The sequence below is a fragment of the Mytilus californianus genome, unplaced genomic scaffold (assembly GCF_021869535.1).
Source record: "Mytilus californianus isolate M0D057914Y unplaced genomic scaffold, xbMytCali1.0.p SCAF_3, whole genome shotgun sequence".
Taxonomy (NCBI): Eukaryota; Metazoa; Mollusca; class Bivalvia; order Mytilida; family Mytilidae; genus Mytilus; species Mytilus californianus.
Window position 1 is genome coordinate 65,494,573 of NW_026262679.1, and position 72,089 is coordinate 65,566,661.

At 32.0% G+C, this 72,089-nt stretch overlaps 1 protein-coding gene and 2 long non-coding RNA genes across 3 annotated transcripts; all 3 read left to right on the forward strand.

Annotated features, from left to right (window-relative positions):
* The first annotated feature begins 5,704 nt into the window (after window positions 1-5,704).
* LOC127733211 (uncharacterized) lies at window positions 5,705-15,053 on the forward strand. The gene is made up of 4 exons (XR_007996913.1): window positions 5,705-5,914; window positions 8,371-9,869; window positions 10,460-10,915; window positions 14,917-15,053. It is a non-coding gene; the product is annotated as an uncharacterized LOC127733211 (long non-coding RNA).
* An 8,578-nt stretch (window positions 15,054-23,631) lies between these two features.
* LOC127733156 (uncharacterized) lies at window positions 23,632-33,663 on the forward strand. The gene is made up of 4 exons (XM_052242494.1): window positions 23,632-23,759; window positions 28,033-28,254; window positions 29,252-29,347; window positions 32,268-33,663. The coding sequence occupies exons 1-4, from the start codon at window positions 23,691-23,693 to the stop codon at window positions 32,970-32,972; spliced, it is 1,092 nt and encodes a 363-aa protein (XP_052098454.1). The 5' UTR covers window positions 23,632-23,690; the 3' UTR covers window positions 32,973-33,663.
* A 1,784-nt stretch (window positions 33,664-35,447) lies between these two features.
* LOC127733209 (uncharacterized) lies at window positions 35,448-40,278 on the forward strand. Its single transcript, XR_007996911.1, has 2 exons — window positions 35,448-37,760; window positions 38,212-40,278. It is a non-coding gene; the product is annotated as an uncharacterized LOC127733209 (long non-coding RNA).
* The last annotated feature ends 31,811 nt before the right edge of the window (window positions 40,279-72,089 follow it).

Genomic DNA, 72,089 nt, shown 5'->3' on the forward strand with positions numbered 1-72,089 from the left:
ACAATTTTTTTTTTTAAAGACATTAGAAATTATCTGTCTATAGAAATATCATACTCATTTAAAAAGTTTAATTCAGGAAATTTTTTACCCTTCAGAAGAGAACATCCTTAAGGACAATTTTTCACAATTTGTTTATCATGTTATCTAACTTTAAAAAATCTTCTCCTCTGAAACTACTAAACCAATTCCAACCAAATTTAAGCTGAATGATCCTTATGGTATCTATAATAAAGTATGTGTTTTATTTTCTGTTTCGTCAAAAAACATGGCTGCCATGGCTAAAATAGAACATAGGGGTAAAATGCAGTTTTTTGGCTTATATCTCAAACACTAAAGCATTTAGAGCAAATCTGATTTGAAGTAAAATTGTTCATTAAGTCAAGTTCTTTTAGCCATGAAATTTTTCAGATGAATCTAACAACCCATTGTTGGGTTGCTGCCACTGAATTGGTAATTTTAAGGAAATTTTCAAGTTTTTAGTTATTATCTTGAATATTATTAATGATAAAGATATACTGTAAACAGCAAAAATGTTCAGCAAAGTAAGATCTACAAAAAAGTTTATATGACCAAAATTGTCAGTTGACCCCTTAAGGAGTTACTGCCCTTTAAAGACAATTTTTCTGAATTTGTTCATCTAGTTTGCTTGCTTTAAAACTGCTGAATCTAGTATAATTTTTTTATTTTATTTCCTTGTACGTCAAGAAACATAGCCACTATGACTAAAATGGTACATAGGGGGTAAAATGCATTTTTTTCGCTTTTGAAGAAAATATGACAGATACAAAGAACATTTAATTGGAATTTTTAAGACACTCATTAATATATATGAAAAGCAAAATTATCATTGTGGAAAAATTTTAAGCAAAAAATAACAGGTGAGCGATTCATGCTCTTGAGAGCCTCTTGTTTAATATTGATAGCATTGATATGAATTTGTTTCACTCTCAAAACAAAAAAGATAAACAACACATTTTCTCAGTAAAATCAGCACAAAAACTTATCTAACTGGCATGTCAATGTTCTACATGATATTGCAAAAATCTTGACATTTTTTTAATGCAATACAAGTTGCATCTAGGTAAAAATCTATTGTTATAACTAATAAGTAAACTGTATCAATCAAAATTCATTGTAGAATGGAAAGTCAGCTTAAAGAAGAATTTAGAGATTGCCTCAAGAGTTGTGTATCTGGAAGGAAAATGTTCGGAATCTTTGGCCAGTGCTGACTACACTTCACCAGAAACACCGTTTTTATTTCAGTTAGAGAAAACTATGTTAGATCTGTCATCACCCTCCCTTAATGATGGAGAATTTTACTGCTCTTTCTTTAAGCTTGATGATGTTTACTACTGCAGATTTTTTGAAAGTGGAGTTCTTCAGGGATATTTCTTATCAGAGGGTATGCTTCATATCTACCATGTAAATTCATACACAGTGGTCTACACCATTGTCCTTAGTTTTTTCCCATTGAAAAAAACTTATACATTTTTACATTGTTTTCATATTCCTGATGTATCTATGTTATAACATTATTCAAGTAAGATGTGCAATTAATCTTTAAAAAAAAAGGAATTAAACATTCACTACAGTATAAACTATTCATTATATGATTAATTATGGTCCTTAGCCACACAACTCATGATTATCATGTTTTTTCAGGTATTCATATTTTTTTAAGGAAACTTATATCCTTTCAGTTCTTTTTGTCAGAATTAGAAAAACAGTTTTAGATCAGTTTTTCACTATCATGACTATACAATCAAATGCCCTAAAAATGTTATCACATCATGAAGAATTGTTGCAGGTCCTGTTAGCATACCATGATTGTGAATAAGGAAATCTAGAAAAAAATGTATTTACTTCATGAAACCAAAGAAAAATTAAATTTTATCTGCAATTAAGATTTTATGACTTCACTTGTTCTAGACCAATTATATAGCGTGGTTATATCTAATACCAAATTAATGTCTCTTTCATTTTACCCATACCACTCTTTAAACACAGAAGTGATAATTCTTGCCTTGAGTTGCTGTCTCATATGCATAAACCCAAACCTCAATTTCTAAAAGACACATGTCTGCAGTTTGTAATAAACTAAGTGTGATGAGAAGTATATTAATATATACAAAGACTAAGTACTAAACTATTATTTATTCAAGAATATAAAACATGTAAATTTATTTACAATATGGCAACTGGGGACTTACACAACCAATAATGTATAATGTTCTATCTCCATATGCAAAGGGAGATAACTCTAGCTAAATCTTGAAACTTGGAATTGAGATAAATTTTTTATAGATTGACTAAAAAATTTGTATCGAAATAGCCAAATACAGATGCTTGCAGCTGTAGCCCCAAGTTGAATAATGAGAAAAATAAAAATCAATCCACTCCTTGCTGTCAGTACAAATTTTAATTGTTCAAAGTAGAGGTCATTTGAATTTGAGCTTGTCTAAGTATATCTGGAGAGGTATGAATGTATTTGGTATAACAATCTGAGGACCATCGTCCCAAAGTTTGAATAAGATGATCTTCCAGTCGTGCAGTAGTTGCAGCACCACTTCTGAATGAATGGCCATTATACTATTCACTAGATAATCCTAATTTGTCTAATGTACATTTTACATGAGAAATGAAAAAATTTCTTGACAATGGATCACCTTTATTAGTAATAAAAAAGGACTCAGAATTGCTAAAAATACTCATTCTGAGTCTATAGTATTTTTGAAGTACAACTACAGGACATATATCTGAAAATTTTTTAAACAAAGGAATAGTAATACCATACCTAAAAGGATCAGTCTTAGATTTCTTTAGGTGCACAAAAATACAGTCATTTGATATTTGAACATCACTAAGACACAAATTTGATTCAGGATCAAATTTTTTTGTATCATGAACAGAAAATTTACCACATCTTAAAAACATGAAAAAAGCTGTTATACATGCAGCTTCTATTAAAACATCTGTAAAACTATCAAAAATACAATTGTGTAGTAAAAAACACATTCTGTGTAAAATATCAAAAGTTATAGGTGAACGAATTCTCTTAGGCATAATGGCATGCTTCTTTTTCAAACCTACTAATACTGATTTTAATTTTGGTAATGGTTTACCGACAAAGTTCTCTAATGGATTAACGCCCCCTTTTAGTAAGTAAAAGAAACGTATGCCACATAGGTAGGATTTAATGGTGAAATATCTCAGAAGGCTATAAAACGCATCAACAAGTTTTCAGAAACTGGTGGTAACTGGAAAGTTGACCAAGATGATCCTTGCGGTTGTAAGAACTTAAGATAATGTTCATATCCCATGTTGTACAAAGCTTTGGTTGAATCTGCAACAGCGAAAGCTTGTAAATTTTCTACTGCGATGTCTAAATAATCTCTTCCAGGGTTGGACAAGGAGTTGCTGCTTTCTCTGCCTCTGGTGCTAACTGATGAAATTTGTTCATATATCAAATCCATTACGAAGGCTGTTACATAAAAAGTTCACAAAATGCCTATCAGGATGATTTAAAAGTTCCTTTTCTAGTTGGTCAATGTTAAGAGGTGTTGATGGAACGCCTTTTGTATCAATAAAATCTAGTCATTTTGATTTAGTGTTGAGCTGTCTAGCTGGGAATGAATTGTTTTGTTCCTGTTGTTGGGTTCCTGGCATAGCTTTATTTGTGGAACATTCAAACTTTCCATGGGTTTTCCTGCAGATTTCACACACGTGGGAATATCGGCAGTAAGGTTTGACACAACCTTTTGGTTGATTAAAATTATTGCAAATTTGCATTCCATCGTGAACCAAACTATCTCTTCCATATTTGTCTTGATACGGAGGTACGCAAAGTTATCCTATATGATGATAAATCCTTCTTGATTTATAAAGACAAAAAACACAGTTATAAGTCAAAGAGGTGACCATAACAAAAGAAGTTCATGTTTAACTTGCAGACACATATCATACACAAATATCGTGTGAAGTAGTGACGTAGCAAAATTAGATTAGAATTGAATGTGCACTGTGACGTCATAGACCGTGTGCAAAGATAATTAACTGCCCAATAGAGTGAGAAGACAAGTTCTTAATAAACTCCAATTATAATAAATATAATTTTGATATAACCCTTATCATATTCATGTTCAGTGTTTATAGTTAATAAAAATTATAATTATGAATATCTTTTATTTACATTTTCTGCATACTCATGATAGTGTTAAGTTAAGTTCAATATGTCAAATATCAGTAACCTTTAGCATTATTTCAATATGTGAAAAAATATGTTGTCATATAAGAAATATATATTTATTCATTCTTTTAACATTTATAGAAATACATTTCTTAATTTTTGTCACTAGGAATGTCTCAGCTTTTTGAGGAACATCATTTGGATATAACAAGACTGGTTTGGTTGCAAGTTTCCACTCAAGATGATATTAAGCAGTACCACAGAAGATACACCCTTAAGTTAGAAAGAAAAAGAAGTCATCATTCATTAAGCAAGTTTACTGTTTTAAAATATACAATTAATAACTACAACTGCATTGGACATAATTCCATGTTCAGCATCAAAATTGATAAACTTCATAGATGATACCAAACTATGTAGGAGGAGGAATCGGATAACTGAAACCTAGAAGACAATTTATGATAAATAAAAAATTAAAAGCAATGAGCAAGTAAAACATATACAGACATACATTATATATGAACAGCATATAAAAAACTTAAAGCTTTTGATAATACAAACAATATCCTGATTTATAAGCTGCTTCCAATGATGTATTTTTTGTATTGCCAAGTGAGCAAAGATGATTGTGATTCAAGTAAGAATACAGTCTGCATATGCATGCTCCAATTTAATTTGTGAAAAATGGGGGCTTCAGCAGTTGAGTGGTCTTCGGTGATAACTATCCTGTCAACACTGAGGCTGTAAGTTTGAACCCGGCAAGGTGTGTTTAACTCTGATCATGAATGTTAAAGCCAATTGTGGCAAGTCAACAACAGCAATCAATCATCTGAAAACAGATACTTCTCTGGTGTAATTTTTCTAGATAATATTCTAATTAAACAATATTCTGTCCTCAACAGCAGTTACATTGTTATTTTATAATGCTAGTTTCAAAGAATGAGATTATTGTTTTATTATTGTAGGTTATCCGGGTTCAGATACTGGAAGACGATACGTCAACCTTCTTGAAAGAAATAAATCTAATATTCTGAATTCACACAGAAAATTGATGGCAAAGGCACAAACCTCGACACAGAATCTTGCAAGTTACTGGGAACAGTGGAAAATGTTATCAAACATAACTCTCACAAGGAAAACAATACTCACAAAGCCAGGTATAATTGAGATCTTCAGAAATGAAACTTATATTGGTCTTTGTTTTTCTCTAAGAAATACTTGTTGAAATGAGATATAAATTTATCTTTTTATTCAGTTTGCATCTTTCAACTACCGGTATGTATTTATTGAATTTTATTGCAGGAGTAATTGAAGAGAAATATTATTGGTTTGAATCAGGGCTTCCAAAATTATTTTAGCCAGCCGGACATTTTATATATTATCCCGATTTTAATCCCTTAAGACTAAATAAACAAAAGGCAATTATGATAATCAGTTGCCGAGTTCAACCTCCCAATGATTGACATTAAAAAAAAAAACGATATTAAACTTTCTTTGATTCAAATTCGAAGTTCTGACGTTAACTGTTAAATTTGCAGTGCATCATTCGAAGTGTGCAACATCAGCGTACTTATATCTGCCTTAGACTCTTTATTTGTGCAAAATAACGTTGTCAAAAACTTTACTTTCGTTTTTAAAACTAATACCGGATGTTATCTTGACAATGGTAAAACATGGACCAGAGACGGATACGTAAATTCCGTGTACGTTTGCAAAGCATGAATGAGTGTAAGTAGCTCTTTCTACGTTATTTCTTCAAGAAAATATTCGAAATAAACGTGAGATAAAGGTATCAATGACAATTTAAGCATTTTTTGAAGAAATTAGGATGCATAATTAAATTTCACACCTGCACACATGCGCACACGTGTACTAGTTCAAACAGAGACTGTCTCTGGTTATGACGATTTTTCATTTTCACCTTTTTAATTTTTTCATCAAATCATATTTGTAAACGTATTTCTGATAATTTAAATCTTTTGGACTAAATTAATTAGATGCAAACTGCTGAAATGTAAGAAAATAACTTTGAATAGACCGATCAATGTCCGGTTCAAAATAGTTTACCTGTCTCCTGAACAGGTAAATTTCAGCTGTTCGACAACTAATTAGCCTTGATTAAAATGAGAAGGTATTAAAATAGGGGTTGTTTTGATCATGTTACTTTTATGACCGGAAATGTGTGGCTGTTAAACGCAAAAGGTTGGGTCAAAAAGATCGCGAATTATGTTAAAATGACCGTCTCTTCAGAAAGCCTTGAAAACTAAAAAGTAGATGACCGTTTCATGCTTTGCCCAGCCGGACTTTTACCGGACATTATATAAATGTCCGGAATATATGACCGTTTTGGAAGCCTTGGTTTGAATGTCTATTTCAGTGTGTAAAGGAAATTTAAAAAAATGACACTTAGAAGCTATTAACTTACGTTTGTTATGCCCCTGCTGCGGGGCAAAAGGAGCATTAAGTGTTACCTTTGACTGTCTGTCCATCCCAATTTTTATTTCTGCACTCTTATTTAAAGTTTTACTCATCCAATTCTTGTGATACTCATACACAATGATAAGAACTGTAACGACACAGGCGTTATGAAATAAGATGTATAAATATTCATCATAGTTTATTAAATTCTCCATATATATATATCATCATAATATCACAACTATTTCTTCTGTTATAAAAATTTCACATTAAAAATCTTCTAGTTTCAATTTATATAATTTTAGGCAACGTCTAAAATACAATATGAAAGAAACAAAAATATAAAGAACATTAGTATGTTTCATGTCTGTATATAAATTTTATACAATATAATTAGGTGCATAAATTTCTATTTCCTCACTAAAATTTCCTTTCTTATTTTTTATCATAAAGTTTAATAATTAATTAAATCTATAAACTTTAAACAATTACTAAAATGTAATTTTCATAATGGATTTCCATATAAAATAACCAAATAAACTGTTTCTAAGTATTTCCAATTCTGAAATATATTATCTCCCTTATCAAATTATCTCCCCTTATCAATACTGATGTTATAACATGTACTTCAAAACGCAATGAACCTTATTCCGGACTTATCATAAAAATCTAAATAGCTTCTCCATAACTAAACTTACAACTTGTGAATGAATTATGACTTTAATAACTTCTATATCTTTACTCTAAAACTGTCTTAAATATGTAATAACTTTAATTATTGCTTTTCACCTAAACCACATGCTACACGTGGTATGCTTCTCGCTCGAAAGTTTACTATGATAAAAACTTGTTTTAAAGCAATAATATTACTTCATAATAATCATAATTCAACTTACAATATTTGAATGTTCACAATTCTGTTTCCAATTACACACTTCACATTGTGTTCTCAAAAACTTGTCAGTGAGTGACAAAAATAAATGTCAACCTCTTTAAACTACCCACGCTATTATCTGCGCAATCGCAGTCAACTTTAACCTACGAGAGTATCAAAAATCTCTTTTTACAATAAAATTAAAATCTATTTATTTTTATCTTTATCTTCTTTTTATATATTCTTTGAATATCTTAATCACTAAATAGTAATTATTTTAGAGTAAAAATAATTTCCAAACTAAATTTCAATAACTATACAAAGGGAAACAATTCAATCTAAAAAGTTATCAAAATCTCAATCTCTCATGCTACAGAACCACAGCATGCAAACAATTGCAAAGCATGAGCAGGTGTATTCTTGTCCTCAAACACATTCTATTTTATTAATGATGTAATTTAAGCTGTTTTCTCTACCATAGTGGAATAGCTTTTAACATGTTTAATAATTCTGAAAATTGTATTAATGTAATGCGAGTTTGCATCAGAAAAAGATCGAAAATCAAAAAGAAATTTAAATACATTTTTGTGTATCAGATAAGATAAAACAATTTATAATGTATTGTTGTTTATCAGTTTTACACTACATATTTGTTTTTGATATATGCTATTAAAGGAGAATTAAGGAAGGAATTACTAATAAAAAATTATTAATGATATCTTAAAAATCTTTGAGACCAGTTTAACATGTTTAAAAAAAAGATATTTTACAGTTATATTATTTCATATATTCAATATTGTATCAAATAGAATGTTATATTTTCAGTTGTCTGAATTTTTAACCTAAAACATATCTACCGTAATATGATTGAAAATAAATGTTTCTTTTGTAGATTTATCGAAGCTTCCAGAGTCTTTCATCCAATTCTTCATACATGGGAAAATACTATTCATAACTACCTCTCTAAAGGAGTCCCTGTTGAAAATTCAGAATTTAAATTTATTTTTGATCCACCATCTAGCTCAAAATACACATTGTATGACCAGTGCAAAATTATTTCCTGCGTACCAAATGACCATTATTGGAATGAGGGAACCAATGCTCATGTTGGCTATGGTAGAATGCTATCCGTCCGTGATTCCACTGAGAAATATAAGCCTGCTTCTCTTCGTAATTTGATACTTTTCCATCACAGAGAATCCAACTACTCTGCAATATTTCGATTAGTTGACAAGTTTCGTAACCCAGAGTCTTCTCCAGCCAATTCACGGCAGTGTTAACGTATATTTGTTCCGCCTAACAGAAGTTCCACTGGAAACTTTGTTATAAACAATGTCATAATATCTATTCCTGTTGTAACAAATATTCTATACCATTTATTCCGTTAGGAACATATACTGTAATATTTATTCCTGTGGAAATAATATTCCAGAATATTTTTTCCTTTTGGAACTTATATCATGAAGGAACTTCTATTCTGTGACAGCAGAACATCAATGACGACAATATCAACATTGGGGACAATATGCAAAATTCTACTCTGAGACAAGTAAGACCTAAACGAAAAGCTTTAAATGAAGAGGATATTTTAAGAAACCTTAGATCTGTAAATCCTCTCTTTACACACACAACAGGGCTTCAGAAAATTCCTTGTATGAAAAGTATAAAACAGCTCAAATTGAGACTGGAGGTTTATTTTGGCGTGTACACAAATCAGATACCGATGTCCTCTGTTTAAATGATGTCAACATGACCACTGGATGTTTAATGGAGTCATCTTTTGTTCACATGTCGAGGAGAACTGTTGGGAATGTCAACGTATACCATTGCACATGTACACTGTTTGCAACTTTATTACAGCTCCCAACATTAGATGAACAGCCTGACACAGAAATAGATTCTATTATCATCAAATGCTGCCATATAAGGTATTTCAAAGAAATTATTGAACCAGATTATCCCATCTACTTCAGCACAGAATTTTTTACATCACCAACAAAATCTCAGAAAAGTATAATGATATCTTTGGCTGCTTTACAAAAACCTGTAATTTTACTTCTGTCTTCTCTTCGAACCAAAAAATTTTCAGTTGTACCAAACAGTAGTCAAGATTGTAAGTTTGTGAATGTTTCCAGAAACCATGTATCATGCCAGTCCGGTGAATGTAGTGCCATTTACAGTTTTTCTACTCGGAAAGTCATATACTTGAGCGAAACAACTAATATTTGTCCTCATCTGCAAGCAATGAAAAACCACAAAAATTTATGGATGAATGTTAATTATATCGAAGAAGACTTTGAAGATGAAGATGAGGAAGCATTTATTGATAATGAGGAAGATGAGAATGATCTGGAGGATACTTATCAACCAGAAACTACTCAAACAAAGAGGGTAAGTTAACAACTACAATTATTAAACCAAACAAGATATCTAATCAATAGACAAGAATGACACCGTTCACTCAATTTTTAATCAAATTTAATTTACAAACGTTGGAAATAACATGCAATTACCAACTAAATACCTTCAACACAAACATTTCCTCGATGGACCAAAAATCACTTCAGGAACATAAATACAATAACTGATGCAATTGCCCATAAAGTATGATTTTACTTGACTAGAAAGATTAAAATCATATGTTCTTAAGGATGTTCGCTGGTCATGTTTTTGTCATAGTTGGCGCCCCGTAAATTGGGTGAAGGTCGTAATAAAAAAAAAACATAAATATTTCAATTGATTTTTTTAAAATATGTATTTATTGTTAATCATCAATAAAAAAGTGTTTGAAGCATAAAAATTGACGCGATAAGACATTACTTACATAAAAAAATACACGATTTCCGTTTCCGGTTGATTGTAAACAAAGGCTGTCGGCTGCAGATATTTTTCAGTGAAATTCCGTTTTTACGTATTTTGTAACCTTTTACATCGCTTTTATACATTTTTTACGTTTTACTTTTTATATATATTATAATCAGTAATGGCTAAACGTACACCGGGTTTTAAATCTGCAAAACAGAAGCGAAAATCAGAGGCAGTTTCTGAAGCTCAAAGAAGATGATGGGAGACATCAAAACTTGTTCAGGACCACCCATACGCTGTTATTTCTGAGCGCAATTCCAATAAACCGGATATATCAAACTGTATTAATGAGGAGGTCATTGACGTTGACGGTAGCAATGTAACTGCAGTTTTTACAGAATGGAGAGTTGGTCGTAGGGTCGTGGAATTGGGAGTTTTGGCGGATGGGTTATCAGCTTGCAAGAAATGCGGTCTTCCCCTTTCTTTGCAAAACTGCAGCAACATTAACTCGTACGGTCTAGCTGCCATTTTGAAGATTGTATGTGCCAACACAGCCTGTCTCAACACAAATCTCATTCCCACAGGAAAAAGACATGGAAAAGTATGGGATGTCAATTCCAAATTAGCAGCAGGTAAACATTTTGTTGTGATTAACATGTACAAGAAAGGGGTATACATCGTAACACCCTTCACCCCTGCAATATTTACTTACAAAAAAAAACCCTACCATGATAGCTTGGTAATATCATTTTTACAATTAATACATGTATGTCATGTATGTATCAGGCCATAGACCACAATTAATGACGAATATAGTTTCTTGTTATTATAGTGTCTTTTTTTCTGTATTTTTGTTCTCTGCCTTCCTGATTCATTTCTTAGTTTTTATCAGGTGGAAAATTCAAATGAAAGAAGAGAGTTGAAATAATTTTTTAGATGCATTATTTTAACTATTCAGTAGTGGGAATGAGTGATTAGGCCAGTTGCAAAAGGTAACATTTATAGTTTTCAGATCATCTCTTGACTAGTCCATACCAGTATGGGTGTGTTTTGGCTAATTTAATGACCTGCACAGAAGGGATTTTCCTAAAAGTTGGATATAATGTGAGACTTGTACTGTACATTACACATACCAAATATTTTGCAAATTCGCAGGTTAATTTTTATGCCCCCGCCGTAGCGGAGGGGGCATTAAGTTTTACCCTTGTACGTCTGTCCGTACGTCCCAAAATTGGTTTCCATTCTGTAACTTTAGTGTGCCTCAACTAAATGTAATGAAACTTATACACAATGCTTATTACCACAAAACACAGATCAAGTTTGAATTTTGGTGGCGTCACTTTTACCGTTCTAGAGTTATGCCCCTTTACAAATGGAAAAATTGCTAAGTTTTTCGGTTCCGTTCTCTAACTTAAGTTTGCCTCAACCAAATGTTATGAAACTTATACACAATGCTTATTACTACAATACACAGATCAAGTTTGAATTTTGGTGCCGTCACTTTTACTGTTCTAAAGTTATGCCCTTTACAAATGGAAAAATTGCTAAATTTTTCATTTTTTTTCTAAAAATATCAATCAAGTAATTTTTAAGATTGGAGTTATCTTCCTTTGTCCATGATAATAGTTGATTCAACTACAATCAATGCTTTATACAATGCAATGTTTAATTTTGCCTCCCACTGATAAATTAAAGCAATTTTTACCCTTCAGTGCTTACATGCACTTTGATTAACTTTATATATGTAAGCGGGGGCATCATCTGTGTCCCATGGACACATTCCCCATTTTTATTTTTTAATGTGAAAAAACATTATACAGAAATGATAGGGAAATTAATTGTGGTTTGTGGCCTTAGAGGTGAATTTCAGCAAATTTTGAATTTGTACTTTGACGACTTCCCTGAATGATCTATTGGTATTAATTTGTCAAACTACATGAGAATAAATGATTTCCACTTTTATTTGATAGAAATTTTGTATAAAAAGTCACATTTCAGCTTATACATGTATGCCCCAAATTTAGCTTTTTCAGTTGTTTCAATATTTTTACAAAAGTAACATGCTTACTTTCTCTCTGACAGGTTTTTCTGATTTTCTATTTGTGTTTGTGCTTTTGTTATTTAATTTAGATGTTCTACTCATTTGTGAACTCTGAACACAAAGAAAAGTAGATAAAAACAGAAAAAGTGTGCAAAATGTGCTGTTTTAATGGTCTAAGTCTATAACAGTCAGTATGAAGCAAGTGAAATGTGAGGTACAATGCACATAAAAGTTGAATTCCTTTTAGCAGATTTCACTGAATCTGTATCAAAAGCACTTATTACTGGTTGTTTTACCTTGTCCGTTTTACAGAATACCTTTATTTTCTTCTGCTGGATAGCTAGTGGTTAAAATATTGGCCTTTTGAGGCTGAAATTTCATGCAGGTTTTAAACAGTAAAGTGATTAAACTTTGCATCAGACCATATTGTCCACATATAATGTTGAAAGCGACTGTCTTGTTACATCCAGGCTTCATGTTTCATCATATCTAAGCAAAGATTTGAGCAAAAAGAAGCATATTTCCATCTCCCATATCATTTAAATGCTTTTTAATATGCAAATATGGGGAACGGCCTAAATTGACAATTTGTTTTTTTAAGCTTGACATTGCTTAAGACCATGTCATCCTCTTGTGTTATGCTATTTGAAACTTATAAGTACATTTATAATATGTAGAAGTGTTTTTTCTAACTTAACAACTTCAGAAAATTGTTGTAAATGGAAAATATTACATTTCATATAAGGCCTTGCTTCATTTGAAAACCTCAATTTTTTGGCACAGGCTCATATAAAATTAACTTTTGGCCAATTTTTTATAAGTCTGATACCTTTAGTATGCTATCTGTTACTTTAAATAGATGATATCTTATACATAGAGACATTAAAAAGTGCACATTTTTGTATCTTTTTGTTTTTTGAAGACAAAATTTGATAGTTGAAATTATTATACTTCACGTAAAAATGCCATATTTTGATTGGCTAATACGAGGGTGTTAATCTATCACATGGCTGAGCGGGTGACAATTTTTTTGAATGTCACCCTCTCGTCCAGACCAATCAAAAATCGATAATTTAAAGGACAATGAATTGAAATTACATCAAATTATTAAAGACAATGCTTAAGTTCTACTATTGGCTTAGATTCTATTATTTGACTGTCAAAATAAAGAATAAAACATCTTGCTTCACTTCTAATCCCCGTAACGTTGTTATGTATGTGACGTCATAAAAAATACTTTTGAATAAAATTCATCTTTAAAAGACAATAATGATATAGGACATTCAGTATAATAAATTAAATAACACATAGCTGAGAGGGTGATAGAGCAGATTGGTACCCCTCGAAAAAGCATTGTCAACCTTGGCTTCGCCGCGGTTGACAATGTTTTCTCGGGTACCAATCACAATTCAGCAACCAAAGTTCAGATATAAAAAAGGCCACATTTTCTATAATTGATATCATATGGCTTTGGAACTGGGTAAACTGTCTCATAATACACTAAGCTTAAATCATGACCAGTTTTATTAGAATTGGTCAAGTTTTTGACCCCTAATAGGCCCCAGACCACAATTAATGACCCCGCTTTTCGTTGTCCGCGAATATAGTTTCTTGTTATTATAGTGTCGTTTTTATTTATTTTTGTTCTCTGCCTTCCTGATTCATTTCTTAGTTTTTATAGGGTGGAAATGAAAGAAGAGAGTTGAAATAATTTTTTAGATGCATTATTTTAACTATTCAGTAGTGGGAATGAGTGATTAGGCCAGTTGCAAAAGGTAACATTTATAGTTTTCTGAACATAACTTGACTAGTCCCTACCAGTATGGGTGTGTTTTGGCTAATTTAATGACCTGCACAGAAGGGATTTTCCTAAAAGTTGGATATAATGTGAGACTTGTACTGTACATTACACATACCAAACATTTTGCAAATTCTAAGGTTAATTTTTTTTTAATATGAAAAAACATTATAAAGAAATGATAGGGAAAAATAATTGTGATCTGTGGCCTATCAGGGTCATAAAATAAAATGGGGGGGGGGGTGTATTTTCCGTCCATATTGCAGATAATAAATTTGTTATTCAGAGTGCTACTTCTAGTACATGTAGTGTTAACGGGCCAACTTAACACACAAAGTAATATTTTAGAGTACTCTCAGTTACTGAAAGCTAGTGAACAGCCAAAAACAATTGACAATAAAAAAAATCATGCAATAGAGACTAAAACACATCTGAGGGATTTAGTGTTTTAACACCATAGACAGTCAAAGAAGACATGATTTGTGCAATGTCAATTAAAAGTATCAACAGGCAATAGGATCGTTAGGATGCAACATTATAATTAATATGTATTATGATGTATTTAGATAAAGCATTATCCCATAGTACATTATGATTATCCCATTATTATATCTTAAGCACAACACCTAAACCTTATTTTTGTATAGTGTGGCCTCATAATCAAGTGCATTTGAGTAGATAAATTTGTTTATTGAGCAATAACATTAAAAGCTGGACCAATCAGATATGACGTTACATCCAAATTAAATTATTATTCATTATTTTATGGGTTTTTTTTGCTATGATTCATGTAGGACTTGGAGAGCAGCAAGTGAATGGAATTTTAGCAGAGCTGAATATTCCAACAGTCAGCCATTCCATGTTGGATGAACGACAAAAAGAAATTGGAGGGGTAATTGAGAATGTTGCAGAGGAGTCTATTAAAGAGTGGATGACAAAAGAAATTGCTTTAACTAATGAGTAAGAAATGACAAGTTGAATGTTTTTAAAAAAAGAATGATACTGTATAAAAATAAATTTTATTCACACTTATATCACTGTACTTGGTGTATCATTGAAAAAATCAGGCAAGTACAATTGTGGTGTTATATGGAGTACCGATAAACAAAAAAATAGTATCTTTTGTTTATGATACTGACTTTATCTGAGTCTCTCCATTTGCACTTGTCCGGGTTGTAGACAGTATCAAAACAAAAGAAACTATTATTCTATAAATAATCTGTTAAAGAATGAATTCAATTTTTATACGACCGCAAAAAGAATTTTGCGGTCGTATATTGGTATGACATTGTCGTCGTCGTCGTCCGAAGACACATTGGTTTTCGCACTCTAACTTTAGTTTAAGTGAATGGATCTCTATGAAATTTTACCATAAGGTTCAATACCACAAAAGGAAAGTTGGGATTGATTTTGGGGGTTATGGTACCAACAGTTAAGGAATTAGGGGCCAAAAAGGGGCCAAAAATAAGCATTTTTGTAACTTCCAGACATAACTTGTGTGTTAGTGTATGGATCTCTCTGACATTGTACCACAAGGTTCCATATCACAAAGGGAATGCTGGGATTGATTTTGGGGGAAATTGCCTCAAAATTTTAGGAATTAGGGGTCAAAAAAGGGGCAAAAAACAAGCATTTTTCTAGTTTCATGACAATAACTTGTGTGTAAGTGTATGGATCTTTCTGAAATTGTACTACAAGGTTCCATATCACAAAGGAAAATCTGGGTTTGAGTTTGGGGGTAATTGTTCTAAACGTTTAGGAATTTAGGGCCAAAAAGGGGCCAAAAATAAGCATTTTTCTAGTTTCCAGACAATAACTTGTGTTCAAGTGTATGGATCTCTCTGAAATTGTACTGCAAGGTACCATACCACAAAGGGAAGGCTGGGATTGATTTTGGGGTAATTGGCTCAAAATTTTAGGAATTAGGGGCCAAAAAGGGGCAAAAAACAAGCATTTTTCTAGTTTCAGGACAATAACTTGTGTGTAAGTGAATGGATCTTAATGAAATTGTACTACAAGGTACCATATCACAAAGGGAAAGCTGGGTTTGAGTTCGGGGGTAATTGTTCTAAACGTTTAGGAATTTAGGGCCAAAAAGTGGCCAAAAAACAAGCATTTTTGTGTTCAAGTGTATGGATCTCTCTGAAATTGTACTGCAAGGTACCATACCACAAAGGGAAGGCTGGGATTGAGTTTTGGGGTGATGAATCATAAGGGGGTTCAAAACATTTTGGGGGAGGGATTTTTTTTTCCTTTTTTTTTCTTTAAAATTTTCCATTTTAAATTGGTTATTTCTGATTTATATATAAAAGCAAATAATAATGACATGGTTTGAATAGGTAAATTAAAAATTTATAAGTTCTTAGACCACATTCATTCTGTGTCAGAAACCTATGCTGTGTCAAATATTTAATCACAATCCAAATTCAGTGTATATCAAGCTTGAATTTTGTGTCCATAATTTCCCCAACTGTTCAGGGTTCGACCTCTGCGGTCGTATCAAGCTGCGCCCAGCTGAGCATTTTATTGTAATTTATTTCAATTACAATATCACACTTTAGTAACATAATTAAGAATGTTCACATGCTGACTATTTGATATTGCTAAACTGCCATTGGCTTTGTTTAAAATATATATATGGAATTATTTTCAGATGATTTTTCTTGAATATCATGTATCCCTGCTCTTAATTAATTGGACCAATTTTCAGGATTGTTATACTTTATACTTTTGTACATGTGTTAAACATGTATTTTTCTACTACAGATGTGATGGAACAGACGACCTGACTGTCTCAGTTGATGCTGGCTGGCAAACAAGAGGAAGCGGTAGAGCATACAACAGTCTGACTGGTAAATATTGACCAAAACAATGAGAGATATTTAAGTTTTTCCTGGATACAATATATGTATTACTTCTGTATTTATTTGACCTCGTGGGATGGAGTGTACCTTGACCTATAATGGTTTACTTTTATAAATTGTAACTTGGATGGAGAGTTGTCTCATTGGCACTCATACCACATCTTCCTATATCTATATAATTGTATAATTAGTAGTAATCTAGTTGTAAGTGTATAATATGGTCAGTAATGTCAAAAAGTAATGTTTCAAACTTAAGAATATACATACCATCCACCTCCCCCTAAACAAATAAGAATCACCTTGACATTCTTTCTGCCTGTTAATATTATTGCCAAAAGCAAAATTATTTGAGCATGAGACACACATATGTGGCATTAAGTTTTACCAATGACCGTCTGCCTTTCCGTCTGTCTGTCCCACTTTTGGGTTCCACAGGATAAAATGAGTTTGCACTGTTTTCAAATTTTAACACAATGTTTATTACTACCAAACACAGATCAATTTTGTATCTTTCACCTTTCTCAGTTTATGTCCCTTTTCCGTTTCACCAGCTGAGGCATTGTGTTCATAGAGACATTCTTATTTTATTTTACAGGGCATTGCTCCATGATTGATGCAAAGACTGGGAAGATTTTGAATTACAAGTGGAGGTCCAAGTCCTGCAGAATATGCCAGAAAGCTGAAAATGAGGGTAAGATAATAAGAAAGAATACCTGCAGAAAAAACTTTACTGGGAGCGCGAAGGCCATGGAACCTGACATGGTAGAAGAAATGGTTACCAACACAATAGAAAAGGGGGCAAAAATCACAGCCATAATTGGAGATGAAGATACCACCACTATTGCTAGACTTAGGGCTAAAGTTGATTCAAGAATAAAGAAACTCTCAGACAGCAACCACATTAAAAAAACCTTTTAGTTCCAGTTTATATGATTTAAGAAAAAAACATTCCTGCCTCTCTCAAAAAGTAATCAACTACCTCATTACATGCTTCAACTACTTAATAGCTAAAGGTAAAGGCAAACCAGAGGAAATTAAACAAAATTTAGATTCACTGTCAAAGCATCCCTTTGGAGACCACAGCGATTGCAACATCAGTTGGTGTAGATTTATTGAGGACTCTGGTCTGAAATATAGGTCATTGCCATATGGGAAACCCTTACATGACAAATCTTTTCAAACTTCACTTACAACTTTATTAGAGAAATACAGAAAAAATCCAGAAAATCTTGCTAATCTAGGAAGCACCCAAAGCAATGAGAGCTTTAACAAAAGTGTTGCCTCTAAAGCTCCAAAGAATAGGTTTTATGGTGGTTCTAGGAGTTTAGGCTACCGTATTGCTGCTGCCGTAGCACAGAAAAACAAGGGTCATCAATACACGGTAGATGTAAGAAAATTTGTTGCGCGTCAGTCAGATCCCACTTGGTCCGAGTACACAGTTATCGTCCTTTGATTTTCGTTGTCCACAAATATAGTCCCTAGTGTGGACAGTGTGTTACTTGCCAATTTTTTTTATACCCCTTCCAAATTTATTTCTCCATGTTTTATGCCTCAAATAGCAAGTAGGGGGATGAAATTACACTGTAAAAAAATTTGGGTCATGAATTTTAAAGTAAAGTAGTGATTTGGTCCAGCTAAAAAATGTTAAAAATAAGCACTTCGGAAGCTGTCAAAAGATTTCAAGACCCCCTTAACATAAAATTGTCCATATTTTGAGTTAGAGCCGATGAAGTTTTCTATAATTTTGATATAATTTGTCCCAAAAGTAGTACAACACACTGTAAAAATATTATTGAGAAAGCGCAGGTGGGATTTTTTTAATTTTCATTTATTGTCTAAAAGAAATGCACTACGAAATAACTGTGTACTTGGACCTAAGAGGTGAAATCAGGAAATATAGAATCTGTGCTTTGGCAACTTCCCTGAATGATTTGATGGTGTCAATTTGTCAAATAGCATGAAACTAAAGGATTTAAACTTTTATTTGATAGAATTTCTGCAAAAATGACCAATTTTGGCATTATATGGTCAAAATAAGCATTTCATAGCTTTTTCAATTTTGATGCATTCTGACTTTCTATCTGACAGGTTTTCATGTGTCAATATTTGTGTTTCTATGCTTTAATCCAGTTGTATTACTCATTTGTGAACTCTGAATCTACAGAAAAGAAGATTATCTCAGACAATATGTGCAAAATGTGTTGTATAAATGACCCTTGTCTAACGCCCTGTTTGGATCAAGTTAAATGTGAGGAGCTTGGTACATAAAAGTTGAAGTCCATAATAAAGACCTCACTAAATTTGTATAAAAAGCACTTAACAATGTCTTTTGTACCTGTTTCATTTCACATAATATCTTTCTTTTCTTCTGTAGGATAGCAAGTGGTTCAAATTTAAGCCTGTTGAGACTAAAATTGCCTGCAAGTTTTTCACTAAAAAGTGAAAAATCTTTGTATCAGACCATGCTGTCTGCAAAAAAAGTTGAATGCAAGAGTCTTTTTGTGCTCAGATTTATTGTATCATGTCACCTGAGTATAGAAATGATAGAAAAGACACACATTTTTATTTCCTATAGCTTCAATATGCATTTTTAAATGTAAATATGTGCTACGGCCTAAATTGACCCTAAATTATTTTCAGTCTTACTTGGCTTAAGACCCTTTTAAACTAATACGATATGTTATTTGTAAGTTTTCTTTCCATTTAAAGTACATTAAATACATATGTAAGGATTATTTATAACCAAAAAGCTTCACAAATTTAAAATTGCTGGAAAATATTACATCTTCATGTAAGGCCCCCCCTTCATTGGAAAACCTCCATTTTTAGGCAAAGGCTCATATAAATTTGACTTTTGAATAATGATGCTAAGTCTGATATATCAAATGAGTACTCTATTGCTTTTAATACATGGTATATTATATATTAAGGCATTTTAAAAGTATTTTTTTGCAATATTTTAATTTTAAAAGCCCCAAATGTTGATAGTTGAAATTTTTCAATTTTAACGTCAAAATTTAACACGCAAAGTTGAATATAGAATTTATCATATTGTCTATAATATATATCTTATTGCCATGAAAGTTTGTAAGCAGTCTTATAATTTATTAAGCTTTAGTCATACCAAGTTTTATTAGGATTGGTCAACTTTTTCTATCCTATTAGGTCCGAGTACACAGTTATCGTCCTTTAATTTTCGTTGTCCACAAATATAGTCCCTAGTGTGGACAGTGTGTTACTTGCCAATTTTTTTTATACCCCTTCCAAATTTATTTCTCCATGTTTTATGCCTCAAATAGCAAGTAGGGGGATGAAATTACACTGTAAAAAAATTTGGGTCATGAATTTTAAAGTAAAGTAGTGATTTGGTCCAGCTAAAAAATGTTAAAAATAAGCACTTCGGAAGCTGTCAAAAGATTTCAAGACCCCCTTAACATAAAATTATCCATATTTTGAGTTAGAGCCGATGAAGTTTTCTATAATTTTGATATAATTTGTCCCAAAAGTAGTACAAAACACTGTAAAAATATTATTGAGAAAGCGCAGGTGGGATTTTTTTAATTTTCATTTATTGTCTAAAAGAAATGCACTACGAAATAACTGTGTACTGGGACCACTTATACAAATAAATATTTTTTTATTGGGTTTAAAACAAAGTGTTATTTATTTGTCAGAACAAGTAATCAAAGGATAGATAACTAGTATTTTACCAATTTTGTTTACTTCTGAGAGTAAAAAAATGTTTATGTACAAATGGGATATCTGACTGCCTGTTCAGTTTTATGATTCACAAATTACATGTTTTCAGTTAATTTGTTATACTAGTACACTGTTACAAATTTGAGATACCGAATTGCATGGTGTGGTATTTTATATACATATACCGTATAGCGGGTTATTTTCGCGGGTGTAAAATTTCGCGATTTAGGGGCAACAAAGTATACGAAAAATTTTGGCGGTTTTTATTTTGGTGGATTCTTAAATCCCAATTAAATATTTTGGCGGATACTGAAATTGTTGCATATAAAATATTGAAAAATTAAGAAGCAAGTTAATTGATTTGTTTACCTAAATGACGTCTTATTTATTGATTTTGACCGGAACTTTGATGTACTCACTAATTAGGTTATAAAATTATCAAGACTGATTTACAACTCTTATGCAATTTGACACTAATTAATAAGGGTATTTACCTGATAGAGTACCCTACTCATAATCTAATTTTGACACTAATTGATAAGGATATACACACGTGACAGTCATTTTATAAAATACATGTATGTTTAATGCCCTTTTTGTTTATGTTGTTAAAAATAACCTATACCGTTATTGACCTACCAACCGACACTTTAGCTATTAGAAAGTAACAAAAGTATGCATTAATTTTCGCGGAATTTATTTTCGCGATTTTCTTTCATCTGCCAAAATAAGCGAAAATAAACACCCCGCGAAAATAACCCGCTATAAGGTAATCCCTTTTTGAGGGAAAGATTTATTTTAACCATTTAAGTGAAAAAAGTCTTGAAATAATTTTAATCCAAAAAAAGGGCTGTTCCAAATATTTAACTTGTGGTGGAGGGTGAAGGCTGCACTCAAAACAATTAATTTTTGGTGGCTGTGTTTTCCTAAGAATTATGTAAGAATTGTATGTGAAATTAAAAAAATATTTCATGGTTGTGTGGGGTCTTAATAAAGTGCCCCCCTTATACCCCCAACCACACACACCTATGTGTTTAATTCTGGAACAGCCCTAAGGAAAAATGACAGTATATCCATAAATGATAATGCCAAATAATTAGAATGGAGAACACAGAATTTATTGCTTTCTGTCTATTTTATAATTAACAGCCACATTTCTTTTTTTTTTAGAGACATACAGTATATAAGTGTGCATGTATAGTGAAACAACTTTGTATTTAGTAGGTTTGTGATCTTCTGGAATCAAATGTAAAACCTGCATTATTTTGAGAATCAAAATTACTTTTGTACTTATTTCTTTAATATCATTTTCATTGCAGGTAAATGTATCAACAGGTCTATCTCCTGGGATATATACCCAGAAGTTAGCTACCCTCAGAGATCTTCAGGCTGGAAAGAGGAGAGCTGTTGCCACTACCAAAACAGCAAAATTACGCAGAATTACGTTAAAATCAAGCAGGTAAATAACATTGATTCCTGTAATCTCCTTAGCAGTTCATAAGCCTTCACATTCTTTAGCAGACTGCCTAGTGTTATTTTAAGCTCACCTGGCCCATTGGGCCAAGTGAGCTTTTGTCATCACTTGGTGTCCGTTAACTTTTACAAAAATCTTCTCCTCTGAAACTACTGGGCCAAATTTAACCAAACTTGGCCACAATAATTATTGGGGTATCTTGTTTAAAAAAGTGTGTCCGATGACCCCACCTGCTAACCAACATGGCCCCCCATGGCTAAAAATAGAACATGGGTAAAAATGCAAGTTTTGTCTATTACTTTGAAAACCTTTATGAATAGAGAAAATTTGACTGAGCAAAAATGTTAAGAATGTTGAGCTCTACCAATTGTCCATATACGTCAAAATTGTCAGATGACTTCTTTTAGGAGTTATTGCCCTTACAGAGAAACATTAAATAGCAAAAATGATTAGCAAGATAAGTTCTACAACTAGTTAGCATTGTTGAAATCGTTAGCCGACTCCTTATTAGAGTTATTGCTCTTTGATGATGATTTTTACCATTTTCTTTGCATTTTTGACTTATATCTTAAAAATTATTATAGACAGATAGAAACTTAAATGAGCAAAAATGATCAGCAAGGCAAGATCTACAATTAAGACAATGTAGAGGAAATCGGCTGACGTCGCCTTGGAGTTATTGCCCTTTAATGAGGATTTTTATCATTTTTGGGGGGTTTTGCCTTACATGATAAAAATTATAATAGATGAATAGACACTTTAATCACAAAAATAATCAGCAAGGCAAGATCTAACAAGTCACATTTCACTGATATAGGTAGTAGGCTGTCACTTTTTATAGGAGTGACTGCCAAGCCCCTTAAATAAGGATTTTTTTTACCCTCTTTTATGTTTTGAGCAAAAACTAAAGAAGACAGAGAAAAACTAAACAGAGTAAATGATCAGCAATACAAGATCAACAAAACAGATTTTTGTCATGAATTCAATTCTCATCTACAATGTAGGAGAGTGTCCTTTGTTGAATATCCACAAGGACCAAGGGGAGCAACACAGGCTCTTTAGAGCCTATAGTTCATGTTGATACGGACTTGCATTTCAGGCTCTAAAAATTTTAAAGGGAAGTAATGTAATTGTGACCAGACTTACAACTTATTTACTAATAACTCTCTTATGGAAGAGAAGTCGAATAGCAGTGTAACAAACTACTATGAAAATATATCGTAGACATTCAGCTACCATATTTTAAAATGAGTCACCTCTAGGTCTTCAATACAATGTAAACCAACATCTAACAACAAGCTCAAATAGCCCGGATGACACAAACATTCAGTGCAAAAACCAGCAGAGCATCAAACAATGCAATTCATATTTTAAAAATTAACCATACGTTTTTCTTTGAATTTAAGGACTCAGAAAACATCTGCATGTGAAGTTAGAAAAGGAACAACTTATGAATCAAATGCAGCCCTTTGTGATTTGAAGGAAGAAGACATAAACGAAATACCACCTCTATCATCCAAACCTGAAAACAATGCCATGTGCCTGGAAGATGCAACAGAATATACTAAAATATATTTTGATATTGAAGCTACAGGTCTCAGTAAGTTTTTAGCCATCACATTGCATCTGTCATTTGTTGTGAGTTGGCTGTTTGCATCATATGCATTTTAAGATTTTTATTCCCCTGCTGTAGGCGTGGGGAGCATTAAGTGTTACCCATGTCCATCCAACCGTCCGTATCTTACTCTTTTGGTTACTGCAGGCTAACTTGAGTGTGCAATGACCAAATGTTGGGGGCATCAGTGTTCGCATGTACATTCTTCTTTTATTTTTTCCTAATCTGATCTTCCTTCCTGCGAATGTTTTTACTTTTTTACAGTATTTGATTTGAATACTGCTGATTATTACCATCTTGAAAACTAAATCAATTTGAAGTTAGGACTAAAAAAAAAAGAAATTATATTTTACACTTTGTAAAATACAGATATATTTTTATTATACAAGACAGTTGCTACAGTAACACGTATTTGCTCTTTATTTAATTTGTAAGTACTAACAAATTCACTTTGGGTTTGTTTGTTATTACTTTGAAATCAATATTCAAGTTGATATGCAGCAATATTCAACTCACTCATTATGAAACCTATAAATATGATTTCAGGTCCATTTGACACATATTTCCTGTTTACCACAGAGTTTTTTATATACAGTGGTCATGTTCTAGAATATTAAAGGTTGGGAGCAGGGTTATCAGATATAAGCATTAGCTTATTGATTTTATTGTTGTTTACTAATTTAAAGACAAGAAATTAATCATCTTAATTGTTAAAATTTATTCTTTAATTATTTTACAGGTTCAAGATTTGAAAACAATATTTTAGGATTTGTTGATACTTTGAAATTGTTTAAAAATGTGTATCCAGGTCTGAATTCATATTCTCAGTCTAAATTATGTCAAACACTTCTGGATTTTACATATGGTGCTCACAATGCTGAGGAAGATGTTACTGCATTGCAAAAGCTTGTCAATGAAAAAGTTAATAATACAAGTCAAATGAAAACTGCTTTTCATTCAAAAAATTGTATTTTGAATCAATATTCTTGTTTGAAAAAACTGCATCAAAATTTTCCATCATTGAAATTACTTATAGATTCTAAAGTCATTACCTTGAGAACAGCCACTGTCATAGCTAAGAGTGGGCTTAATTTCTATCATTTAAAGTTAACTTTTACAAGAAATGGTAGATCTGGAATCAAATATATTTTCACAGAAAAGTGCAGATTATCTGTAAGAGTTACAAAATCAGCTAAGATTATTTCAAGTGTATCAGATTTTTTTGAAAAAATGTAAAGAGGAACTTGTGTATTATTGTTTATAGTGTTTGATAACATTTTTTGAGGGAATTTGATGTTTGCTATACCACTGTTCATTTCAACGCACTTTATGACAATACCACTATATCAATCAGAATGAAATTTTTTGTAGTGTTTTAAGAAATGATATTACTTTGAAATCATGTATTATTTGTGAAACATTATATGTTTAAAAAGGACAAATTTTCTGTATAAAGTCAATAATTATGTAGACTTTTGAAGCCCAAACTTTTTATTGCCTTAAATAAGCAAATGAAAGATCCGAAAATTATACCAATAGAAAACGACGTGTTTTTGAAATTATAGATAAACTTTTGGTTGGCAAATTTTTATTCGTTATTGCATGAATATTAACTTAAAATATCTGTCATTTTCTCCCTACCCAGTTTACCCCTATTACTTATTATGATGTGGACCGCGCATTGTTATTGAATCTTATGGAATTTGATTGGATCAAGTTATCATTCAAACTGTTTATGCTTTTCATACGAGTATATTAATTAAATCAGACCGTGCATGAATGTGTACAGTAACTTAAATGACCTTCAAACTGGACGAGTCCATATTACGTTTTATCAATGAAACTAAAGGTATGAAAGGTAAGAATTGCCCCTTCTTATATTTTCACAAAATTTTACACAAACAAATTAGATAAATTATTTTTATTGCGGAGAAAGGAGAGAAAGTTTACTAATAAGACGTTTTATTTCATTAAACAAGTCATTTTTCGAAGAGAAATGCCGAAATACATTTAACGCACGGCTACGCTAGGTAAAATTATTGTTTTTCTTAACAAAAAAAAACATTTTTCAGTCTAATTGGAATTTTATTATTACAATTTATCCCAAACTTAGGTAGTCAGTAAATAAAGTAAAAATATGTCTGATCTGCCTTTTTTTGGACATCAAAAGTCAGTACGATAGTATCAAGGTCAATTTCGCCTACCTCACACAATCTTGTAAACTGCGATGAAAGTCGGGGATAGGGAGACATAAGGAATGCTTCTCCGGAGGTGTACATGTCAGTAAGACACCTTTCACCCGACCCTGACCACATTTTCATGGTCTACTGACCAGATTAAGTTATTGTGATAAGTTCTGTTTATTATTAACTATACAGGGTAGGTCAATGATATTTGATCTATGGAATCATTTGAAGGTGAACATTTCAGTCTGACACCTGTAACTGACCCTGACCTAATTTTTATGGTCCACTGACCAGGTTAAGTTTTTGTGATTAGGTCTGTTTCTCAGTAACTATACATGATAGGTCAATGATACTTAAGTCTATGGATTCATCCAAATGTGTACTCGTCAGTCTGACACCTGTCACCCAACCCTGACCTCATTTTCATGGTCCACTGACCAGGTTAAAATTTTTTGATTAGGTCTGTTTCTCATTAACTCTTCATGGTAGGTCAATGATATTTGGTCTATATATTCATTTGAAGGTTCACATGTCTGTCTGACACCTGTCACCTGACCCGACCTCAAATTCACAATCCATTGATCATGTTAAATTTTCATGAATTTTCAATATTGAGATACTATAAGCAATAGATTTTTCATATTAGGTGTATGGAATTAATTAAACAGGCGAGAAATTTCAGCTTATGCACTCTTGTGAATCAAATGTTATGAAACTTATACACAATGCTTATTACCACAAAATACAGATCAAGTTTGATTATTTGTGGTGTCACTTTTACTGTTCTAGAGTTATGCCCCTTTACAAAAGGAAAAATTGCTGAATTTTTTGTTTCTTTTCTCTAACTTAAGTTTGCCTCAACCAAATGTTATGAAACTTATACACAATACTTATTACTACAAAACTCAGATCAATAACAAATTTGGATAGCGTCACTTTTACCGTTCTTCAGTTATGTAGATATAAGAAGATGTGATATGAGTGCCAATGAGACAACTCTCCATACAAGTCAAAATTTATAAAAGTAAACCTATATAGGTCAAAGTACAGTCTTCAACACAGAACCTTGGCTCACACCGAACAGCAAGCTATAAAGGGCCCCTAAAAATTACTAGTGTAAAACCATTCAAACGGGAAAACCAACTCCCTTTATAACTTTATATGATATGCAACGGGGGCATCATCTGTGTCCCATGGACACATTCCCCATTTATGTGTGTTGTTTTGAGTTCTAGCTAAAAAAATAGCACATGATGATCTATTCTTCTTATTTAGATTTAAGGAGAAATGCATGAGAAAGATTTTCTGAAAATTTTGTGAAATTGTATTTATAAAAAAAAGGTTTATTTTAAGAAAATAGAGAAAAATCAGGCATTTTCCCGTACTTTTTGGGGTTTTTGGGGTCTAGCTAAAAATAAAGCGCATGACGATATATTTTTTTTTCTCGGAAATTAAGGACAAATATTTGAGAAAGATTTTCTGAAAATATTGTGAAGAATTGAAGATGTATTTATAACAAAGAGGTTTATTTTTAAAAAAATAACAAGAAATCATGTGGTTCCCGTACTTTTTCAAATTTTAACTAAACTGATAAAATAACTTAATTTGTTTGAATGATTATATAAAAAAAATATTGCAAAATGTAAGACTGATGTGTATTCTACTTGTTTTGCCATCAATAAAAATATTTGAACACTGTAAATGTATTGTGCATCTTTTTTTTTATACAGAACCTGTTTCTCTAGCTTTTCACCACTCTGAGAAAAATGCCATATATGGGTTCATTTGAAATGAGTATACCGGAAAAAAAATTCGCATGAACCCATATTTTTTTTAACATTTTTTTGAAATCTATCTATACTGAATGTAAAAATCATGAAAAAGAATGATTCTATTTATTTTTAGTTTGAGCAGCAATCATCCTTAAACAATTTTTGGAATTATAATACATGTTCTAAAAAAATATGGTAGAAATAATTCACATCAGGATGCCAGATTTTTCATATAGTGCTGCTTACTTTATTTTGTGTGTTATATTATATTTATTAAATATTTTCACATTTTGTTTTCAGACACATTTTTTTAATGCGGCAACAGGACTTTGGGATTTCCCAAGTTTGAGTGAGCACAGACCCAAGGAGGAGGATGATCCAGCCTTACAACGAGCAATTAAAAAAAGATTAGCTGTATTTGATGGTGCAGAAGGAATTGTTCGAGACACTAAAGGGTATTTGACCGGAAACAATCCACTTGTACTCTTTCCTCCTGTACTAGAAGATGGATGTCTTTGTGGGGTAATTTTTTTTTCTCCGTATTAAATTTCTACTACAAAATTCTGCCCTAAATGGCGCAAATTTTATTAGTGCAAAATATAACAAAATTGGAAAACAAAGGATATTGGGTATCCATCCATGACACAAAATCAGTACATGCACAGCAAAAAAACACAAAAAGCAAAGGAACAGTGCTGTTATTGCTGTTCTTCATCTGAAAGTCACAGTGAGGCCTTCAACACAAAGAAAAAAATAACAAAAAAATATCACCTCAATGCAAGTTTAAGATTGCCCCTAGCACTGGCTTTAGAGAAATTCTTTGCAAAAATAATTAATAGACTTTGTAAGTTGTAACACAACCTAATCAGTCCTGGTCAAAAAAGGACATACTGGAAAGTAGTACATATTTAAAACAAAATAGTTTCTACGGAGAAGGGTAAAACTTAAACTATGTAGCATATATTTTAGGAATTAAGGAATCAGATGAAAGGTGAAGGACTGGTGATCCTTGTAGAACACACAATTTACTGATAATTTTGAATAATACAAAAATGTATGAATGATTTTTGAAATTGAGGGCATGTATAGACTGTTTCTCAGATATAAAGTGCCTGGTTTGGTGTATCCAAAATTCTGGTAACCAGTGCAGTATGTCTGATTTGTATTTGTAATAAAGACAGACTAGATGTACATTATTGTTTAAGAGTATCTTAACTAACTCAGCTTGTTTTGCAAGATATTTACATGTTATTTAGATTTTAGAATGAAATATCTCGCCAGATTATTTTATAGCTAATGAGTTGCATTGTAAAAATTAGTAACCAACAGTTTATTAAATTGAAACTTTGTCAGTTTTAAAATAAAAAATCTAAAATGTCAGATTGCATGAATATCTCAACATTTTATATTTTTAATTTTTCTGCTTATGGTTTTCATGTCTGATACAATGAATTCTGAAAAATTAATGACAATGCTAAAAAGTAAGATTATACATTTTATTTTATGCTTTTAATTAAAGGCTGGCTACTCTGATGATGACCATCCAAATGGGGTATTGACCGATGTGAAGTACAGGACAGTGGTGTATTTGACTAACGGACCAGCTAGATTTGAAGTGAGAATGCTTTCTAAGTCTTGAACTATTTAAAATTTTAAGAACTATGTGCGCTTTATTTCTTTTTAATTATAAACTAATTTAATGAAATGAAAAAGACCAGGATCTTCTTGACAACTTTAAACTGATGTAGATACTACAATTTTGAATGTCATTTGGTAATTTGCCTATTTCATTGTTATTATACCCAACGCAACGAGTTGCGGAGGGTATAATGTTTTTGACCCGTCCGTCCGTCTGTCCGTCCGTCTGTCTGTCAGTCCGTCAGTCCGTCAGTCCTATTTCTTGTCATCGCAACTCCTCTCAAACCACACAACAAAATTTCACGAAACCTTTTTAGATAATAAGGACATACTATGTAGTTGTGCATATCAACAGGAAATTACGATTCAATTTTTTTTCTAGGAGTTACGCCCCTTTGAACTTATTTACTTTAATGTACTACTGCAACCTTTTGTCATCGCAACTCCTCTCAAACCACACAACAGAATTTCATGAAACCTTTTCAGATAATAAGGACATACAACGTAGATGTGCATATCGACAGGAAATTACGATTCAATTTTTTTTCCAGGATTTACACCCCTTTGAACTTATTTGCCCAATATACTACTGCAACCTTTTGTCATCGCAACTCCTCTCAAACCACACAACAGAATTTCATGAAACTGTGTAGATAATAAGGACATACTATGTAGATGTGCATATTGACAGGAAATTATGATTCAATTTTTTTTTCTGATACAATTTTTTTTTCTTACACTTATTTTATTTCTCCAATGACAAAGTGGGGACGTTGGGTATGTGAGGGCGCTCACTAAGGTTCTTTAATTAAGTCTCCCAAACGAAGTTTGGGAAGACTTATTGTTTTTGCTCCGTTCTTATTATTATTCTTCTTCTTCTTCTTCTTCTTCTTCTTCCTCTTCCGCCGCTTTTAAATTTGAACTTGTCCGCACCCGTTCTCCAAAACCGCTTGTCAGATTAACTTAGGGTTTCACAATATGTTAGACTAACATGTCTAGTGGTGCAATCAGGGTTTTGTTTGTGCAATGGGGTTTATAAAGGGGTACTTTGAGGGGCAAAAAGAAAAGAGGGTTTTACTATAGAACCCTATGGGATTTTATTTTTTTAAATTTTCAAATGATTAAGAATTGAAAACCGTTTGTGATAGACACAATCTTTTTAATTGAAAATGTTCTAAATGATAAAGCCCATTAAATGAAATACAGGGTTAGTCCCCAGGGGTCACCCCAACCCCCTGCCATTTAAGAAAGTTCTAATACCTTGTAAGTGGTCAAGATCCCCACCCCTAAACCATATATATTTTGGTTTGTTATGCTAAGATGGTTTGAATGATATACAGGGTTAGTCCCCAGGGGTCATCCCGACCCCCTGCCATTTGAGAAAGTTCTAGTATCTTGTAAATGGTCGAGATCCCCACCCCTAAACCATATATATTCTGGTTTGTCATGATAAAGCACATCAAATGTAATACACGGTTAGTCCCCAGGGGTCACCCCCACCCCCTGCCATTTAAGAAAGTTCTAATATTTTCTAAGTGGTCAAGATCCCCACCCCTAAATCATATATATTCTGGTTTGTCATGCTAAGATGGTTTGAATGGTATACAGGGTTAGTCCCCAGGGGTCATCCCGACCCCCTGCCATTTGAGAAAGTTCTAATATCTTGTAAATGGTCGAGATCCCCACCCCTAAACCATATATATTCTGGTTTGTCATGATAAAGCACATCAAATGAAATACAGGGTTAGTCCCCAGGGGTCACCCCCACCCCCTGCCATTTAAGAAAGTTCTAATATCTTCTAAGTGGTCAAGATCCCCACCCCTAAACCATATATATTCTGGTTTGTCATGCTAAGATGGTTTGAATGATATACAGGGTTAGTCCCCAGGGGTCATCCCGACCCCCTGCCATTTGAGAAAGTTCTAATATCTTGTAAATGGTTGAGATCCCCACCCCTTAACCATATATATTTCTATTTGTCATGTCTCGAACATTTGAATGACGTTTACGGTCAGTCCCCAGGGGTTCCCCCCACCCCCAATGTTCTAATATCTTGTAAATGGTTGAGATCCCCACCCGTAAACCATATATATTCCTGTTCGTCATGTAATGAACATTTGAATGATGTATAGGGCCAGTCCCCAGGGGTTCCTCCCTACCCCCAATGTTCAAGTATCTTGCAAATGGTCGAGATCCCCACCCCTAAACCATATATATTCTGGTTTGTCATGTCAAGATGATTTGAATGATATACAAGGTTAGTCCCCAGGCATCACTAATGCATATAACTTAACTGGACCAAACCATTTTTCACTGGACGTTGCCCAATGTCAGGCGACCCTGGGAATTACGAATTATGGGAGCTTCGTTTGGGAGACTTCATAACAGCATCCTGTTACAATCATTTCTTGCTCCTAATATCATTCATATCATTGATGAGACAAACATTTACCAGTGCATATAAAGTGAGGTTATTAATTTCTCTATTTTCAAATTCTAGTGTGGGCCCTATACAAAGTCATTAAAAATTGATTTATTCTGTTTTAAAGTGTAGTATAAATAAATGTGTAGTGTGCAGAATGTCCTACAAAATTGTATTTTAAAAATACTAATTTATCTGACAAAATGCTCCTGCCAATACATTCCAAGAAATATTTTATATAACCCTAACCTATATAAATTCACTATTTCTTTTATGCATTAATTAGTATGAACATAGTTATATCAAAAGTTATAATATTTCATTTAAAATAGTATATTTTCTACTCAACTGATTTAAAAATATTATACAGATACATTGTACTTGAATTCCCTGATGAATCAGAAACAGATTATATCGATATTATGGCTTAAAATTTGTAGAAGAAAAATGCAATTTGCTTTTCATCTTTTTCAGGTATTTGGTAGGAATTGCTTGGCAGGAAATGCAGACTGCCAAGTTCAATATGTTGGATCTTCAGACAGCCTCCATTTTCTTTCAAAGGAAACTGCTGCAGGAGATGAGATTGGCTGGGATTTTGTAGATCATGCATTGAACTCTCATGTCACTTTCAGTGCATATTGCAAAATCATGAGCAAAAAATACAGGAGAAATTTTCTTAATTCAGCTAAATTTATGTCCCCTCAAACATTCATTACTTGGTGGTTTTCATGGAGTAGTAAATTTAAGACTGATTTCAGAAAGCCTTGCTCTATCTGCAAATACAACCCAAAATTCTTAGCATGTGATGGCACTAAAATTGGTATTAGCTTTAAAAATGCAGATACAGATCCAATAGAAAAACCAACTTCAACAGAAAAAGTTGACCCATGTCATAGAAGAAATGATCGTTGTTTCTTTAATTTCAACAGCCAAGAACAACAGGATGGTATTATAAGAAAATGCAGAGATCACCTTGCATACACATCAAAAAAAGCACTTGGACAATTAAATCAGGCATTAGAATTTGAAGAAGAACTCAATAGAAATACACTCCTTATTAGTCCCCTACTGACGAAGTCAAAGGGGACTTTAGGTTTGCACTCTGTCCGTCTGTCCGTCCGTCTGTCCATCCGTCAATCCAGCAAATCAGCTTTCCACACTTTTTTTCTTCGTTCTTGAAGATATTGTTTGATATTTGGTATATAAGTTTTGCCATGACAAGTTATAGATCAAGTTCGAATTTTGTTCCTGTCTGATGATTTAGTCCAGAGTTATGGACCATAACTCTGGACCATATCTAATGTTAGAGTACTATGTTAAACCATATTTCTGTATAAAGGGAGATAACTCATTTTTTAAAAGACATTCTTTGGTTAATTATTTGAAGAATTTTTTGGCAGGTTTGATTGTTATTTTGTATAAACTAATTTTCTGAATGCTATATATATATAAAAAAAATTATGAAGTGAAATCCTTTAATTAGATAATAATCTATTTTTATTAATTACAAACGAAAGTGAACCAACGCCTGGTGAGTCTGTAGTGAGTTAGAGTCCCTGAAGTGGATACCTCGGGTATGCAGGGTCGTTATGATGAAACACAATAATGTAGAAAGTCTTATAACAACAACACTGGAGGGACTGCTGCAGAAAATTTATTGATCGACATGTTTCGGTGCCTAGGGCACCGTCATCAGGATACAAATAATACATTGAACATACTTAAGTGTACAATCGGGTTGTCTTGTGACAACGTCATAGTATAGTAGTTGTTATGAAAGGGAGGTAATAGTGAAAGTATAAATAGAAAATGTATATAAATAGATTGTCAACATGAAAATGAAAGTAAATTAAAATTGTTTGTATATCAACTCTGTGTTATTATTGTCTCAGCTAAAAATGTTATAAATAGAATGTACAAACACATGTCTGTCCCATAGTTCTTCCGGTAGCTCATCTAAACATATGGTTTCATCACTGCTGCTTGTTGTCAGGTCTATGTAGTCTTCCTGAGTAAGGTCCATGACATAACCGTAATCGTTTGTTATGTATTGCGGAGTGTTATTTAAAGAAGAGTCGGAATCCGACAGGTACAGGTCTTGTTCCAAATCACTTGTTGAGGGTTTTTTCGGTTTTGAGGTGGATGATTGGTGATACTCATACGGTGATTTAGCTGGTATTGTCCTGAATGTAGGTGTTTTCCCGTTCCATTCTTTTTTCTGTACGGCTTCAAATGGTGGTCTCCATTTTTCTATTGCTTTGGCCATTTCACGAGGATTTTGTTGGAAGCTATTATAATCTTCTCTGGCTTTATCTGGGTGTTTTGATTTAAGGTGTGTTACGGCATTTGATTTTCTAGTGAAGGTTGCAACACAATGTTTGCATTCAAACATTGTTGCGACTGGTTCGTGGCGTTCCTTATGGTGTCTTCGTAAAGTAGAAATACTGCAGAAAGTTTTCGGGCATTTTTTGCAATTAAATCGTCTTGTGAAAGTTCCTGTAGTTTCTTTTCTTTTGGTAATCTTCGTATTAGCCATATCGTCTGTTAAGGCCCCAGGGTTCGGTGCTTCCAAATTTATGTATAAGAGCTTCTTCCGTTCTTAGTCTGACGTTTATGTTTTGTTCTGTGGTTGTTATGCCTGTTATGGTGACGTCGTGTTTATTGTGACCATTTGAGGTGAAGTGTTTCGAGACTGGTTTTGTATTATTCTCAGTGTTGATGTCCTGTAGATGTCCCCTGAATCTTTCTTTTAGGCTATTTCCCGTTTGACCAATGTATTGTTTTTTGCATTGTTTGCATTCTATTAAATACACCACACTTTCTGTGTTGCATGTAATTTCGTGTTTAATATCTATTTGGTAACTGTTTACGGTACTTTTTGCACTTTCTGCGGTTTTCATTAATCTACAGAGATAGCAATTCTTTCCGCAAGGGTGGCTACCCTTACGGGTTTGTTTGCGTACAATTTCGGTTTTTACTAGTATTTGTTTGATTGATAAGGCTCGTCTATATGAAACAATGAGTTTTTGTTTCGCGAGGGTTTGAGTTTCAGGAGTTTTTTTGAGGATATCTTTCCTCTGGTTGATGGTTCCGTTAAGATTTTTTATTTTTGGATGGTAGTTGATTACTAATGGAATCATATCTGGCTTCACGGGTTGGTCAGTTTCCTTTGGTTTTAACAAATCATTTCGATTTAACATATACGCAATACATAACAAACGATTACGGTTATGTCATGGACCTTACTCAGGAAGACTACATAGACCTGACAACAAGCAGCAGTGATGAAACCATATGTTTAGATGAGCTACCGGAAGAACTATGGGACAGACATGTGTTTGTACATTCTATTTATAACATTTTTAGCTGAGACAATAATAACACAGAGTTGATATACAAACAATTTTAATTTACTTTCATTTTCATGTTGACAATCTATTTATATACATTTTCTATTTATACTTTCACTATTACCTCCCTTTCATAACAACTACTATACTATGACGTTGTCACAAGACAACCCGATTGTACACTTAAGTATGTTCAATGTATTATTTGTATCCTGATGACGGTGCCCTAGGCACCGAAACATGTCGATCAATAAATTTTCTGCAGCAGTCCCTCCAGTGTTGTTGTTATAAGACTTTCTCTATTTTTATTAATGTATATATTACATTACATTGTGTAGATAAAAATTGTTGACATTTTATAGATAAGTTACAAATCTATATTAGTTTGTGAAAAATAAAAGAAAAAATATTTGGAACTACATGTATTAATTATATTTGATTATAATTTGAAAATAGATATACACTGTATTACATCATATCTAATTTTAGAGAACTATTAATCATATCTAATGTTAAAGTGCTTTCCACACTTTTTTTCATCATGCTTGAAGATATTGATTGATAATTGGTATATAGTTTTTTAATGACAAGTTATACAGATCAAGTTCGAAATTTTGTTTCGGTTTGATAATTTTGTGCAGAGTTATGGTCCTTGGACTTGAAAAATTCACTCATTTAATCAGTTTTCCACACTGTTTTAGTCATGCTTGAAGATATTGACTTGATATTTTCTTTTTGTTTACACCATGACAAGTTATAGAACAAGTTAGCTTTTTGTTCCAGTATAATGAATTTTTACCCGGTAGGGGACTATGTATTGCCATGCAATACTCTCAGAATGCTTGTTGAAACAGTTTCTCATCAGTGTTCCGACATCATGCGCAGATTTGTATGTAATAAGTATCCTGAGTCTGTACAGAAGAAATTAGCAGTCATATTCAAGTTTTTGTCAACAAATCATTCTTTGTCATCATTAATTCCTTTTCGCTACACAGATCTTTTGGATTCGATTTTGTTGGAATTGAGAACATCCACACAAAACCACAGAATAAATTTGATATCTGATTTTTCTCCTGAAATTCGTGATACTTTATATGCTGCTTTGCCTTATGAACAGTCACTTTCTGATGTTATTTCTTTATTTCAGTATCTAGTCTTAAGAATTCAACATATAACGAAAAGAATAAAGGGTCAGCCATCTTCGTACAATCCTGAAAGATATGGTCCAGCCTTCTACTTTATACCCAGTGGAGAGAAGCTTAGAGACATTCCAATTTATACCATGAATGAAAGTGCACATTCAAAGAATTATGATGACCTATCTGATGAGCAGTGTAATAAGATATATCCTGAGGTCTCCAGACGTGGTACTACCTACTTATTTCTTTGGTTTGACCCTAAGCACTATGGTCATTGTTATGGTTTTCATATCATTCCAGGATCTGAAGGGAGGAAAGACCCTTTCTCTTCTGCCTATTCATACTTATAACATGCTCCAGAAGAGGTATTTTCTGATTTTACATGTCAGTTTGAGGAGTACTGTTTGAACAGGGAACCTGGTTTCTGGGAGAATACACGATTTTGGCACGATTTATTTCATGGTTACAGTCACAAATGTCCTTTCTGCTACAAGTCCCAGAGAATTTGTCCATTGCAGGGCTTGAACACAGAGATATGTGAGCATTTCAACTCATTCATCCACAAAATCAAATATTCTGCCAGATCTATTTCACCTTCAATTCATGATTCATCAGTGGTGTGAAATGAAACGCTCGTCATTTGAACAGAGCTGCATATTTAGCCTGAATTGACGACAACAAAAAAACAACATTAGATACACCTAATCTGGTAATTTATAAAAGTTTGTTTTTTCATTGAATTCCGACAATATCAAAATAATGAGATTTGGTATGATTGCCAATGCGGCAACTATCAACCAAAGTCCAAGAGAAGTGGATGTTAGCAATTATAGTCCACCATATGGCCTTCAACAATAAGAAAAAGTACATTCTATGGTGTGAACAAAAAGTATATAGTAAGGGCATTTTCATTCATGGCATATTGGTTTGTTAGCAGTAAGGATATACAAAAGGTAATCTAGAAAAGTATGTTGTCATAATAAAGAATTATTTTCAAATAAATATGAGAGAAAAATTCTCTTTTGTATAATATGCATCACTGAAGTGTTCAATTAAATGGGGATGATTACAGGATGATTCTTCAAATATAATGTGACAAAGATCCATCCGTATCAATTTTGAGATCAGTTTGTTGAATAAAGGTCAAAATTTAAAAAAAAAAAAGATGATGCTTCCCAATAAATTAAGAATTTCCAAAGTTTTCTGACAGAAATTTGAATATATAGCAATATGGTGTATCAGTCAATGATGGACACCTAACAACACAAAAAAAAACTAAGAGAAAAAATAAAGTACTGTTAATCTCTTCATGATTGCATCATAATGTTTAATGAAGAAAATTGTTCATGGTTTGACCTAAACCTGTGTTTTGATGTTGAGTGGCTTAAATAATTTTCATTTTAAATGTGTACTGGCTCTGTTGTTTGGTCTTTTTTTCAGGTCAGAAGAACCAGAGAATTATCAATGAATTCTTAAAGGTATATAAATTGATATATTCATCAAAGTCTTTTCAAATGTGTACAGATTTACAGTATATTACTATAAATAAAAAAGCAAGAACTTTTTATGATTGCTGTATTGTCTGTGGCTTTCATCCATCTTGGACTTGTCAAGACCATCATGTCTTAACATTAATTTAGATTAAGATATCCGAACTTTCCTAGAATATGCATGGTTTATGTACCTGTACTCTAATTTATTTAATTACTTGTTTAGTTATACATATATTTTATAATACATGTATATATAATAAAGGCATAAATTTTATAAAAAAAAATCAAAAGGAGTTGCATAGTTATTCTGACTGCTTCTAAACAAAAATATATCAATCAATGTGTACATTCATTTAATGTTAACATCTAATTTTTAAAAAATGTGCTCATGAATTCAATAAATTGTTGAATGTTTTCTTATTTTTTTCTTTATCAGGATGTGGTCAAGAAGACGAAAGAAGCTGTTGTCTGTCAGGAGATATTATGTTTTTAATTTTGACTGACAATTTTATTGTTGTTATTGTCATTAAATGGCACAAATGAATTGAAGACTGTAGTTCTATTTTTTATTATTTGTTCATATATTATGTTGTATATAAGAATATTTTTAATTATTATTTTTTGAGTCTGCAAATTTATGTATCAGACACGAGACAAAGTAATCTTACATTCATGTGGTCTGTAAAGAAATGTTTTTTAAATGGACCTCATTTTTTCTATATTTAACAGATTATGTATCTTGGAGTGTTCTCATTACCTAACCTGTAACATGTTGATAAATTTGTACTTTATAATCCTATGAAAGATTTTATGTCAAAAAATGTTATAACCAGTTACCATTGTCAGGTATCCACTTTCAGGAATGCCACTTGCCTATAATATCAAGCTACAAAATGTTACTAAATATCTAGGTTTGAGGTATATGCTTAATCTAAAATAAGGAAATGTGGTATGATTGCCAATGAGACAAGTATCCTAAGATGGCAACCAATTCCAATCTATGGAATACAGGCCCTTTATTTGGGACTTTTATTACAGAATGAATTGGAGTTTTAACGTGGTTGTGAGCGTGAAACCCTTCCCCTAACCTGAAAACAGTAGACTGTGATAGCACAACATAACAACTAAACATTAGTTGAAATGGTATGACTCGTTGTATTGGTACAAAGCCCAAAAACAACTTACAAATGACAAAAGAGTAGCGATGTAACAGATAACAAAGGAACTGAAAGCTTGTTCAAAACAGACAACATGTAACGATGATATTTTTCATTAAGCATTTTCGTCCTAGACTACAGAATATCAAAATACATAAATCTATTTTATTAGCTCACCGGGGCCCAAAGGGCCCCATGTGAGCTTATGCCATCACTTGGCGTCCGTCGTCGTCTGTCGTCGTTGTCTGTCATCGTCGTCTGTCGTCGTAATTTATTTCAAAAATCTTCTCCTCTGAAACTACTGGGCCAAATACCTTCAAACTTTAACTAAATGTTCCTTAGGGTATCTAGTTTATGAATTATATCCGAAGTTTTGATCCATCGACAAACATGGCCGCCATGGCTAAAAAGAGAACATAGGGGTCAAATGCAGTTTTTGGCTTATATCTCAAAAACTAAAGCTTTTTGAGCAAATCTGACAAGGTGCAAAATTGTTCAATTGGTCAAGATCTATCAGCTCTGAAATTTTCAGACGAATCGAACAACCCATTGTTGGGTTGCCACCACCGAATTGGTAGTTTTAACAAAATTTTGCAGTTTTTTGTTATTATTTTGAATATTATTATAAATATATATAAACTGTAAGCAGCAATAATGTTCAGCAAAGTAAGATCTACAAAAAAGTTAATATGACCATAATTATCAATTGCCCCTTAAGGAGTTATTGCCCTTTAAAGACAATTTTACACAATTTGTTCATCAAGTTTGCTAACATTTAAAAATCTTCTCCTCTGAAATACAGGTGAGCGATTCAGGCTCTTGAGAGCCTCTTGTTTAAGTTTGTTGAATTTAAATACCTTCTTCAAAACTATGATCTATGAAATTTAGACAATAGATCGCTTCTTCTTGATAAAGAGGTAGCAATGTGAGAAAATCTTTATTCTTTTTTCATTTTCTGTATTTTATTTATGAATAGACTTGGTTTTTTGGTAGGTAAGGTTGTTCTCTTTCATTGACCACAATAGCAGCATGTTGAGTCCGGGGTCCATTAAGTACAGTTTTTTAATAACATAAAGCATATTCCGGGTGCGGGAATTTCTTGCTGCATTGAAGACCTGTTGGTGACCTTCTGCTGTTGTCTGTTCTATGGTCGGGTTGTTGTCTCTTTGACACATTCCCCATTTCCATTCTCAATTTTATTATATAAATGTTGGGTTTTTATTTTATTTAAAAGAAAGTACAATAAAAAGAACCAAGGTATGGAATTTTCTTGATGTGCAGTTACATTTGTAAGCCTATAAATTGATGTATACATATTTCATTCTCCAATAAAATTTCTTTATGCATATCATTTTTATTGTATCTATGGCAGTATAACTGTCGAATAGTGTTGCCATTTAAGAATGAGATTTGGTAAAAGAAAGAAAACTCTTTAAGAGAAATAGTTCTAGGTATTAAAAAATATGTCCAAAAGATTTTTCAACTGACTCAAAAGATGTGGGACAGAAATCTAAATGATGTGAAATACAATGGTGATGTTTGTACTAAACAAACTGCTTTTGTGCATTACACGATATATTTCCATATAACATATCTATTTACTGAAGATGTTTTGCCTTTGAGCGCTTCAGTGACTTCAAATGAAAAAAAAATGAACTGATGAAAGAGTCGTCTTATTATGCAACCTCCAAAATTTTTTGGGTTGCATATAATGCTATGATGTCGTTGTCGTCGTCCGAAGACACATTTGGTTTCCGGACAATAACTATAGTTTAAGTGAATAGATCTCTATGAAATTTTACAAGAAGGTTCAATACCACAAAAGGAAGGTTGGGATTAATTTTGGGGGTTATGGTACCAACAATTCAGGAAAAAAGGGCCAAAACAAGCATTTTTGTAGTTTCCAGACAATAACTTGTGTATAAATGTATGGATCTCTCTGACATTGTACCACAATGTTCCATATCACAAAGGGAAGGCTGGGATTGAGTTGGGGGTAATTGCCCCAAAAGTTCAGGAATTAGGGGCCAAAAACAAGCATTTTTCTAGTTTCCAGACAATAACTTGTGTTTAATTGTATGGATCTCTCTAAAATTGTACTGCAAGCTTCCATACTACAAGGGAAGGCTGAGATTGAGTTTGGGGGTAACTGCTCCAAAGGGGGGGGTTCCCAATTTTCGTCAATTGCACAGTATTGTGCAATAGATTTTTACGATCTTTGACCACATTTATTTTGTGTCAGAAACCTATATAATGTCAAAATTTGGATCACAATCCAAATTCAAACAGTATCAAGCTTGAATATTGTGTCCAAATTTGCCCCAACTGTTCAGGGTTTGACCTCTGCGGTCGTATCAGGCTGCGCTCAGCGAAGCATTTTATTTTATTTTTCTTTAAAATGCTGTTTGCAGGTGTAAATCATGCCTGATGGCCATGGAAAGTACTTGAATTCAGATGTTTTAATAGCCAAGGTAATGGTTGCAACAATACTTGGGGACGTATTTGAGGCTTAGATGTAAAGATACTTGTCATGGCTAATATTCATCCAATGTTTTTTCGGAAGAGCTTAAATCATATTTATACTTGAGGTATTCTGATGAAAAATTTACCATGCAAATGCTAGTCCTTTTCCAATTAAAAATTATTATTATGTCTTCGACAGTATTATTACCGATATTTTAATGAAATTATAGAGCCAGTTATGCTGCCAATAGAGAAATAGTTGTTTTAAATGGTGTTCTGGTCAGTTATACACAAATCATCGTGGGACTAACTAACAAACCTTCGAAACTACCACGGCTTGAAGTTAAAAAGCAGGTCATGCATGTTCAGGACGAGAACAAATTTATAAAGAATACAATAGGTTGAAAGATGGGGAATTGTACTGCCACTTGCACATGTGTGTTTGTCGGATAGGGACGTAATGATGCTATGTTAGGGGGACGACCCTTTGATATTCTGGGGGGGGGGGGGGGGGGGGGGGGGCAGGAGGATTTTGAAAATAAATAACTCAGCCTTGATAATAACAAAAATGAATGGTTTGTTCTGTGGTAGTTTGAAAATAAATAACCTGACTTACAATGTATTGAAAATAACTTGGCAGGTCTTTTAAGCCATTTCAAGTATAAATGCTATTCTGAAGTATGAGATGGCACCAGATTCTTCCAAAATTCGTCTTTTTTCATATTTTTTTCGGGAAAAACTTCCCAAATCTTTTATTAATTTAAATATTAATGTATTTGAAATGTTTGAAAATGGGTTTCATTTCACTTGAGGTATATTGAGGTATATTGTCTCGTGAACATTTAGCTCACTTTTATTACAGGGCCGTAACTACATTGAGGCAAATGCCTCATGTTGGAAATTTCAAAACAAAAGCTTGTCTTCATATCAAATTGTTTTCATGGCAAGTGTCTTGCAAGAAGCAAGTTCTGTTCACCCTCTTACGTAGCCCCTGTTTTTTGAGATCCATGTTTCTCATTTATTTTTATTTTTCAGTGTTGCCATGATTGTCTATAATGTTTGTCGTTTTGTGTTTTATCTGTTCCCGGGTTTGTCTTTTGTTCATTGATTGCCCTTCTTTGTGACTATTCTCTTAGTGTTGCATTCTATTTGTAATTTAGTAGTTATGTTTTAAACTTGAGTTTTATTATATTTAAGGACCTTTTGTCTATTACAAACTGCTTTAAATTGTATCCCAGTTAGGAACTACATCAAGTTGTAATTGAAATGTGTTATAAAAACTGACTTGACATAGTTATATCAATGATAATCAGCCCCCTCTTAACTTAATTTGAAAAAAAACATAATTGACAGGTATAAAAGGTTTTCTGCAAACTGAAACATTTTTTGCTTTGTCCTACATATTGGTCTTTTGATGTTGTCCCTAAAAACTAAAAGTCTTACACTGAATCTATGTATTTTGCTTTGAGACCAGAATATTGTCAAAAAATTAAAACAGAACTTGCGTTTCAGATTAAGAAAGGGTCTGGGAAACGCGCATAATGCATGATTTTGCGCCATTTTTTCTATAGCTTCTTGGGGCCTTCAACAAACCCCAGACTCTTCGCTGATTTTTTTTTTCGCCTCGCTCCGCTCGGCGAAAATGTTTTACAACTTTAAAAGAGGCTAGTTACAGCCCAGCTTTAATACCTTGTACGTATGCAATATATGCAGTTAGCAATTCAGAAGATTAACTTCCAGAGGATGATGATTAATTCTTATTGACTTAATTGACTATGTTATTTATTTAAGAATTTAAAAATTGTATGTTTTCAAATATTATAAATATAATTGTGAAAATAGATAATCAGTCCCTTGTTTTAATGAAAATGAAAAATTATGCTTCAACAGTGCAGAAAATAAATAATCTGTCCTTTTGGTCCACAAAAATAAATAACCCCCCCCCCCCCCCCCAGAATATCAAATGGTCGTCCCCTTACACCCATTGGATCTAACTCTGTTGTAGCAGATCACCGACGAATGACTCCTAATGGAGCTGTAGGGCGTTCTTTGACGTACAGAGTGGTAACCCCTTTCATCGGTCGTCCCACTGTCTGTATCACTCTTATTGACTCTTAATAAAATAGAATACCACGGCTCTGTGACGTTAAATACGTTGAACCAAGCCACTTAGACACGGACATATCACCGACGTTATAAAGAATGAACTGACGTTAATAGGTTTGACCAAAACCGGTTATAGTAACATGTTATGCGATTTATTGTCTGCACTTTCACTAAACTTGCACTGAAAAAAAAAATCGAACGCAGGTGTGTTCAATTTCACCATTCCACCGAAATTCAAATAATTAACAACAATTAATCAAGTGAACATGTCTGTTAGGGGCTCGATTCACCAAAAAAAAATCTGACGACAAAAAAAAATATTTGTATCTGGGACTTGTTTAATAGTCCCAGTTTATATCTAAATGTTCACGACTTACGAGTATTATTTTATGTAATATTTTTTGGTGAAATTAGTCGCTGATCGACGGAGTTTCGAAGCAGTGTACATGATGTTCTTCTGGTGATCTCAAAGCTAAAGATAAACAATAGGGTATTTAGTACTAGTTCTAGTACTAGTTCTATCCTGCATGGACTTTATGAAAACAGATTATAGGTCCGAACGAGCGATTTTGTAAAATTAAGTATAAAAAGGTGGATTTTGAACAGCAAAACGTATAATTTAATACCATTGCATGTATGTGGCGCTATATTAATGCTGAATGGAATGCATTGAATGCGCTACGTACAATATATTTTTGTTTAAATTAAATTTGAAAAAGTGTACAGTAAGTAATGTTATTAAGATGAGCGCTTTCGAAATATAAACAGGTTTATAATAATAATTGATTGTCGTGTACGCTTAACGTCCAGTGGCAAATATCTCATGCATGTTCATGATGAGGGTGTATAATAAATAATTATTAAAGCCCCTCGCTTTAAATCTCATAGTATATACCTTTTCATAGACTAACCTAGACGTATAGTCGTCCATAAAAGGCACCGATATGAATCATACGAAACTATTCAATTGAGAAAACTAGCGGCCTAATTTATACAAAACAATTTACGAAAAACAAATATGACAGACAAGAACCAAGGACAACCACTGAACTACAGGTTCCAGACTTGGGACAGGCACATAAATAGATAATGTGGCGGGTTTAAACATGTTTGTGAGCGCTCAACCTTCCACTAACCTGGGACAGTGGTGTAACAGCACAGCATAAGAACAAACTATAAAAATCAGTTGAAAAAGGCTTAACTCGTCAAATCGATACAAAGAAAAACATCAAACAAAAACACAGACAGGACGTGGTAGAGTATATATCCATCATCCCACAACAAAAAAGACACTAAGTAGAGATCTAAGAGTATAAGAAGTTACTGACAGGTATTTCCCAATAACAATTAATTTAAAAAATCATGTATCTAAGACTAAAATATTAATCAGTACGCCATTAACAGCCATGATCTTGTGCAATGCTAAAATATAGGTATCGAAAGATTGTAGTTCATGTTATTGCATAGAAAAACAAACTGATCAAAGAAATGTTTTTGATATTTTAACTGCGCTCGTCAAGGATACACGTGAGATCAAAACGCCACGTGACGCCAGAGACTTGTAATACAATTGCATGCGTATACAATTTGTGAATTTAGTCATTTTCATCTCTTCAAGTGCAGCAAATCGTCACCTTATAGATCAATTACCTTTGCAATCTCATCCTTATAATTCTTGAAATATGAAATATTTGCCACTGGACGATAACAAATAACAACAATCGACAATCGTTAATGACGAGTATTGTCCTGTATGATGCTACGACAATGCAAACTATATTGGGTAAATAGGTTTCTTGAATAGTTTTAAATGAATAAACATTCAGAGAGGTGACAATGAATAAAAAATTTATAAGGGTTCCGCAGATCCCAGGTTCTCGCCTACTTTCCGAATCTAATTTCAAAAACTTTAACTGTAGACTGTATGTAATGTTAACTGGATGAAAAACTAAGTCCATTTATAAGTAATATACGGGAAAACAGGAAATAAATTTTTAAAAAATTTCCTTCTAGATGCTAGCTTTTGATTATAAACAAGCTTCTGTCCAAGTTTGGTACAAATGCAGGATATTTTAAGAAAGTTCTTAAAATTTTTAAAACTTTAACCACAGAGTGAATGTTATGTTAACTGGCAGAAAAACTAAGACCATGTATAAGTAAAATACGGATAAACAGGATTTTTTTTACAAATTTTACTTCTGGATACTTATCTTATGATCATAAACAAGCTTCTGTCCAAGTTTGGTAGAAATCCAGGATAGTTTAAGAAAGTTATTAAAATTTCAAAAACTTCAACTACAGAGTGACTATTTGTGGACCACGCCGACGACGACGCCGACGACGGAATGTATGATCGCTATGTCTCGCTTTTGCGACAAAAGTCGCAGGCTCGACAAAAAGATGAAACAGTTTATATGAAATCTACCAACTTGCTGAATACACTTTGATTTTTTTTTAAGTTAGTTTATATGCCGTATCATTTATAAAATGACTACCAAAATAGAACGATTTTAGTGTTTATCTTCAAGGGTATTTTGTGATCTCCTATGCATTCTTAAAAGAAATTAAAAAAAGATGATTAACATTCTCTGTACGACCACAACATTAATACCAAATCTATGTTCATGTTAAACATAGACAATTAGACACTGACAAGACTTCATAGTTTTGATATCAATAATTTATTGTTTCGACATTATTCGCAACCATATTTTAGTAACGTTGGCATAGATGTTCGGCGATGTATACAACCAATAGGTTCAAGGCCCTTTACAGCGCGTGTTACAATGACATTGGGAGTTTATAAGATGAATACAGACCGGAACAAGTGATGTAGTGGTGCTTTAAAAGATAATAAGAACTAGTTTATGTTATCCTCAAATGTCAATCACGTATCTTGCTTCTTTATTTTATCACTTTGATTGAGTTCCTTCATTAAATTTGGAAGAATTTGTAAGAATCATCTCGGCAACAAACATTTGAACCATATAGTCATTTCCATTTAATATACTTTGTGTTAATATGTCTTCTGATTGAATTAAATCATTTCAATTGATATTTTATAGTGTGTCTTTCTATGTTACACTATTGTTTCGGATAAGGATGAAGGTTGGTGCCTATTAAAACGTTTTAAAAACCCGCTGCATTTGTTTGCACCTGTCCTTAGTCAGGAACCTGATGTTCAGTGGTTGTCGTTTGTTGATGTGGTTCCTAAGTGTTTCTCGTTTTTTATATAGCTTAGACCGTTGGTTTTCCCGTTTGAATGGTTTTACATTAGTCATTTTGGGGCCCTTTATAGCTTGCTGTTCGTTGTGAGCCAAGGCTCCGTGTTGAAGACCGTACTTTGACATATAATGATTTACTTTTACAAATTGTGACTTGGATTGACACTCATTGACAGTTGTCTCATTGGCACTCATACCACATCTTCTTATATCTAGTAATAATACGGGACATTTAAAAACAACTCCAATTTCCATGAAGCATCTTTTCCTTCAATTTGCATATTGAAAGACATTAAGTGTTACATACATCTTTGAAATTATTCTCTAATAGATAAACGCAATTATACCTTAACTCCAGCAACAACAAAAATAAAATAAGATTTATTTAAAATTCGGATATTTGTAGTTCTAGGGTAATGCTTATCTTCATAGATGGGTTTTGCTAGATTAAATGTAAGTAGAATTAGATATTTATTGCTTTAACAATTCAACTTGATCAGAGGAATGTGCCAAACAGACTTCTTGTTGATTATGCCGTGTTGTTCTTCAACTTATTATACGATGGGTTTGTTTCTAAATCAAATCTTGGTTTTCGCCATCATCATAGAGCGGCTCAATGAATGATAAAAGTTTTGCTTTCATGTCATCATAACCGTTTACTGTTCTTAATTGCTAAAGTGCTGACAACTGACGGTGTCTCGGTCTCAATAATTATAAACATGTATTAGCAACACTAGACAAATTTTGAAAGTTCATTTTTCTGCTGATCTGTGCATTAATATTTTAGAGTTTTTGATGTACTTTGTATTTGCATCCAGTTATTTTTATTTGAATAGGCGGATACTACTGTCTTATCCATCAGGCTACAAAAATATATACCTGGTATTTAAGTGATCTTTGTCATATTCATGCTGCTGAAACAGGGAAAGACATGTTCTGATACGGTTTGGTTTATGTTGCTGTTTCAGCATACACGGTAAAAAAAAACCAAGTATCTGAAAATGAAGACTAATCCACTCAAGAAGATCTTTTAGATAAACATTATTTGAATGATCAGATCAAGCAACATACCTTTTGTATCTGACATGTTTGTGTTCTCATCAAAATATACATGAACTGTTAAATTCATACATCATAAGAATGCAATAAGGAATGTACACAAGAGTGCACAGGCTGAAACGACTCGCCAGCTTTACTGACCATTGATTTTATTTTGAAAGTTGTAAAGAGAAAGGTTTTACTACAAGTAACAATTAAACTAACATTTCAAAAAGTTCCATGACAATGAGGGCATGGTCAGATGATACCTGCCAGACAAACACATACACCTTTCAATAATGCCATACACCAATAGATATAAGAAGATGTGGTATGAGTGCCAATGAGACAACTCTCCATAAAGTCACAATTTGTAAAAGTAAACCATTATAGGTCAAAGTCAGAGTATAGTTGACCTATTTCTTTATAGTACTTAAAAAGTAGACCAAAAACACAATAAAGGGCTGCGCCATGATAGTCCCGTCTCTTTTTCAAAGATTTGATTTGATTTTTTGTGTTTTAACGCCACTTTTAAGCACCGCTTGTGGGCTATTTCGTGGCGGCCAGTTTTTATCGGTGGAGGAAGCCGGAGTGCCCAGAGAAAACCACCGACCTTCGATAGGAAAACTGACAATCCTAGTCATTTAAGATTGGAGTCGAGTGCACCCGCACGAGCGGGGTTCGAACTCACAACCTCATTGTTGACTGGCTAGTCACGGATTACAGTAGTAACTACTTAGACCACTCGGCTACCGAGGCCCCTCTTTTTCAAAGAATAAAGTCCATAACTCCTTAATGTTATATCAGAAATTTATAAATAAAGCTAAAGGGAGGTTCTTCTTATACATATGAACCATCAATAAAGTTTCATGAAAACTGCTCAAAGAACTTTTGTGTGATAACTGGAAAATCCCCCATTTTTAATGCATAAAACCCCATAACTCAGAAATAAAATCTAAAATTTGTAAACAATTCCTTAAGTTTAATGAAAACTGCTTAAAGCATTTTCAAGTTATTGTCAGAAAACCCGAAAATCTCCGTTTTTTAATGAATAAAACCTCATAACTCGGAAATGTAAAATGCAATTTATAAAAATTGAAAGGGAGCGCACATCAATAGATATTAACAATTCACCCAAGTTTCATGTAAATAGGTTTCAGTGATTTTGAGTTATTGTCCCACATACTGACGATGGACGTATAATAGTATACCATAATACGTCCCTTAAACGGGCGTATAAAAACTCACCATTGACCAAGGAAACATGAAAATGATGTTTAGGTCAGATGAAACATGCCAGACTGATATGTACCCCATACAATCATCCCATACACCATATCTAGTTCACCTACTACTTACAGTATCTAAGTAACATACCATTTAGTAACCGTTACTTGATCACTGATCCATGAGACCCATATTACCAAATATAGTTATCATATTACTCATAATAAGTGTGAAATTCACATGACAAAAAAAAATGATAATTTTGTTTCCGAGGAGTCACTAAACCATGAAAATGAAGTCAAAGATGAACATTTATAACATTAAATATCTGCATACAAGGTATGAAACATACTGGTCTATCTTGATTAAAATTTGTTTGATGTTGCTGCCAGGGTACAAACTAAAAATGGGAGATAACTATGAACTTGAAGCAACCTGACAATAACCTTATCGTTTTACATCTAAATAAAAAAACACAAGTGTTATTTTATTTTTAAAATTTATTATTACTCATATCTAAACAAACTTTACAATAACAGACACAATGACAATAAGATGAAAAGAAAATAATTATTATGAATAAGTAAAAAATATACATAAAAAATAATGCAATTCTATCAATATTAAAACTCAACCATAGATTTTTAAGTGGATATTTTTAACAGTTCAAAGTTTACTCTAGGCAACAGTATAAATGCAAACCGTAATTCCTCAATGCAAGATAAAATATTCACTGGGATGATTTTTAACCAAAATAAGTCATATAAAATATTTCAGTCTTATTTTAAAAATTCCATTTCATAATAATGTCTTGTAACTGTTAAACTTTATGTCTGTTCATAATAAATGTCTGATTGTTTCAAATGTAAAAGTTATCACCATATTTTCATAGGAACAGATTGCATTATCTGAAATATAATTTCTTATTTTCTATCAAATTGAATGCATTTTTCATAACTTGATATTGAAATACACTTATAATATTTAAAACAAATAATCAAATCCAAATTATCATAAAGAAGTACCAAAGGTAATACCAATGGCCAAGTTTGTAGCAGAATTTCGTAGTTTGTCTCTCAATTTTAAATTTGTATATATATTATGAATAAAACTCAATATTAAATAAGACACTGCTATTTTCAGTGTTTGGTACAGGTTGGCTGTCACTGTGCACAACAGTTCAACATAGAACCCTATGGGGAAAAACCAGAGAACTCTTTTTTGTCAGAAAACACTGTCAAACATCCAAACATACTATCCACACTGATCTGTGTCCACACTTGTATGAATACTCAAATATGACTTAAGATTTCAGTAAACATACAAATACCATGTGAATATAACTTTATGAAGGTGTAGTATAAAATGTTGAGAAACAAAATAAAATGTCACATCAACTTATTTTACAAAGTTATCATCTTGCAATAAGGCTATAACTTAAAGTCATAATCAAAATTAAAATTGATTTAATCATGTTAATCAGTACATGTATACTGAAATTCATAAAACTACAAAGCAAAACTATCAGATGCCTGTTCAACAGGGATATGTGCAATCCAACTATTACTGATTTTTGAAGATCTCAATTTACAACTGTTAGAATACCAATAAATAGTTTTAAAATAAATATAATGAATGACTTTTATGTTAATTTGAGGGTTGACATTGTAAAATATAATACTGAAGTTTTCAATGACTTAACCAAAAACTTAACCAAACACATGACAAAACAGTTTTTGCGAACTAAAATATTCCACCCTAGCTCATCTGGTACAGTTCGCCTATATATTAACTATATTTGGGTTCATAATTTTAAAAATATACATCCTCTTCTGTCTTTCAAAACTATTTAAGTTTTAGAATTATTGAGAATTAGATTCCATGAAACAAATTTTAAAATCTTCAAAAATGTAAAACTAATTTTTGTCATGGAACAAATCATAGATTTAAAAAATAAAATGTCAATAAGAGTAGCAAGGGAGTATAAAATATTAAGTTGAAAATGAGAAAAGTACACATAATTTCTTTTTCATCGAGCACATATAGCTGAATTATTTTAATTATTAGTAAATCAATAAAAAATACAAATCAATCATATCAGATAAATCATGTAGCAGATCAATAAAAGGGAATAACTAAAAAATCTTTATTACAAACAAAAAATGTTTAGGTTTATATATGGTCATGCAATGTTTTCTTTTGTTTCAAGCAAATAACTGATATTCGTAATTTAAATAAACCAATGAAATAGAATCTGCTTGTATTTTTAATAGACATTTTATTTGTTGTCTATTCTTTGAAAAAATAACATTTCATCAATTCATATTGATTCTTAATCAATCATCTTTCACACAATTTTTCAATTTCTTTTATATAAATGAAAATAACATGTCTAATAATAATAATACTTTATTCCAAAAGCAATACAGCTTATATAGGATACATACATATAACAATAATAATTTTATATGCACCAATAATAAATTTCTTTATCACATATTTGTTACGAAAACATTGGGTTTGGCATATGTAATAACCGCAAAATTGTCCTACTCATATTGCTGCCCGGGGCAAAAAAGTGGTTATTGGTTATTGTGACCCGATTACATGACATGATGTCATTACCTGCTTAACGACAATGGCGAACATTGAAGGTGTTTCTTTCGAAAACTGAGAATTCTTCTAGAAAGGCCACTAGTAACAATGTCCAGCCAACTATTATCGATTTAGCCCAAGTTATTCACATTGAACGTATAGACTCTGGGCGATTTAGATCTTGACATTTTTATAAAGGCATGTCTATTGTTGGGTATTTAAGTTGCCCTGTAAGAGCCTGACTTTTGGAGAAGGCTATAGTTTGCTCTCTAGATGTCTAAGTTATTAATGTGCATAGCTGGGTTGCTATCTCATTTACCAATTCTTTAACAATGAACGAATTATTCCAATATTTCAACATTCAAAATTTTAGTTAAATCTCTCATGCACACTAGACATGCTAGACGGGGCTATATATGTTCATGTATAAACATCCCTGGGTACAGAAGTTGACGGAGTTATACGTTAAGTGTACATTAAACTTTTAGTACTGTCAAATGATATTCAAAATCAACATGAATGTCGGTCTACATCTTTCATTAATTAAATAGCTGGCAGATGATAAAACAGCGGGTGGTTATTGTTTAAATTCACACCTTAATATGGTTAAGATAAGAACACAATAAACGATACTTGTACATATCTTTTTCCTTCCAATAAATAAAATATGTATTATACATAATAAGTGTTTACGAGAAAGAAAAACAATTAGATGTTACTTTTCCCGAACCCTACAAAACTTTAATAGCAATGCACAAATGCTTTGCATTTTTAATTAATTCATCATCCAACTTTTAGTACAGAATTTCAAATTCACATTGTTTCCTTTGTCATTAGGTGTGTACTGCAAATAAGCTCTTTGTATTTCATTAGCAATTTTCTAATCATACAAAATGTGTTTAAGTTCTATCTATATATTTAAATTATCCGGATAATGTTTAAAATTTCAACAATTTTTAATCAGGACTAAAATTCAATTTAACATTTTCGTCATCATGAATTTATTTTAAACAATAATTAAAAAATGATTAATATTATTATTATTTTTTTTTTTTTTTAAGTTTCGACGATATCTTATATCAAATATTTTCTGTCTTTCCCAATAAGGTACGTATAGATATACGTATACATGAACTGACGTTTGATAACGAAATAATCAACATATTCAAACCTCCAGGGACACCATCAAATGTAAACTTAAAATATTTTTTTTTGCACCTTCAGAAAGAAGAATTATACAAAAATAACATGGGACATGGCGAAATAATGTCACTGCAATAATGAATTTTGTAGGAATTTTTTACTACCACTCGTCATCATTGAATTTGGTTAAGTTGTGTAGGAAAAACGTATCTTTTCATGGGAAGTTTTCAAATCATTAGGGACACCACTTTGAAATAACATAAAATAATTTTTTTTACATCAAAATAAAGATAAATCTAATAGCTTTTTCACCTGCCATGGCAATAGTTTATGATTGTACAAATAAAATGTTGACAAATCATTTTAAAGCAACTGTCATGTTTTTTCCATATACAACAATGTTAAATTTTATCAGTCCAAAAGTGCTCCATTGTTGGTCACTGATAACGTTACCCCCGCTGAGCTGTCCCTGATTCTTGTGTATGATTCTCGGTTTTGTGTATTACAATATTCAAAAACAAGGGGAAATATTACAAAAAATTTGTATGCAGTAAATGATAAAAATTAATGGAAAATGTGATAAATTTGTTTAGATTTTACCTGTTTTGGTTAATTAATAGTTATAATTGAACGTTTTTCTCTTTTCTGCAGAACTTAAATATGTGATAAAGAGATTATAACATGTATTTTCCATATTGGCCCTGGTATCATCCCTCGAACCATATCGGCCCTCTACTAAAGACTCAGGCTGATATGGGAGTCTCAGGATGATACCAGAGACAATGTGGAAAAGGGCATGTTATAATCTATAATAACAAAATACTCCTTGTGTTACACAATATATAAATAGTAAGGTGTACATGAAATAAAATATAATACATAATACAAAAAATGGAAATACAAGAGGAGAATGATACGCACAATATGTGAGAACAAATATACTATATACTACAAACAAATTCTTAGTTTTTCTGCTGATTTTAAATAATATACCTAAATCATTTAATATTTCTGACAGATAACAACAGGATAAATCTGTATGCAGATGGATTTCTCCAATAATACTTTTTAATATACTTTTCCTCAGATTTGACTATATTTTCAACATTCAAGTATAAAAGTTGGCAGCGTTGTATAACCATGAAAGAAATTGTATAAGGTAACTTTTTTGTCCCTTGAATTCGAAAATCAATAGCTATTACAAATCTATTAAACAACATACTTTATAAAAATGTTTGCATGACATTACTTTTCAGTATTCATACTTTCTGAATGGTCCTCTGTCTTCCAGACTTACTTCTTGCATATAATTAAAAAATGCAGCTTATATCAAAATTATCGAAAAACCTATTTATTTTAAAATGTCTTAAATAAAATACAGCATGTTAAAGTCATATGAAACGAGTGACTGGTAAAAAATAATGTTTATCCAATTCTTGAATCAATGCATGTATATATCATAAACTTAGTCTTCTGTGCACGATTGTATCATTTTATACGCATCTATATCGTATAATCGTCCCCAAAAAATTTCTCTCGGTCTGTTATGATGTGAAAATATGGCAGCTAATTAATTGTCGTGTTTTGAAGCCGTAGTTTACAGATTGTCACCTAAGTAAACAATCAACAAAGAAGCATGGATATTGAGCACGTGTATAACATGTACAATATTAAGACAATAGTTTATTTCAATGACAGATCCATGCGTATTGCGGTCATCGGATTTTTACGAGAAAGGTCACGCTGAGTTCACTGCATACGGAAAACATATCGGCAAATTGTTTACTGGAAGCAACCAATTAAAAAAAAAGTAAATTTCTTCTGAATTTGGACAAATTATACAATTTTCTTGAGAAAAAAGTATATGTACATAAATTTTATATTAAAAACTAGCCATTTAGTTATAAAAAACATATGGATCATTTTTTTTAATTTGAAGTTTCATATGACTTTAAGTACAAAAAGTTATTTATTTTTGTCATTTTTTAAATTGATAAACAAAAGGTAACATCAGTTTTTATTCCTTATACTTTCAATTATACATGTAAGGTGAGTTTCTTTTTTAATTGGTGTTGATTTACAGATCAGCCAGCCCATTTGTAAAAATAATTTTCATGATTAGAAAAATAAAATTTGACATTTCCTACATTTGATTCCAGCAAACCCTAAAAATACATTATTTCTGAAGTATACATAAAAAATTCTGCACAGTCGTGTTTTCTTGTCAGAAGTTAAATGCATGCTTAATCAATAACAGAAATAATAAAACATTTTGTTATAAAAAATAAAAATCAGATGATTAACTGTTGTCTTTGTGTTCTAACAAACAGGGAGTCAAAACTGACCTTGAAATATTGTTGGTGCAAATAAATATGCCAAATGATTTATATTTTTAAAGCCCATAACAAGAAGTTTTTTTTTCCTTTTTTTTGTAATATTTTACATCTCATAGATGAAACGTAGCTCTGGATGAAACGAACCCCTTTACATGTGAACAACTTCAAGTTCAAGTAACAAATATCCAGAAACAATTTGGAATTTTTTTGTTACATAGATTGAAAAAAAAAGAAGAATTATTGGTCCATTTGGATATCAGAAGCGTGATTGCTTGTGAAAGGACGAAACAAATATCCTTGTCCTTCCAATGGAAAGGTTTATTTCTTTTGTGACACAAATTTAAAAACTTTATTATATGTGTTTGAAATTTTTTATTTCACTTGTATCTGTGCTTGGAGCTTATTATTTACATTATTTCCTTACAGTTGATAAAGTTTAAAGTTAAAGAATTATTTTAATGGAAAAAATTATCTTCAACAAAATATTTCCATAAGTTTTACAGGTTGAAGAACTGACTGCTTTTAATATTAAAAAAAAAACCCAACCAAGGTCTGATTTATACCTTTAATTGAGCACAAATGATTGTTTCATGTTACAAAAAGCTTATAAAATACAATCTTCTTGAAGAAATGCTGCATGTTATGCAAAACCATTTGTCCATTTTAAGCTATTTTCCTAATGCTTGTAGTTTAAAGGTTTGGTTGGCTTGCTTGCTTTGTTTGTATAAATGTTTGCTCAAGCATTGTAATAAAGATTGACATCTGCAGTCAATAGATAGGTGGGGCTTCAGCTTGTATACATTATACTTAAATATTATTGGATGTTAAGTATAATGCAGAGTATAAGTATACAAGCTGAAGCCCCGCCTATCTATTGACTGCACATGTCAATCTTTATTACAATGATTGAGCAAACATTTATACAAACAAAGCAAGCAAGCCAACCAAACCTTTAAACTACAAGCAATAGGAAAATAGCTATAACAATCTTTTATCTTCACTTTCTGTGTTACACATGTAATATAATATATATCAAGCCAATGAAAATATATATGTACCTGCAAATAAAGACATAAGTTGTAGTATTTCATTTAAATCTTACTAAGAGTATACAAAGAGTAAAGAAAACCATAACTTATTATTCAGATGACGTGACAACATATCTAACTTTATTCTCGTTATATATATGCCTTATGTGCCTGCAATCAAGCTGGTTAGTGTTTTTTACTGTACGACCAGATTTTTATTTTTTTAAGGTATAAATCAGTTAATATTTGTTCTATTGACTTGTTCTACATTGTCATAACAGACACTTTTATAGCTGACTATATAATATGCATTTTTCTCATAGTTGAAGGCTGCACAATACTAGACAGCCTTGACTTTGATTTCTATTAGATAGGCTCATTGGCAATCACAACACATCATCTAATTTTCTTACTTGTTTGGTAAACATGCAAACGTTACTTTATTTGCAACATTCTAATGTCAAAGTTAAAACAATATTTTCAGCCCTATCTCATATTTCATCTTAAAAATTATTCTCTGAAAATGGAAAGAAATAAAAAAAAAAACGAAACAACAACAACCAGCAATAAATAACAACAATTAAAGAAATAAAACCTTTTGATTTTCTTTTTTTTGTAAGAAGAGAAAATCATATATTCAGAAAAGTGTATTACTAAATTAGCATTATTTTACAATATACATACATGAAATAACATCAACTTTCAACAGGTTCAGCTAAAATCTTGTAACTCAATATTAGTAGGATACAAGAACTGACACAGATGGGTTTCAGATTTTGCCGGAACTCAGGGACTATGATACACTCATCTGAGAAAAAAAATGTATATAATCATGATAAACAGAACATTTTCTTTCATTTACATGCTATCTAATGAAAACAAAATGTGTCCTTGAACACACATGCAACATTCAAATTTTCATAAGAACTTAAAGGATCTTAATTAATATTTTTTTAAAAGATTCCTTGCATTGATCTAACATCTCAAATTATATTGTTGAAGAATGGAGCTGTAACCTTATAAATATGTCAGTACTAAAAGACTCCATTTTGTTTCATCATGAATGCTTATCCTGTGAGATTTCTGATATTATTCTTAAATGTTGTGTGGCTTTAGATGTTTTTGAGGTAACCTGAATTAGAATCAGGACAATGTTCTTTGCTGATGTAATACTCAAATTTAAAATTCACTACCAACTACACCTTTTTTGTTGGCGTCTTTGTTAGATTAATTTCTATGTTTGTTTGAATTTTTAAGACAGTTGTGATGTATGTTTACACAGTTTTTGCTGCTGGACCCAATTTTTGGCACATTAACTTATCATGTCTGTTTGGCTTGCTCCCCCGAATTTAATATGTCAATACAGTGGAACTGTAAACAACTGTCATACAAATGGGAGGTTAAGCTAGTTATAAAACCCACCATATTATTCGGGAAATGCCTGTACCAAGTCAAGAATATGGCACTTTTTCCCATCAGTTGTTCCGTTGATTGATAGCATTTGATTTTATCAATTTTTATGGGCTTCAATTTTTGAATTTGCCTTAGAATACAGTATTTTTACTACCTCAAACAAATGGAAAATCTTTTTTTGAAACTTTTAACAATTGGATTTGCTTTCTGAAGTAATGACATGATCAATCTGGTTGAATACAGGTGCTGTGTAAAAACCTTGCTATTAACAGCTGAACTCTATCATGTTCTACTATTTCTAATAAGTATTTTTGGATACCAATAAAATTTGTAAATCCAAATTTTGAGGGTGGGTATCATTACCACAAAAAATTCTTCAAATTGAAAACAGAAGGTGAAACAGAGCCGTGTCAGATCCTTGCAAGCAAATGGTAGACATATCCAAAAAATATTTATCATTAAATGCTGGAATATCTTTGACATTACTCGAGACAATGCAAAGACATTTGCCTTTTGTTAAAGGCAAAATGTTGACCTCTAAATGTTTTGGTTTTACTGAGATGTCTGGTCACTGTCATAATTGATGTATACTACTCATTTACTGAAATCAATGGGTTGAGAAGGGTAACACAATAGTGGTGGATTAAGAGGCATAAAAAGCAAAAATATGGTAAATACATACATAATTTATACTTTTGTATCTTTTTACTTTTCATTTTAAAATAAAAAGATTTTCTCTGGTGCAAATGGATCCCCTAATTATATAATAAGAGTAGTTGCAAATCATATTTTATCAATAATCTATATATTTGAAAATTAATTTTACCATCAAAAGCTTGCAAATCACTGATGAATAGTTTCCTGATGGTTGCACTCTCCTTGTCATGCTTATCATCCCTGGTAATACAGTGCCTTTCATTCTATCCAGGGGTAAGACTGTAAAAAACAAATGAATTATCAATATCGCAGAAGATTGAGAACAGATATCAATTAAGACTTAAAGTTTTACTGGCTTAAAGAGAAGTAGGATGTTAAATATTTTTATCACAGAAACAGTTTCTATGATATTCTACCTAGGCAAGTCTTAGAGCCAGCCAATCATTGCTCTTTCTCCTTAAGCACACACCCCTTAGTATTCAATTTGGTCATCTTATCAATATGCACTCCCTGTTATTTTCCCCATTACATTAAAAATATAAAAGAAGAATGTGTCTGAGGACACAAATGCCCTGCTCAAGCTTGTTTATAATACAGGAAATAAAAATACTTTTTGGGAGCATGTAATGTTAATGTTTGTTTTAAATGAAGCAAACTTAAGTTAGATTGCAGAAATTTAAAAAAAATGAAATTTTCCCAAGTTATAAAGGGACCGTTTATAGAACAGTATTAAAGTGACAACTGCCCAAATTCGATCTTTTTTTATCAAAATTTTGTTTCTTCTTAGCATTGTGTATGAGTTTTATAAAAGTCAAGAGTGGGAGTTGGACTTCATTAGCTTTTGCATATAAATTTTCTTACTTATGTAGTTTTTTTTTCAAATTAGTTGAGACTTTGCATTTAGAATAAAAGCAATTGAAGTTCAATTCTTTCTTTAAGTCTTTTTTTTATTCTTTTCTCTCTGTATGAGTTATGATTTCTACCATTGCTTCAAATAGTTCCAGGTATTTCTGAAATGAAAAAAAATCCTGCATTTTCCTCAATGAAAAAGAAGGAGCCTGTTAGTCTTAATAAGGATAAACACAAGAAAACAATGTATGTATTCATAAGACAACATGACCCTCACACATGATCACAATTCCCTGTTCAATAAAAAGCAAAATGTGGCATATATCTTCAATCATGTTAATGAACCCATGCAGGGTTTCCCCTGGGTCAATTTTCTTTTTTGCCACCTCTTTCGCCAATCTTCATCATTGTAATGAATAAACACTAAACATTTACGTTTCAAAAGATGCTGTAAAATTGAAATATAGATCATGAAATCATAATTGTTTACTTCTGGGAACACGAGACTCATCTGCAATAAGTTTATCGGATATATATTTTCCAGTCTAGTTGAAGGATAGAGACTAAAAGTCAGATATTTTTCTTACAATTGCATTTATTTCTTCGAAGAAAATGTTTTCTTTTCCAGACCATCGTAAAAAGAAAAAGTTGAGACGTAAAACTATGATTGAAACATGTGCATCGCCAAAACGGTTGTAAAGTACTTCAAAACAAAACTCATTTCAAATCAATAATTTCTATCAAAGTTAAAGGAAAAAGTTTATAAAGGTGGGAGATTTTTTATTGCCTTTGAACAGTTTTCTTTTCTTGACCATATTTAAAAGAAAACAGGAGACCTAAAACTTTGCTTCAAACACATGTGTTGCAAAGTTGTAAATAAATCCTTTAGGTGACTTGTGACACCATTTAACCACATCATTTGGTAAAATAATACATCACCACCTTTAATATTAATCCATTGTTGCCTACAGGTATAAAATGTTATGAGTTCAAGGTGATTTTCGAATATTGTTAGATCATGTTTAGTCTGAGAAACCCCCAAAAAAGTAAACAAGATGGATGAAATCGAATTCTTATATTTCTTTCGCCAAATATGATTTTAATCCCCAATTTTTTTTTTGGGCGCCAGCAGAAACCCTGAGTACGTTATAAGTTTTTGATAATACAACCACAACTTGATGTACATGTTCAGTCCCAACAAATAAATAAATTTTTCAGCAGGCCAGCTCATGCTACAGAGCATTTGTAGGAAAACAAATTATTTTCAACATATATGTATATCACATTAAATTTAAACTACCATTCTATGTTCTCCTTACTATTAAATTTTCATTGCTTAGAATAGCTGCAAATACACATTTCCTGTAATCATAACTTATGAAGACTGTAGTAATATATTTACAAGTGATTTAAATTGCTAAAGAGAGAAAAATGTACCAAATAAGTTAATTAATAATCAAAAGTATATGATTTAATAATAAAATAAATGAAGAATGTGTCACATTTTATATTTGACAATTGCTATATAGACAATACACAAGAAAAAACAACTCTAACATGAAATATAAATTGATAACATTATAAAGGGACATAATTCAAGAACTGTAGTGACGGCACCCACATTCAAACTTGAATCAAGTTTTGTGGTAATAAGAATTGCGTATAAGTTTCAAAAAATTTGGTTAAAGCAAATCAAATTCAGAGAACGGAAAGCAATTATGGGACGTATGTACAGACATGGGTCATTGTGAGGACATAATAAGTATGCACAATCTACAAAAAAAAACAATTTTTGAAATTAACCTCTTCAAGTCTTCATGGAAACGAAATTATCCATAGCAAAATTACATGCCAATAGAAAAGCTATAAACCTAATATTTAGCAAGTTTAGCCACTTGACAGAAGGCTCATGATCACTGTAAATGAAAAATAAACAATTTAAATTAATTCATTTCTAATGATTGAATAAGTTCATTAATTGTATGTAAATAGATGTACAATGTAAGCTTCTCAAATCTGAGTAGTGTCAGCTACATTGTATATATGATTTGCATAGAAGTACAAATACAATGAAATTAATTATTTTATTTCTTCTCTTGTTCTATAAAGAGCAATTAGTTTTGATAGAAATCATGTCATTATCTCAAATTCTACAGTTGGTTTCACATTTTTGAAGATGTTTTCTTATTATGGATTAGGAATGAAATCTTAATTGTGACTATATATCAAATTGATAACGAAAATGCTGATGTATGACAATGTCAATGGCTGTACTTGTCTTTTTCTGTCTAAATTGCCAAAACCAGAACTTTTTTGCTAAAAATTGCTAAATTTCTATGTAAATTAAAGATTGGTCAAACAAGAGAAGATATGCATTTTCTTATGGTCTTCCTATATATATATATATATATATAACTATAATGTTGCTGTTTGAAATCTAATATGTCGATGTATTGCACAGTAACTGTAAGATATTATTAATTGATAACTGATTTGATTTGTTTTTCGTAAATGGCTTTGTTATAAATTAGGCTGTTAGTTTTCTGCATGCGGTTTCAATTGTTTCACATTTTTAATGTGAGGACCTCTTTTTAATTGTAGCAGACTATACAGTATAGGTTTTTCTCATGGTTGAAGGCTGTACAGTTGCATAAAATTTCTTCTATCCGCTTCTTTTGAACAACAGAGGATAATAGTGTAATTTTGGCAATGTTATAGAAATAATTAATATGGTTTAATATTGTCAATTTTTTTTTTGGTTTGTACCTGTATTTCTATAATTTGTAAACCTATTATTTCAGAGTCAAGAACTGTTCCTGTATTGAATTTTATTGTAAGTTCTTTAAAGCACTGTTTTATAATCCAAAAAAGTACTGTAAATTCAGAAATTAATTAATGTAAAGAATGTGATAGTGACAGCATCAAGTTGACAACATATGTATTCACAAGTTTTAGAATATTTAAAGATTTGCATCTAAAGCAAGACTAACTATGCATATGAGTCTGCTTTTGGTCTTTTTCCATCTGTATTTTTGTGTTTTTTTCGTACTATTCAAACTATTATCAGCTATATTCATTATTGTTAACTTTAATCTTATTAAGATAACAACAGTATGAAAGCCTTCGTAAATTTACATCCAATCCAACATCTCGGCAGACCGAATAGTATAAATAGAAAATAAAAACAATAAAGTGCTCCGCTGGGCGCAGCTTGATAAGACCGCAGAGGTCGAACCCTGAACAGTTGGGGCAAGTATGGACACAACATTCAAGCTTGATACAGCACTGAATTTGGATTGTGATTAAATATTTGACACAGCATAGGTTTCTGACACAGAATGAATGTGGTCTAAGAACTTAAAATTTTTTAAATTACCGCTTCAAACCATATCATTATTATTTGCTTTTATATATAAATCAGAAATAACCAATTTAAAATGGAAAATTTTTAAGAAAAAAAAAGGAAAAAAAGGGAAAAAAATCCCTCCCCCAAATTTTTTGAATCCCCTTTTGATTCATCACCCCCAAACTCAATTCCAGCCTTCCCTTTGTGGTATGGTACCTTGCAGTACAATTTCATAAAGATCCATACACTTACACACAAGTTATTGTCCTGAAACTGGAAAAATGCTTGTTTTTTGTCCCTTTTCGACCCCTAATTCCTAAAATTTTGAGGCAATTACCCCCAAAATCAATCCCAGCCTTCCCTTAGTGGTATGGTACCTTGCAGTACAATTTCAGAGAGATCCATACACTTGAACACAAGTTATTGTCTGGAAACTAGAAACATGCTTATTTCTGGCCCCTTATTCCTAAACGTTTTGGGCAATTACCCCAAAACTCAATTCCAGCTTTCCCTTTGTGATCTGGAACCTTGTAGTACAATTTCAGAAAGATCCATACACTTACACACAAGTTATTGTCATGAAACTAGAAAAATGCTTGTTTTTTGCCCCTTTTTCGGCCCCTAATTCCTAAAATTTTGAGGCAATTACCCCCAAAATCAATCCCAGCATTCCCTTTGTGATATGGAAACTTGTGGTACAATGTCAGAGATATCAATACACTAACACACAAGTTATGTCTGGAAGTTACAAAAATGCTTATTTTTGGCCCCTAATTCCTTAAATGTTGGTACCATAACCCCATAAATAAATCCCAACCTTCATTTTGTGGTATTGAACCTTATGGTAAAATTTCATAGAGATCCATTCATTTAAACTAAAGTGAGAGTGCGAAAACCAATGTGTCTTCGGACGATGACAACGACAACGCCAACGTCATACCAATATACGACCGTAAATTTTTTTGCGGTCGTATAAAAATCATCAGTGGTAATGTTCATTATATATATATAAAGTTGTCTTTTATTACAGCTATCAGTTCCAATATACAGGGCCTAATCTAGGATTTTTGAGAGGGAGAAGTGACTTCTCTTCTCTTTTCCTTCCATGAGGGAGTAGTGGTCAATTTCTTGGAGAAGTAAGATTCTATTACCGTTTCGGTTGCATAGTGTTTTTGTGCTTATCACTAAGGAAATTGTTTTTTTCATATGTTGTTGTACCAAATGTATATATAGAAAGTTCTTAATAAAAATGTTTAGACAATATAGCTGTTATTCATTTATTGATACCATTTGTACTGTCAACTTGAATTTAAGTCTAAATAAAATTTGTTGCTTGGGACATGAGGGAGTAGCCTAGTAATATCAGAGACATATACATTAATTCGATTTAATTCATGTGCATCTGCCTCAATTTATTTTTAAAAGACCAGAAAAATATGACTCCCAGTTTACCTCATGATTTTCCCATGACTGGTAATTAAATTTATATCACCACTTGTCATTATTTTGTAAAACATTAATTTATTGAATGTCCAGGACATCATGTTAGTTGTAAATTGAGATTCTCGATAAAGATTGTAAGCCTATAAATTAACCGATAAAAAGATACCTATCATTTTCAAATATCTTCCATATCAACAAATGGTCGTGAAAAAAATCCACTTCTGATCGCAAGCTTGTCCAGTGTCGTAGTTATATGTTTGCAAACACATGATCCATCGACTGTCCAGTGTTCTCCCCAGATATTTCATACAGCATCCTGGTAAAAAAGGAAATTTGAAATACCATCTTGTTTCTAAAATTATAACGTTCGATATGAGGTATTATGAGTATTTTCTATTTCCTATCTTTTCGGCAATTTTTTTTTTTTTTTTTTTGTCACTTTGAAAATGATATGAGCCAGCCCATGCAAAAAGGTACAAAAGTCCATTTTATAAACTTTACAGGACACATTCGTTAAAATATTTTTGAAAAAACGATTTTTATCAGAAAAGAAATATATTAATGTAAACATTCATAAAATTGTCAATTAACACGGAGAAAGACGTAGAAATATCTGAATGTTTGTACTTAAGCAAGCGTAAAATCATTTGTTTCTCGGAACAATGCTATACTGAGCAGAACCATTTACGACACTATAGAGACAAAAGGTCAACAACTTTCATCATCTCTACCTATGTTTAAAGATAGGAAGGCAACAATTAAAAGTAAGGGAAAATGCAAAAATGATGTCATCTTGTGATTTTGAAATCAACCGTTCTTGCACGGGATTCGAACCGTTAACCCCCTTTCACTGCATTGCTATCTGCATTGTGAGCGAGAGCCATATCCCCACTTCTAACGGAGAGATTATCATCAAATGGCAATTTAAGATATTTAAACTAAACATGGAAAATGATTAAACTATATGAAATAATTCAGTAAAATTTGAATAAAACAAGGGGTGTCAGCACATGCAGATGTGTATAACTTACAGCTTAAGGGTATTGGGAAAAGTAACTGAGTTTTATAGATCACAAGTCTGCTACCAATAATTATGCACACTTTAGAATTTTGTAATTTTTTCGTTGTTGTACCTTTTTGCATGGACTGGCTCATATATATAGGTGATATCGTCGAAAGTACCAAGTAAGTTAAATAAGTGATTTTGCCATAACTTTTTATTGAAATCAATATATCTTAGATGTGTTTTTTGCAAACTATATGTTTTGATAGATGCCAAATCCATTGGAAACGGCTTCAAATTATTGCTAAATCATTGGAAATATGGACTTTTTGCTGATTGGTGTGTGGTTGTTGAGGGTAGAATTTTAGTCACAGTGCTTTGGATAATTGTTTTTTTTTCAAAATTCGCATAAAATTAAAACGTTCGATATGAGGTATTATGAGTATTTTCTATTTCCTATCTTTTCGGCAATTTTTTTTTTTTTTTTTTTTTTTTGTCACTTTGAAAATGATATGAGCCAGCCCATGCGAAAAGGTACAAAAAGTCCTTTTTATAAACTTTACAGGACACATTCGTTAAAATATTTTTGAAAAACGATTTTTATCAGAAAAGAAATATATTAATGTAAACATTCATAAAATTGTCAATTAACACGGAGAAAGACGTAGAAATATCTGAATGTTTGTACTTAAGCAAGCGTAAAATCATTTGTTTCTCGGAACAATGCTATACTGAGCAGAACCATTTACGACACTATAAAGACAAAAGGTCAACAACTTTCATCATCTCTACCTATGTTTAAAGATAGGAAGACAACATTTAAACGTAAGGGAAAATGCAAAAATGATGTCATCTTGTGATCTTGAAATCAACCGTTCTTGCACGGGATTCGAACCGTTACCCCCCTTTCACTGCATTGCTATCTGCATTGTGAGCGAGAGCCATATCCCCACTGCTACCGGAGAGATCATCATCAAATGGCAATTTAAGATATTTAAACTAAACATGGAAAATGATTAAACTATATGAAATAATTCAGTAAAATTTGAATAAAACAAGGGGGGTCAGCACATGCAGATGTGTATAACTTACAGCTTAAGGGTATTGGGAAAAGTAACTGAGTTTTATAGATCACAAGTCTGCTACCAATAATTATGCACACTTTAGAATTTTGTAATTTTTTCGTTGTTGTACCTTTTTGCATGGACTGGCTCATATAGGTGATATCGTCGAAAGTACCAAGTAAGTTAAATAAGTGATTTTGCCATAACTTTTTATTGAAATCAATATATCTTAGATGTGTTTTTTGCAAACTATATGTTTTGATAGATGCCAAATCCATTGGAAACGGCTTCAAATTATTGCTAAATCATTGGAAATATGGACTTTTTGCTGATTGGTGTGTGGTTGTTGAGGGTAGAATTTTAGTCACAGTGCTTTGGATAATTGTTTTTTTTTCAAAATTCGCATAAAATTAAAACGTTCGATATGAGGTATTATGAGTATTTTCTATTTCCTATCTTTTCGGCAATTTTTTTTTTTTTTTTTTTTTTTTGTCACTTTGAAAATGATATGAGCCAGCCCATGCGAAAAGGTACAAAAAGTCCTTTTTATAAACTTTACAGGACACATTCGTTAAAATATTTTTGAAAAACGATTTTTATCAGAAAAGAAATATATTAATGTAAACATTCATAAAATTGTCAATTAACACGGAGAAAGACGTAGAAATATCTGAATGTTTGTACTTAAGCAAGCGTAAAATCATTTGTTTCTCGGAACAATGCTATACTGAGCAGAACCATTTACGACACTATAAAGACAAAAGGTCAACAACTTTCATCATCTCTACCTATGTTTAAAGATAGGAAGACAACATTTAAACGTAAGGGAAAATGCAAAAATGATGTCATCTTGTGATCTTGAAATCAACCGTTCTTGCACGGGATTCGAACCGTTACCCCCCTTTCACTGCATTGCTATCTGCATTGTGAGCGAGAGCCATATCCCCACTGCTACCGGAGAGATCATCATCAAATGGCAATTTAAGATATTTAAACTAAACATGGAAAATGATTAAACTATATGAAATAATTCAGTAAAATTTGAATAAAACAAGGGGGGTCAGCACATGCAGATGTGTATAACTTACAGCTTAAGGGTATTGGGAAAAGTAACTGAGTTTTATAGATCACAAGTCTGCTACCAATAATTATGCACACTTTAGAATTTTGTAATTTTTTCGTTGTTGTACCTTTTTGCATGGACTGGCTCATATAGGTGATATCGTCGAAAGTACCAAGTAAGTTAAATAAGTGATTTTGCCATAACTTTTTATTGAAATCAATATATCTTAGATGTGTTTTTTGCAAACTATATGTTTTGATAGATGCCAAATCCATTGGAAACGGCTTCAAATTATTGCTAAATCATTGGAAATATGGACTTTTTGCTGATTGGTGTGTGGTTGTTGAGGGTAGAATTTTAGTCACAGTGCTTTGGATAATTGTTTTTTTTTCAAAATTCGCATAAAATTAAAACGTTCGATATGAGGTATTATGAGTATTTTCTATTTCCTATCTTTTCGGCAATTTTTTTTTTTTTTTTTTTTTTTTGTCACTTTGAAAATGATATGAGCCAGCCCATGCGAAAAGGTACAAAAAGTCCTTTTTATAAACTTTACAGGACACATTCGTTAAAATATTTTTGAAAAACGATTTTTATCAGAAAAGAAATATATTAATGTAAACATTCATAAAATTGTCAATTAACACGGAGAAAGACGTAGAAATATCTGAATGTTTGTACTTAAGCAAGCGTAAAATCATTTGTTTCTCGGAACAATGCTATACTGAGCAGAACCATTTACGACACTATAAAGACAAAAGGTCAACAACTTTCATCATCTCTACCTATGTTTAAAGATAGGAAGACAACATTTAAACGTAAGGGAAAATGCAAAAATGATGTCATCTTGTGATCTTGAAATCAACCGTTCTTGCACGGGATTCGAACCGTTACCCCCCTTTCACTGCATTGCTATCTGCATTGTGAGCGAGAGCCATATCCCCACTGCTACCGGAGAGATCATCATCAAATGGCAATTTAAGATATTTAAACTAAACATGGAAAATGATTAAACTATATGAAATAATTCAGTAAAATTTGAATAAAACAAGGGGGGTCAGCACATGCAGATGTGTATAACTTACAGCTTAAGGGTATTGGGAAAAGTAACTGAGTTTTATAGATCACAAGTCTGCTACCAATAATTATGCACACTTTAGAATTTTGTAATTTTTTCGTTGTTGTACCTTTTTGCATGGACTGGCTCATATAGGTGATATCGTCGAAAGTACCAAGTAAGTTAAATAAGTGATTTTGCCATAACTTTTTATTGAAATCAATATATCTTAGATGTGTTTTTTGCAAACTATATGTTTTGATAGATGCCAAATCCATTGGAAACGGCTTCAAATTATTGCTAAATCATTGGAAATATGGACTTTTTGCTGATTGGTGTGTGGTTGTTGAGGGTAGAATTTTAGTCACAGTGCTTTGGATAATTGATTTTTTTTATCAAAATTCGCATAAAATTAAAACGTTCTTTATGAGGTATTATGAGTATTTTCTATTTCCTATCTTTTCGGCAATTTGTTTTTTTTTTTTTTTTTTTTTTTTTTTGTCACTTTGAAAATGATATGAGCCAGCCCATGCGAAAAGGTACAAAAAGTCCTTTTTATAAACTTTACAGGACACATTCGTTAAAATATTTTTGAAAAACGATTTTTATCAGAAAAGAAATATATTAATGTAAACATTCATAAAATTGTCAATTAACACGGAGAAAGACGTAGAAATATCTGAAAGTTTGTACTTAAGCAAGCGTAAAATCATTTGTTTCTCGGAACAATGCTATACTGAGCAGAACCATTTACGACACTATAAAGACAAAAGGTCAACAACTTTCATCATCTCTACCTATGTTTAAAGATAGGAAGACAACATTTAAACGTAAGGGAAAATGCAAAAATGATGTCATCTTGTGATTTTGAAATCAACCGTTCTTGCACGGGATTCGAACCGTTACCCCCCTTTCACTGCATTGCTATCTGCATTGTGATCGAGAGCCATATCCCCACTGCTACCGGAGAGATCATCATCAAATGGCAATTTAAGATATTTAAACTAAACATGGAAAATGATTAAACTATATGAAATAATTCAGTAAAATTTGAATAAAACAAGGGGGGTCAGCACATGCAGATGTGTATAACTTACAGCTTAAGGGTATTGGGAAAAGTAACTGAGTTTTATAGATCACAAGTCTGCTACCAATAATTATGCACACTTTAGAATTTTGTAATTTTTTCGTTGTTGTACCTTTTTGCATGGACTGGCTCATATAGGTGATATCGTCGAAAGTACCAAGTAAGTTAAATAAGTGATTTTGCCATAACTTTTTATTGAAATCAATATATCTTAGATGTGTTTTTTGCAAACTATATGTTTTGATAGATGCCAAATCCATTGGAAACGGCTTCAAATTATTGCTAAATCATTGGAAATATGGACTTTTTGCTGATTGGTGTGTGGTTGTTGAGGGTAGAATTTTAGTCACAGTGCTTTGGATAATTGTTTTTTTTTTTTCAAAATTCGCATAAAATTAAAACGTTCTTTATGAGGTATTATGAGTATTTTCTATTTCCTATCTTTTCGGCAATTTTTTTTTTTTTTTTTTTTTTTTTTTGTCACTTTGAAAATGATATGAGCCAGCCCATGCGAAAAGGTACAAAAAGTCCTTTTTATAAACTTTACAGGACACATTCGCTAAAATATTTTTGAAAAACGATTTTTATCAGAAAAGAAATATATTAATGTAAACATTCATAAAATTGTCAATTAACACGGAGAAAGACGTAGAAATATCTGAATGTTTGTACTTAAGCAAGCGTAAAATCATTTGTTTCTCGGAACAATGCTATACTGAGCAGAACCATTTACGACACTATAAAGACAAAAGGTCAACAACTTTCATCATCTCTACCTATGTTTAAAGATAGGAAGACAACATTTAAACGTAAGGGAAAATGCAAAAATGATGTCATCTTGTGATTTTGAAATCAACCGTTCTTGCACGGGATTCGAACCGTTACCCCCCTTTCACTGCATTGCTATCTGCATTGTGATCGAGAGCCATATCCCCACTGCTACCGGAGAGATCATCATCAAATGGCAATTTAAGATATTTAAACTAAACATGGAAAATGATTAAACTATATGAAATAATTCAGTAAAATTTGAATAAAACAAGGGGGGTCAGCACATGCAGATGTGTATAACTTACAGCTTAAGGGTATTGGGAAAAGTAACTGAGTTTTATAGATCACAAGTCTGCTACCAATAATTATGCACACTTTAGAATTTTGTAATTTTTTCGTTGTTGTACCTTTTTGCATGGACTGGCTCATATAGGTGATATCGTCGAAAGTACCAAGTAAGTTAAATAAGTGATTTTGCCATAACTTTTTATTGAAATCAATATATCTTAGATGTGTTTTTTGCAAACTATATGTTTTGATAGATGCCAAATCCATTGGAAACGGCTTCAAATTATTGCTAAATCATTGGAAATATGGACTTTTTGCTGATTGGTGTGTGGTTGTTGAGGGTAGAATTTTAGTCACAGTGCTTTGGATAATTGTTTTTTTTTTTTTCAAAATTCGCATAAAATTAAAACGTTCTTTATGAGGTATTATGAGTATTTTCTATTTCCTATCTTTTCGGCAATTTTTTTTTTTTTTTTTTTTTTTTTTTTGTCACTTTGAAAATGATATGAGCCAGCCCATGCGAAAAGGTACAAAAAGTCCTTTTTATAAACTTTACAGGACACATTCGCTAAAATATTTTTGAAAAACGATTTTTATCAGAAAAGAAATATATTAATGTAAACATTCATAAAATTGTCAATTAACACGGAGAAAGACGTAGAAATATCTGAATGTTTGTACTTAAGCAAGCGTAAAATCATTTGTTTCTCGGAACAATGCTATACTGAGCAGAACCATTTACGACACTATAAAGACAAAAGGTCAACAACTTTCATCATCTCTACCTATGTTTAAAGATAGGAAGACAACATTTAAACGTAAGGGAAAATGCAAAAATGATGTCATCTTGTGATTTTGAAATCAACCGTTCTTGCACGGGATTCGAACCGTTACCCCCTTTCACTGCATTGCTATCTGCATTGTGAGCGAGAGCCATATCCCCACTGCTACCGGAGAGATCATCAATTAATTGCAATTTAAGATATTAAAACTAAATATGGAAAATGATTAAACTATATGAAATAATTCAGTAAAATTTAAATAAAACAAGGGGGGTCAACACATGCAAATGTGTATAACTTACAGCTTAAGGGTATTGGGAAAAGTAAATGAGTTTTATAGATCACAAGTCTGCTACCAATAATTATGCACACTTTAGAATTTTGTAATTTTTTAGTTGTACCTTTTTTGCATGGACTGGCTCATATAGGTGATATCGTCGAAAGTACCAAGTAAGTTAATAAGTGATTTTGCCATAACTTTTTATTGAAATCAATATATCTTAGATGTGTTTTTTGCAAACTATATGTTTTGATAGATGCCAAATCCATTGGAAACGGCTTCAAATTATTGCTAAATCATTGGAAATATGGACTTTTTGCTGATTGGTGTGTGGTTGTTGAGGGTAGAATTTTAGTCACAGTGCTTTGGATAATTGTTTTTTTTTCTTCAAAATTCGCATAAAATTATAACGTTCGATATGAGGTATTATGAGTATTTTCTATTTCCTATCTTTTCGGCAATTTTTTTTTTTTTTTTTTTTTTTGTCACTTTGAAAATGATATGAGCCAGCCCATGCGAAAAGGTACAAAAAGTCCTTTTTATATAACTTTACAGGACACATTCGTTAAAATATTTTTGAAAAACGATTTTTATCAGAAAAGAAATATATTAATGTAAACATTCATAAAATTGTCAATTAACACGGAGAAAGACGTAGAAATATCTGAATGTTTGTACTTAAGCAAGCGTAAAATCATTTGTTTCTCGGAACAATGCTATACTAGTAGAGCAGAACCATTTACGACACTATAGAGACAAAAGGTCAACAACTTTCATCATCTCTACCTATGTTTAAAGATAGGAAGACAACATTTAAACGTAAGGGAAAATGCAAAAATTATGTCATCTTGTGATTTTGAAATCTACCGTTCTTGCACGGGATTCGAACCGTTA

Coding starts and splice junctions, on each gene's coding strand:
- LOC127733156 (XM_052242494.1), top strand. CDS start 23,691: ATGCCATGTGCCTGGAAGATGCAACAGAATATACTAAAATATATTTTG. Junction 23,760..28,032: donor TATTGAAGCTACAGGTCTCA/GTAAGTTTTTAG, acceptor TTTTGTTTTCAG/ACACATTTTTTTAATGCGGC. Junction 28,255..29,251: donor AAGATGGATGTCTTTGTGGG/GTAATTTTTTTT, acceptor TTTTAATTAAAG/GCTGGCTACTCTGATGATGA.